The sequence below is a fragment of the Bufo gargarizans genome, chromosome 6 (genome assembly GCF_014858855.1).
Source record: "Bufo gargarizans isolate SCDJY-AF-19 chromosome 6, ASM1485885v1, whole genome shotgun sequence".
Taxonomy (NCBI): Eukaryota; Metazoa; Chordata; class Amphibia; order Anura; family Bufonidae; genus Bufo; species Bufo gargarizans.
In genome coordinates, this window is record NC_058085.1 from 155,328,130 (window position 1) to 155,400,218 (window position 72,089).

Here is a 72,089-nt window from a genome sequence, read left to right on the forward strand (position 1 = left end):
TTCCAGATTGCTACTCAATGCTGCCTGTCACCACAACCAGACCTCCAATGCTGCCTGCCACTACGACCAGACCTCCCAGTTCAATTGTTAGCATGTTGAGTTTTGTATGCCCTACTGCTCTGGTCTGAGTGGCAGATATGGAGCTCCAAAAAAGGTTGTCTTTTTTCAGTGTATGATGTCGGACAAATTTAAAATTGTCTAAATTTGTTATTTATGCATGGAAGACAGGGCTCATTTAGACGACCATATCTGTTTTGTGGTCTGCAAATTGTTGATCCGCAAAACACGGACATCGGCCGTGTGCGTTCTGCATTATACTGAAAGGCCAGCCCTATGATATAAATGCCTCTTGTTCCACGGAATGGAAGTAATGGTTTCCCTGCATAAATAGCAACCTCTTAATGTTATGTGTGACGAATACCACACCTGGTACCGTTATGTGGTTTCTATGGGGAGATATGGATATCATTCTTTCCCTGGCATGCCCCCATCAAATAAACATTGTGGCCACCAGGACACAAATATGTATCCGGTTTGCGCATGCGATGGCCAGGCGATTCATAATTCCTTATGAAATGTAGGTGCCAACATGTCTGGAAGGTATCCTTGATCCTGGCAACGGCTGATACCTCCTGCTGGGGGGTTTTCCTGCAGGATTTAGCGTGCCTCCAAACTGGTGGATTGAGGGTGTGACCTTCTCCACCTGGGGCCTCCTTGAAGCCTGGACCCCTGGGGCTTTCTTCCTTGCCAGCTGACACTTAGATGGGGAACCTATTTTGCATGTACACTGATTAACATGACAAGAGGTGAAGCAAATGACAATCAGGGCTGGGGCTTTGAAGCAGGGCCCTCCTGTGGAGTTCACTACCTCTGCTATCTGTCAGCAAATGGGGGGGGGGGTGAGGACATGGCTGACAGTAAATATAAATCCATATTCCTCACATTATTTATGCCTACATAATAATTATTTTTATTACTCCAACTTTTGTACTGCTCAAAAATACTACAAGGAGTTTTTTTTACACTTCCAGGAAAAAAACGTAGTGCAACATCTGGGCATGTGTTTTTGTCCATCTGAGGTTGTAGTTACCTAATTTTAAGACCTTCTACGGACCAGGATGTCTTGATTAAAAATAAAATGCATAGAATTTAAAGAGGGTATACTTTGTTTTTCTCATGTCTGGATATAAAGAATTAGTTAAAATGCAAACAAAAGACATATAGGCTTCATGTAATTCTTTCATTTTATTAACTTTTTTTAACGTTATCATTTAACCCAATATCTTCACCAAACTGTATCCATATTCATAATGTATTCTGATAGTCTAGTCAGGAGCTGAACCACGCTTCACTGGCTGCATGAAGTTAGCTGGAGTGAATGATACTGTGTAAATATGTCTTTTCTTGCTCTGCAGTAATAAATAAAGCCATCCGTGGTGTCACCGGAGGGGCAGTATGCTGTTCCTTGTTTTTTAAAAGGTCAACAAATCAAAGATCTTGATGTGCTAATAATCACTATCAACCTACTGTTGAGTTATGGGAGTAAATCTCACTTGCCTCCAGCCACAAAGTAATGTTCTCCGACCTCATTGCACCTTTTAAAATGTTTACTGCTGCTGTAAAGTCTGGCTGCAGACTGTGTGCCGGGGTGGTAGTGTTATGGGTTATGTCTTCTGGGTTTCGGGGTTTTGGCAGTGGTGGTAATGAGATAATGAGTGGCCTTGCTCTGAAAATATTCCTAAATTTGAAGATTAATAAATGGTGCAAATCCAACAACGTCCTGCAAGAGAACCAATGCTCTTTGTAAGGGAGGCTCCACGTCCAAGGTAACGTCCCTCTTCCTCAGGATTCCTAGGCTAGATTCTGTCACGTTATGGCAGTGCTTTACTTTGAGGGATTTTAGCTTGGCACAGTACTCAGCAAGAGTCCTGCAGAAGACAAAATAAATAAAAATTTTGCTTTAATCAAACTGAAGATACTGGAAATAATTTGTGCAAAACCTAGTGAAAACGCTGGGCAGTAAGGATATGCTGACATCTGGCAGAGACATTTTTGGACTGTCCCACACATCTGAATGGGGTTTGTAGACCTGTACACCTACCCCACTCAGACGTAAGAAATAGGTTTTTAGTTCCAGAAATTTGTGTGACAAATCTTCTGTGGATGAGCTTATATAGTATATAGTGCTGGTATGGGTTTACTGAAATCACTCTTGTTACAGGCACCAAGTAACCGGCCACAATTGGCGTAAATGCTGCAGATTTTCCACAGCGAATTGCATACTGGAAAATCCCAAAAGTTTAAGTAGAAGCAGTTGGTTGAGGTTTTAAAAACTGTTGAAAAATCAAATCTGCACGTAACTTGACACACACCATGTGGGTTTTAATCTGTGGAATGTCAATTTATGCTCCAGATTTCACTCTTTGCAAGACAATCTGTGGCCAATCACATAATTTACATACCAAAATCTGAACAATTTGGTGCAGATTTGCCCCTGTGGAATATCTGCAGTGGATCCCACCATGTGTGGCCATACCCCTTACAGTTACTATGTTATGGGGTTTAATGGACAACCACTGGTCATTTGTAATTTTAAATTGGTTCTCTGTGTTTTTGTACGATTTTATGCCATGAGTAAGGTTGGACCTGAAACGCGTAGGGGTTCGTGTCCATGTCTTGTCCCTATTTGGTTTTAAAGTCAATAAAGTTTATACGTTCTTTTGTTGGATGCTGGTGTTTTTCCATTGATTTCCACTGTCTTGGGCATGTACTGTAGACTCTGAAGTCAAGGAGGTCGTCCTATCAGTAATGACAGCCTTCCCTCTTATGTATACAGATAGTTGTCAATCACTTATAGGACCGCCTCCTTGATTTCAAAGCCCCAAATGAGACAGAATATAAATGAATGAAATACAAGTTTTACTGAATCTTTTCCCACAAAACTATAATCGATCTGCTCAGCTCCTCCTGCTCTATAACATGCTACCTGCAGATTATACTGTATTTTTGTGGTAAGTGCCCATCTGGCCTGAATCCCATTAGAAATCTGTGGCAACCTGCCCCAATTTATCTATTCTGTGTGATTATAGCACATTTTTTTGCACACTGAAATCCATATCAAAAACACATTTTCAACATATTTTCTATTGTTTTCATGTTTTATTTCCCCAAAAATTCCCCCCAAAACAGCTTCATTGATGTGTTTTTTTATACTTTTATACCATATAGGTCTGCCTTCTGAAATAATGTAAATTTTTACCATACATCCAGCTGCTACCTTAGTGTTCTGTAACTCATTGTCATATGCCGCCTTCTAGTCGTTTCTCTGATGAATGATGCTCTTTCCACCCCTGAATTTATGGAGGGGGGGTGGAGACTGATCTAGATGGCTGGATATTGTTTCATTCTTCTTCATAGCCTGCCATCTATAGAAATATCTTGACACTCTTTAGTAGTAGGAAGCTCTGTCTTTGTGGCAAGCCCAGGATGTTTTTTAGTTTTTTTAAATTATAACAAATATCATTGGAAAATATAAGAAAGTTGTAATTCCCAAGTGATGGAAACTGAACACCGTATTACAGTTCCCCAGCTCTAAATAAGTGATCACTGTGAATGTATAAAATATTAATAGATATTCTCCTGGAGAGGAACACCGGATTCAAAACCCACGCTCCTTGTGATTAAATATTTAATGGTTTTCCAAAAATGCATTGTAATCAAATGCAGAAGAACGGATTTGCCTCCAGCTGTGTCACTGGGTAGGAATCGTATAGTGGGTTATAGTAAGAATCAAATCACTTAAAAGGTGTTACAAGGTAATTCTATATTTTTAAACAGGATGCATTTGGCTTATTGGTCCATGCTGTTACCTATATTAGGCCTCATGCACATGACCGTATATATTTTACAGTCTGCAAACTATGGATTGGCAAAATACAGATACTGCCCATGTGCCATCGATATTCTTTTTGCAGACAAATTGACTTCAATGGGTCCACGGTCCGCATTTTTGCCAACCAGAATAGGATATGTTCTTTCCTTGCAGAAGGGACTTCCGGATGTGGACAGCACACAAATGACAATATTGTATTGTTAGGCTACTTTCACATTAGCGGCAGCCTTCCCTGGCAGGCTGTTCCGGCGGGTGAAAAGCCTGCCGGATCCGTGCTGCTGCTAGTACACACATGCCGCCGGAAGTCCGCCGGAAGCTCATTAATACAGGACAGGAGGTCCAGGGAGCGCACTGCATTTTTTTCTGGAAGAGTAAGGCCTCTTTCAGACGGGCGTTGGAGTAAAAGGTGCGGATGCTTTGCGGGAACATGCACAATTTTTCTGCGCGAGTGCAAAACATTGTAATGCGTTTTGCATGCACAGAAGTTCGGGCTTGGGATCGGTATTCTGTAGATTGTATTATTTTCCCTTATAAGGGAAAATATTAGCATTCTGAATACAGAATGCATAGTACAATAGCGCTGAAGGGGTTAAAAAAAAAATTAAACTCACCTAAATCCACTTGCTCGTGCAGCCCGGCATCTCTTCTGTCTGTCTTCTGTGCTGTGTGCAGGAAAAGGACCTGTGGTGACGTCACTCCGATCATCACATGATTTATCAACCATGGTAAAAGATCATGTGATGACCAGAGTGACGTCACCACAGGTCCTATTACTGCACACAGCTAGATGAAGACAGAAGGAGATGCCGGGCTGCATGAGCAAGTGGACTAAGGTGAGTTACATTTTTTTTAGTTTTTTTAACCCCTCCAGCGCTATTGTTCTATGCATTCTGTATTCAGAATGCTATTATTTTCCCTTATAACCATGTTATAAGGAAAATAATAATGATCGGGTCTCCATCCCGATCGTCTCCTAGCAACCGTGCGTGAAAATCGCACCACATCCGCACTTGCTTGCGGATGCTTGCGATTTTCACGCAGCCCCATTCACTTCTATGGGGCCTGCGTTGCGTGCAAAACGCACAATATAGAGCATGCTGCGATTTTCACGCAACGCACAAGTGATGCGTGAAAATCACTGCTCATGTGCACAGCCCCATAGAAGTGAATGGGTCTGGATTCAGTGCGGGTGCAATGCGTTCACGTCACGCATTGCACCCGCGCGGAAGTCTCGCCCATGTGAAAGGTGTCTAAAAATACCCCTTGCAGCCAAGGAAGGGTACAAAATCAGCAGCTCGTTGGCTATTTTTTTTTTTTCTGGCTATAACTTTTTTCTGTCAATGTTGCCATATGAGAGCTTATTTATTGTGGGTTTATTTGCATTTTTTAGTGACGCCATTTTGAGATACATATAACTTCCACCTTTTTTTTTTTTTTACAACTTTTGAGCAATAATAGCGCATCTCATTATGCCGCCGCGTTCCAAGAGCCAGAAGTCATTCATTTTTGTGCTGATGTAGCCACATAGAACTTTTGGGAGGCGAGAAATAGTTTTCATTGGTTCCATTTTTAGGCTACATAGAACTTGTTAACATTTATTTTTTGTGGTGTGGTGAATAGGAAAAAACTATTTAGTATTTTTTGTGTTGTTCACGGGGCGGTATAAAGAACAACTTATATTTATTACACAGGTTTCTGCAAGTGGTATGATAACGTGTGCATGTGTTTTTTACCACTTTCACCAAAAAAAATTGTAGAATTTTTTTAACTTTAGCAAAATTGTCTTTATGATGCACTGGTACACCTCATATTGTCTATTGCAGGGGTAGGCAACCTCCGGCACTCCAGCTGTTGTGAAACTACAACTCCCAGCATGCATACTTGTTCTGCTCTTCTAAGAACTCTCATAGAAATGAATGGAGCATGCTGGGAATTGTAGTTTCACAACAGCTGGGTGCCAAAGGTTGCTGATCCCTGGTCTATTGTGTTCGGAGTATGTAATCGCTTGCGCTGAGCTGGCATTACCTACTGCTCCCTGGTCCTTGTCTCTGGGTGCCAGCACTGCCCTATGTCCTGTACAGCTTCAGGATGTAGGGCTTGTAGGTGCACATTATAACCTGACGTTGTGAAATGTCTGGATGCAGTGCAGCGCTGTTGCCACGAAACAGTGCTGCGCTGCATGAAGAGCTAGTGGTGGTATAGTGGTGTCACCCGGAAGAGGAGAGTTACTTTTTTTTTTTGTCTGCTCTGAGGTCTGCATTTAGAGGACAAAAGTGGATGGGTGGGGGTTACAGGGGCGGCAGCAGTCTGATTTGGGGTCTGTATAAATTTTGGCTATGATCTGGGGAATGTATGAATTTGGGGTGTAATCTGGGGTCTGCATAAGTGTGACGTTTGATTTGAAGGTCTGTATAAATTTGGGGTTTTATCTGGGGTCTATATGAATTTGGGTGCTGATCTGGGGTGTAATATGAGGTTTGTATAAATTTGAGGTATCTTTGGGGTCTGATCAGGTGTTTGTATAAATCTGTGTGCTGATTTGGGGGTCTGTATTCATTTTAATTAGTTATTGCTTTGTGGTGCTAAACTCAAACCTCTTAGATTATGCTGGAGAGATCCGAGAGAACCTCTATCACGCATGTTGTCTATTGGACGTATCTTCATCCATTTGGAGTTTGACTGAATTTAGCGTTTTGTGAATTTTTGCCTGGTCAGTTCCTATTAAGACTGAACCTTCTGTCAGATGTATACACTGAGGGGCAGTTGACATATATGCCAGAAGTTCTCCTGCTGTATAATGCAAACACAAGGTGAGCAGGTTGCTGTACTGCATTATGTACATCAATGTCACAACAGCTTTTGGTGGATATTGTGTAAATATACTAGATAATGCACATTTACCTAATGGATTCATTCTTGACACGCAGACATCCTGTCAAGTCAAGGTCCTCTAAGTCACGGCAGTTTTTAGCAGTCTCTTCCACAGCAACATCACTAATATTTGCATTAACTGCTAGCGAGAGAGATTTAATTTGCTTGCTTTTCTGCACCAAGTAACATATTGCGTCATCCTTTAGCTGGCGACAGGCAGTCAGCTCAACAGCCTCCAAATGTTTACAGTGATCTGCCAGGCTGCGGAGGGAAAGGCAGTCCACCCATTCACAATGACCCAGGCAGATGTTCCTTAAGTGGGGACAGCTGAGCGAGATGGCCACCAAGGAATGACGGCTCAACTGGACACAGCTGTTCAGATTGATATGAAGGAGATGGTGGTTCTGCCCAATGACTGGAAGTAACTCCTTATCCGTTAACCAGTCAGAACAACTTCGTAGGTCAAGTCTCTGTAATACTGAATTGTGTCTGAGCATGTTGGAAAAAGCACTTTTGGGTAACTGTGATCCGAGCTGTCAGAAAAAGAGTAAATGAGAAGATCAGACATAAAACAGCATAATAAAATCTCACTATTACATACATGTCTTGCAGCCCAAATTTTACCTGTGCTCTTATGAGGCTGAAATATTGATTCTTCCCGTGACCTTTTTCCTAAAGAGAATCAATCCTCCTTAGGAATTGTCATAATCCACATAATGTATCTGTATAAAAAATACTCTGCTTGATTCCGGGATATTCAGGAGAGGGATCAATACTTTATACAGAGATTAGGGCGAGTCATGATGTGGTCATGCTCTGTAGGAATCAGACAGCAGCCGATCAGCTGTTTTAGAAGGCAGCGACGCTGGCAGTAGCACCGTGGCCTTCTCACTGTTTACTGCACGCCCAGTGACGTCACCACTAGTATCAATGGCCTGGGCGGGGCTAAGCTCCATTCAAGTGAACAGAGCTTAGCCCCGCCCAGGCCATTGATACTAGTCGTCACATCACTGGGCCTGCGGTAAACAGCGAGAAGGCCACGGCGCTACTGCCAGCACCGCTGCCTTCTCAAACAGCTGATCGGCAGGGGTCCCGGGTATCGGACCCCCGCCGGTCAGATGCTAATGATCTAGCCAGAGGATGGCTAAGGGGTGGCCAACCTGTGGCTCTTGAGCCGCATGCGGCTCTTTGCTTCTTCAAGTGCGGCTCTAGCTGTGGAGCCGGGAAGCAGTCAGGCGGCTCACACTCCACCCCACTTTGCAGCTCCAGCTCACTCTCCACTACGTCCTGATGCACACAGTGTGAGAATGTGGTACATGGAGACACGCACTATGACCTGCTCATTCGGTCACAGTGGAGAGCGTGTCAGACCTGCAGAGTAGGAGGTGCCCAAGCAGGAACCCAGTGCCTGATCAGGAGAGGGAAGAGATTTTTTTTTTATTATAGAACTGAGCATGGGGGTCTGATCTAAGCATGGGAGGTTCTGAATCTGAGCATGGGGGGGGGGGGTCCTGATCTGCGCAATAGGGTCTTGGGGGGGGGGGGGGGGTCTGAGCATGGGGGTTCAGATTTGAGCATGGGGTGCAGATCTGAGCATGGGGGGGGGTCTTGTTTGAGCATGGGTTGGTCAGGTCTGAGCATGGAGGGTCAAGATCTGAGAAGGGGGAAATCTGAGCATGGGGGAGAAATCTGAGTACTGAGGGTCTGATTTGTGTTCTCTGATCCGAGCATTGGGGGTCTGATGAGGTTTGGGGATCTTATTTAGGAGTCTGATCTGAGGTCTGATGAAAAATATATTTTTTCTTTTTTTATCTGCTAATCAAAAATAAGAAAAAAATATTTTTATCAGACCTCAGATCAGATGAAAAATATATATTTTTTTCTCTTATTTTTCTTTGTTAAAATCTAGGTGCATCTTGTAGAGCAAAAAATATGATGACTCGTGTGTAAATGTATAGCTTGTGGCTCTTGGTAATCATACAGGGTTTTTTTTGGGCTCTTTGTGTCTGTAAGGTTGGCCACCCCTGGGATAGCTCATCAGCTTAAAAAAACTGCAGAACCCTTTTAAAGCACTTGACCACTTTATCACATATTTTGAAAAGTGCTTTAAACAGCCCTACAAGTACTCTTATGACAATATTATCAAATCTGCTCCAAGTCCTGATATCAGTCCTGTCCCCTTGTTTCAGTACAGACTCTTCAATAGGAAACAGGACCACACCCAGCCATCTTCAGCCACTACCGAATAGCATTGCGTACAATATTGGAATTCAGCGCAGTGTTACTCAGTGGGGACTGCAAATGGATGGGTCTAGTCACCTGCCCCTTCATTAATGGCCATATTTCGGATGGAAGTTCTGTACAGTAATTGTAAGTGATCAAAGTTATGCTATCAGGAGATCGGGGCAGATTTTATATTATCATATAAGTTACCAGTAGCGTATATATTTTTTTTTTTACTTTTTTTATTGAAGTATAAACAAAAAAAGGTATGGCAGTGGTACATACAGCAGGAGTGGCAGGTAAATGCACGTCATGTAGAGGAATTGAAACTTGCAATACAATGCTTATACAAAGTGCCAGACATTATTGTGAATCCGTTATATTCGCACATGTCCCGCGTATAAATAAAGCCATAATCAAGTGTAACAGAAATGTGCATAAGGCGTGTCATACATCATTGTAGATTTAACATAACTGAATGCATGTGTCTGCAATGAGGAAGTGTCAGAGACTAAGTATACCACGCTCCCCACAACTTCCAGAATTTCTGTGGGCATTTTCTGTTTTTGTATACTACATTTTCAAAGGGGATAATTTAGTTCACCTGGGATCTCCATTGTCCTACAGTGGGAAGTTGGTCTACCATCCATCTAGCTTTGCTCGCCAGGAATAGGGTTACCCTCAAAAATATCCTATTATGATGGGGCTATGTCTCTTCCTCTAGTATTCGCAGCAGGTACACTTGGGATTATAGAGGACTGGATTAGGGATCATAGTAGATAAGGTATTAGTAACTTCCTGCCAGAAGGATTTAATATAACTACATTTCCACATCATATGCCCGAAGTCGGCGTCTACCTGTTTACATCTATGACACATAGTGTGTGGTATTCTTATGCAATCTTGTGGGGCTCAAGTAACATCTATATAGAATAAATAATTGTATTAGCCTATTATTAGTGGAGGGTGAGACTTTTAATGGAGACTCCAATGCCTCTTGCCAGTCCTCCACAGATAGATAAGGGATAAACGTCCTCCATTTAGATTCAACAGTCAATGGATTTAAAGCCATTTAGTTACACAGTAGGTGGGAATATAAAACAGATATGATTCCCATTGGTCCTTGTGTGTTAAGAATCCCTATCTGGGGGTATGTCGATATAGACCGTTAACAATCATGAAACATAGAACCCGATTTACATATAAATCTTTCAAAATAAGTATTGGAGGGTACAAGGGCAGATTGGGAACCTAAAGTGGCCCTGGAAAAAACTAAAAGTGGACCCATGTTGTAGGCGGGACTAAATACATAGAAGACAGGGCAACATAAGTAGGCAGGGCCAACAGAAGTAGACAGAGCCTGCAATACTATAGTGCAGCACAAAGTACCGCCGCAGCAGAATCGAATACCATAGTGCAGCACAAAATACTGCCGCCCTCTCCACAGTATTCAACTGTATCATCGTCCTGAGGATGGTAATACAGTTGAGCTCAGGAGGGCAACATCAGCCGATGAGCATCAGATCATTATATACCTGGCCTGCAGCCATCAGGAGAGCTCGGGTGGCCCTCTGGGCATCGACCCACCGGGAAATTTTCCTGTAGGGTCTACGGCCAATCCGCCCCTGGTAGGGTATGTGAAGCAAGTTTATACCTGGCTGCCCCCCATACAAAGGAAGTCACCAAGGAGTGTAAGCGATCAAAGAAACTGTGTGGTATACACATACATGCATATTCCAGTAGGTAGAGACCTTTAGATAGTAAGATCATTTTAATAAGGTTAAGCCTACCCATTATAGAGTTATAGGGGAAGAGTTTTCAAGATCTGAACTTGAAAAAGGATTCCATGGGGGCAAAGTTTTTAGTAAAGGGCATAAGTGGGTCTTTAGTGATTATGATACCAAGTTACTTGAAATGATCTACCACAGGAAGGTTGTGATATACTGATGGCCAGGTAGTTGTCCAAAGTGACATGAAGGCTGATTTGGACCAGTTTATGCCGAGACTGGAGAAGTGCCTGAAGCGGTCAATAAGATCTATCGCCCGTGGTAAAATTGTCTCCACGTCATCCATAAACAGTATCAAGTCATCGGCATATACAGTGCCTTGCAAACGTATTCACCCCCCTTGACTTTTTTTTGTATTTTGTTACATTACAGCCTTAAGTTCAATGTTTTGTTAATCTAAATTTTATGTGATGCATCAGAACAGTCTAAGTTGGTGAAGTGAAATGAGAAAAATATATAAATAAAACTATTGTTTAGAAATAGAAAACAGAAAATTGGCATGTGCACCCTTTGTTAGGAAGCCCATAAAAAGCTCTGGTGCAACCAATTACCTACAGAAGTCACATAATTAGTGAAATAATGTCCACCTGTGTGCAATCTAAGTGTCACATGATCTGTCATTACATATACACACCTTTTTTTTTTAGAAAGGCCCCAGATGCTGCAACACCTAAGCAAAAGGCATCACTAACCAAACACTGCCATGAAGACCAAGGAACTCTCCAAACAAGTAAGGTACAATGTTGTTGAGAAGTACAAGTCATGGTTAGGTTATACAAAAATATCCAAATCTTTGATGATCCCCAGGAGCCCCATCAAATCTATCATAACCAAAAATGGAAAGAACATGGCACAACAGTAAACCTGCAAAGAGACGGCCACCCACCAAAACTGATGGACCGGGAAGGAGGGCATTAATCAGAGAAGCAGCACAGAGACCTAAGGTAACCCTGGAGGAGCTGCAGAGTTCCACAGCAGAGACTGGAGTATCTGTACATACAGTCAGACTCATACATATTGGGACATCGACAATTCTAACATTTTGGGCTCTATACACCACCACAATGGATTTGAAATGAAACAAACTAGATGTGCTTTAAGTGCAGACTGTCAGCTTTAATTTGAGGATATTTACATCCAAATCAGATGACCAGTTTGCATATGTGCCTCCCACTTGTTAAGGGACCAAAGGTAATGGGACAGTTGGCTTCTCAGCTGTTCCATGGCCAGGTGTGTGTTATTCCCTCATTGTCCTAATTATAATGAGCAGATAAAAGGTCCAGAGTTCATTTCAAGTGTGCATTTGGAATCTGTTGCGGTCAACTCTCAAGATGAGATCCAAAGAGCTGTCACTATCAGTGAAGCAAGCCATCATTAGGCTGAAAAAAACAAAACAAACCCATCAGAGAGATAGCAAAAACATTAGGTGTGGCCAAAACAACTGTTTGGAACATTCTTAAAAAGAAGGAACGCACCGGTGAGCTCAGCAACACCATAAGACCCGGAAGACCACGGAAAACAACGGTGGTGGATCACTACAGAATTCTTTCCCTGGTGAAGAAAACACCCTTCACAACAATTGGCCAGATCAAGAACACTCTCCAGGAGGTAGGTGTATGAATGTCAAAGTCAACAATCAAGAGAAGACTTCACCAGAGTGAATACAGAGTGTTCCTCACAAGATGTAAATCATTGGTGAGCCTCAAAAACAGGAAGGCCAGATTAGAGTTTGCCAAACAACATCTAAAAAAGCCTTCACAGTTCTGGAACAACATCCTATGGCCAGATGAGACCAAAATCAACTTGTACCAGAGTGATGGGAAGAGAAGAGTATGGAGAAGGAAAGGAACTGCTCATGATCCTAAGCATACCACCTCATCAGTGAAGCATGGTGGTGGTAGTGTCATGGCGTGGGCAAGTATGGCTGCCAATGGAACTGGTTCTCTTGTATTTATTGATGATGTGACTGCTGACAAAAGCAGCAGGATGATTTCTGAAGTGTTTCGGGCAATATTATCTGCTCATATTCAGCCAAATGCTTCAGAACTAATTGGACGGCACTTCACATGGAAGATGGACAATGACTCAAAGCATACTGCAAAAGCAACCAAAGAGTTTTTTAAGGGAAAAAAATGGAATGTTATGCAATGGTCAAGTCAATCACCTGACCTGAATCCTATTAAGCATGCATTTCACTTGCTGAAGACAAAACTGAAGGGAAAATGCCCCATGAACAAGCAGGAACTGAAGACAGTTGCAGTAGAGGCCTGGGATAAAACCCAGCGTCTGGTGATGTCTATGCGTTCCAGACTTCAGGCTGTAATTGACTGCAAAGGATTTGCAACCAAGTATTAAAAAGTGAAAGTTTGATTTATGATTATTATTATTCTGTCCCATTACTTTTGGCCCCTTAACGAGTGGGAGGCACATATGCAAATTGTTGTAATTCTTACACCGTTCACCTGATTTGGATGCAAATACGCTCAAATTAAAGCTGACAGTCTTCAGTTAAAGCACATCTTGTTTGTTTTATTTTAAATCCATTGTGGTGGTGTATATAGCCAAAAATGTTAGAATTGTGTCGATGTCCCAATATTTATGGACCTGGCTGTAGGACGACAATAAGCCGTACGCTCCATAGAGTTGGGCTTTATGGCAGAGTGGCCAGAAGAAAACCATTACTTTCAGCAAAAAACAAAAACGTTGTGAGTTTGCGAAAAGGCATGTGGGAGACTCCCAAAATGTATGGAGGAAGGTGCTCTGGTCTGATGAGACTAAAATTGAACTTTTCGGCCATTAAAGAAAACGCTATGTCTGGCGCAAACCCAACACATCACATCACCCAAAGAACACCATCCCGATAGTGAAACATGGTGGTGGCAGCATCATGCTGTGGGGATGTTTTTCAGCAGCCGAGACTAGGAAACTGGTCAGAGTTGAGGGAGAGATAGATGGTGCTAAATACAGGGATATTCTTGAGCAAAACCTGTACCACTCTGATTTGAGGCTAAGGCGGAGGTTCACCTTCCAGCAGGACAATGACCCCCAACACCCTGCTAAAGCAACACTTGAGTGGTTTAAGGGGAAACATGTAAATGTGTTGGAATGGCCTAGTCAAAGCCCAGATCTCAATCCAATAGAAAATCTGTGGTCAAACTTAAAGATTGCTGTTCACAAGCGCAAACCATCCAACTTGAAGGAGCTGGAGCAGTTTTACAAGGAGCAATGGGCAAAAATCCCAGGTAAGATGTGGCAAGCTCATAGAGACTTATCCAAAGCAACTTGAAGCCGTGATTGCCGCAAAAGGTGGCTCTACAAAGTATTGACTTTAGGGGGGTGAATAGTTATGCACATTGACTTTTTCTGTTATTTTGTCCTATTTGTTGTTTGCTTCACAATAAATAAAAAAAATAATCAAAGTTGTGGGCATGTTCTGTAAATTAAATTATGCAAAACCTCAAACAATCCATGTTAATTCCAGGTTGTGTTATTAAATGAAAATTCTCCTTGCGTTCCACTGTGGAACGCGGAAGCTTTGAGTCTTTTATACATCTTATTTTATTTTCCCCTCTTCATTATTGTATATAGCTATGGTATTTATACCTACCCATTAGTGGGTCACCTGTTTTCAATGATTCTTTAATTTTCCCAAATGTATTTGATGCCACAACACTGCCACTGTGCGTCCCACTAGTGGAACGCAGGTCCGGCCTCCAACACCACGTGACCGAAAGTCAAGATTGAATGTGCTTTTGCAGGCCCTGGAGCCGCTCAAGTAGGTGGGGGCTCAGCCAACAATGTGGCCCGACTGCCATATCTATTGTATAGATTGTACCCAATCATTATTTGTGTGTTTATCTGTTGGTTTCTGAATAATGGAGTAGGATCGATTGGGTGTGCGTTCCGCGGGTGGAACGCACGTCCGGGTCACGTGACTGGGAGTGGGCGGTCCACCACGTGGGACGCTCTCCTTAATGTGACCAGCTATAAATTGTTGATAATCACTTGTTTACCTGTATTGCAATATGCTCCTAAGGAAGGGGTTTTTATTTTGCCCCGAAACGTGTTGAGCTGACTACAATAAAAGTTACCTGTGCTACGTCTGAAGTCCATCGGGTTATCAATCAATAGGACGACAGGGGAACTAACATTCTACAGGAGTTCTCGGTGAAGGGGGGTTTGGCGTGTAGTGTCTTGAGTTTATCTTGTTCTCCCCTTCCCCCCGTTGAAGTGAGTAACACACATGATTGTGTGCATATTTTACTGAGTAATATAGTAATTGATCTGTACTCACTTTTAGTATTGTTTTAACTATATTTCTAAATGTAAAAACTTTTAATCTTTCACCTTTACCACTTTAATTGGCTTCACACCATATGGCCTCCTTTCTCGTTATCTTTAGGATGGCCCTGTAGACCTTGATTAGCCACATTTATTGGTTATTTATTTCTTATTTTCTTTTCAACACTTGGCGCTCCACTGGCATTTTTTCCCCCGTGCATCTATCATTTGTTGCGTACGGTTGAACCTTGGTTTTACTGGGTGTGAGCAGCCTTGAATTTTCTTTGGTTTTGGCAACTGGCATCCCTTGGCGCCCTATTTTCTTCTTCCCACCATCCTATATCTCTCACCCTATTCCCCCCCGTCTTGTCCAGCTATCTTGTTCACTCAGCTGTGGGTATTTAACTTCCTGCAGATAGCTAGTCAATTCAGGGTGGGTGTATTGTATCACTAAGCTATATAGGTCTTGGTAAAACTCTTGGAATCTAGCCATTATACCTCCGTATGCCTCCACTAGGGTACCCTCTGCAGTGTGTATGTGCAACACTGATGGGGCTGTTGTATTGCTATGTACCACATGGCCAGTATTTTACCTGCCTGGTTGCCCAATTCATATGATTGCTGTTTAAGGATAAAAAGCTTGCGGTCACTTCTCTCCCTAAGGTGTATCAGGTACTGCCACCCCTTCTGCATCCACTCCATCCTGTTGTCCTCCGTGTGGTTAGAAGTATACCATTCCTCTGCCTCTTTACATTGGCAACCCAGTTCCTCCTCCTTACGTTGCATATCTTTCTTAATATAAGATATGGAGGACTTAAGGCAGCAGCGCATATAAGCTTTCAACGTGTCCCAGAGCAACAGGTCATCCGTAGTACTATCATGTACCTCCAGGAACATATTGAGTCGGTCTGGGATACGATCGTTAACTGTCATAAGGGATATCCAGAAGGGATGGATGCGAAGTTTAGCTACAGATCTTGTGGTATCAGGTAGCTTCAACCTCACCACTAGGGGTGCATGACCTGATACATCTGTGGACCATATTGAATATCCACAAGGTCTAAGTATGTGGGGGCTGTGCCGAGCATATAATCAATCCTAGACAAAGCTCCCTGTGATGGGGTGAAGCAAGGAGACTTGGGTGTCGTTCCCACCATAGGTCTACCCAGCCCATCTCAGTGACTAGTCTGGATAACGCAGTGGGTGAAGACTGCCGCACAGGTCCATTTACAACACTTTAGGAAAACCTTCGACATCCATACTACACTGGTACAGTTAATAGTTATTCACATCAGAGTGGGTCTTTGTATACGCTGATGTTCCACCAGCCAGTAATAACCTAGTAATCCATAAGCACATGTATGTATGTATACATGAGATCCACCACACTGCAAATAGAAACATCCAGTTTCAGTTCATATTTATTGCCCATTTATCATGAAATGTATAATAAAATATATTGCACTAAGCAGTAACTATTGATTAGTCTCATGGACAATTTCAGATTCTCCAGTGCCTTGTTTGAAATAGGATTTCTCTATTATCTAACCGGCTTTGTCAGCTAGGTCACATCATTTATCAACCAGCCGTGCCACCTACTGCTCAGTACATAAAAGGTCAATGCCCCAGCTCCGATCTCACAGAGAGGTGTCTGTCTCTTGTAACATCTTCACTAATAACTTGTGACTACAAAGATGATGAAAATTAGTCTACATTGGGCATTTCAATTACCTTACTGAATAATTATTGATTGAGAAGAGAGAGAATCCAAGGGAATGATATTGATTGCTTCATATCACGCAATTGATTCTTGAGTGGGAAATAAATTCATCTCAAGATATTATTTCCATATATTATTTCCAAGTCTCCTGTCTCGACTACTGGAGATAGATGACCTTGAGAGAAATTTTGCATACCACAAAATCCAGGCTAGTTTGCATTTCATTTTAAAGAAGACACTATTTTTCATTCATTTCATAAAACTTTCTCTTGTAGTGAAGTTGACGCCCATAGGCAACATTTATTTATTAATTTTGTGTGTGTATATATGTGTATATATATATATATATATATATATACATACATACATACATACAAAATTATGTGTAGAATAAGCTCTGACTATATCTTTATAGTGGCTGAAGCTTAGAACCTTACTGTTGTATGCAGCCACCACTAGAGGGAGCTTAAGAGCTTACTGCATTGGACTCCATAATAACTCGGTATGTAGTAAGCTCCCTCTTGGTGTTGGCTGCATGCAGCCAGTATGCTATGCTTATATTTCTCTCTATGCAAGGGATTAACAATTGGGCTAAGACTGTTACAAAGGCAAGTCCTTCAGTGGAGCGCAGCTTGGGAGACACGTCACCTCTGTGGCAAGTCACTGTCTGCAGGGGCACACGTGACCCATCTCCATTCTGGAAGTTAACAAGCGAGGACCAGTGCACATCGAATACAAAAGTGGGCCGAAGGAGCTAGAACCGTTTGGTGTGGAGCATGTAAGTATGCTTAATTCCACAGGTCCAGCAGGTGAGTGATGACCAAAAAACTAGACTCTGTTTACATGTGCATCAGGAGCTTTATTTATTATACACCTGATTTTAATAAAGCAGAATGGATCCTGACAGAGTCCATCTACTTTATCCTTTTACTGCCAAGCTTAGGTCTGGTTAGAGAAGGGAGGCAGCAAGCGACATCGGGAAGAAAGAGAACAGCAGCTTGTTACTGTCATCTCTCCCCCTGCACAGCCTCCAGTGACCCCAACTTTTGTACATGGCATCACCCCACCTGAGGCTACTTTCACACTAGCGTTCGTCGGTCCGCTCGTGAGCTCCGTTTGAAGGGGCTCACGAGCGGACCCGAACGCAGCCGTCCAGCCCTGATGCAGTCTGAATGGAGCGGATCCGCTCAGACTGCATCAGTCTGGCGGCGTTCAGCCTCCGCTCCGCTCGCCTCCGCACGGACAGGCGGACAGCTGAACGCTGCTTGCAGCGTTCGGGTGTCCGCCTGGCCGTGCGGAGGCGTGCGGATCCGTCCAGACTTACAATGTAAGTCAATGGGGACGGATCCGTTTGAAGATGCCACAATATGGCTCAATCTTCAGGCGGATCCGTCCCCCATTGACTTTACATTGAAAGTCTGGACGGATCCGTACGAGGCTATTTTCACACTTAGCTGTTATATGCTAAAATAATGCAGACGGATCCGTTCTGAATGGAGCCTCCGTCTGCATTATTATGATCGGATCCGTTCAGAACAGATCCGATCGAACGCTAGTGTGAAAGTAGCCTTACCAATCAGGGAAGATATGCTCCATCTGATCATCACATTTGGGGGGACAATGAAAAGATGAACAGCTGTACATTTAATCACTCCCTGAACCTAATCAGGACAATCTTCAACTTGGATGTTTACAGGCATTTTAATTATGGAGATTTTGTGAATACTTAACCCCTTCAGGACAGGGCCATTTTCAAGTTTATTACTCCCATCCTTCCCAGAGCCATAACTTTTAAATTTTTCCATTCACATAGGGCTCATGCACACGACAGTATTTTGCGTTCAGTATACTGGCCGTTTTTTAAGTTCAGTATGCGGTACATATACTGAACCATTCATTTCAATGGTTCAGCAAAAAAAACCGGAAGTGTCTCCATGCGCATTCCGTTTCAGTATTTCCGTACTGTGAAAAGATAGAACATGTCCTATTCTTGTCCGAAAATCACAGTGCTTGGCTCCATTCAAGTCAAAGGGTCCGCACAAAAAACTGAACACATACGGAAATGTATCTGTATGTCTTCCGTATCCGTTCCGTTTTTTGCGGAACCATCTATTGAAAATTTTATGCCCAGCACAATTTTTGCTATGTAATTACTGTATATGGCATACGGAAAAACAGAAAGGAAACACAACGAAAACAAAAAAAACGGAACAACAGAACTGTAAAAAACGGACAGCAAAACACTGAAAAAGCGTTGTGTGCATGAGCCCATAGACGTATGAGGGTTGTTTTTGCGGGACAAGTTGTACTTTCATTTATAGTTGCATAGAATGTAGTGGTAAGCGGGGGGAAAAATAAAAAAATAGCAACAGTTTTAGGGTCCATTCACACGTCCGTTTTTTCTTTCCTGATCTGTTCCGTTTTTTCAGGAACAGATCAGGACCAGATCTGGACCCATTCATTTTCAATGGGTCCTGGAAAAAATCGGACAGCACAATGTGTGCTGTCCGTTTCCGTTGTTCCGTTCCGCATGTCCGTTTAAATATAAAACATGTCCTATTCTTGTCCTGAAAAATCGGATCCTGGTACAATACAAAGTCAATGGATCCGCAAAAAACGGATGACATTCGGATGTCATTCCGTATGTCATCCGTTTTTTGCGGATTCCGTTCCTGGAAACACATAACACATTTATTTATTTTTTTAATTTTTTTTCAAAGAAATCCAAACAACTTTATTTGATTATTGAAATGTATACATGTTTCCGTTTTTTGCGGATCCGCAAAAAACGGATGACATACGGAAACATTTTCAGGAACAACGGATCCGCAAAAAACGGACCGTTTTTCAGGATGAAAAAAAACAGGACGTGTGAATGGACCCTTATAGGTTTTGTTTTTACAGTGCTTCCTTGCGGTACAACTGAACTGTTACTTTCATTTTCCAGGTCATTACGATTACAACGATACCACACACATGTATAGTTTTTCTTGCATGTTAATACTGAAAAAAAAAAACTTTTGAAAAAAACTAACTTTCTTACTTTTATGTGCATGTAGTTGTGTGAGGGCTCATTTTTTTGCGGGATAATCTGTTTTTATTGATACCATTTTGGAGCATGCATGACTTTTATACATTTTTTTTACGGAGGTTGTCCAAGATGTTTACTTTTCTCGTTATTTATGTATTTTTATTTTAACCCCTTAAGTACCGGGCCCATTTTTGCTTTTTCATTTTTTCCTCCCTAAGTTCCAATAGCTATAACTATTTAAATTTTCTGTTCATATAGCCATATGAGGGCTTATTTTTTTCAACTTATGTTGGATTTTTTTATGGCACCATTTAATTTACTATGTCTTGTATTGGAAAATGGAATAAAAACAAAAAAACACAATTCTGACAAGGTTTTTGGGGTTTTGATAATACAGCATTCACTGTGTGCTCAACACGATTACAGCAATACCAAATTTGTATTATTTTTTCTTTTACTGCTTTAAAAAAAATATCTTTGAAAAAAATCCAAATTTTCTTTGCATCGTCATTTTCTGACTACCATAACTTTTTTTTTATATTTCCGTCCACAGAGCTGTACGATTTTTTTAATTTTTTTTTGGGGATGAATTGTAGTTTTTATCATGTTGGGTCCATGTGTGCATTTTTTGCTGTCCGTGTGTCATTCGTGTTTCACTGACACTGCAGAGCTAAAAAATAATTTTCAAAGCATCTCTTCCTAATGATCCGTGAAACACGGATTGCATCTGTGGCTTTCACGGACCCATAGACTATAATGGGCGTGTTGGATCCATGAACGCGGACAAAATGGAGCATACGTCTGTGCTAAAAGCATGAACCCACGGACTGTGGTAAAAAACTGATGTGTGAATACACACATTAAAATGAATGGGTACGTGGAACACTGACGTGTGACTGAGGCTTTAGGATTTCTAGAACCTTTCGATCTAGGTTTCTAGAATCTTTTGATCCCTTGTCCCATTCATCATAATAGAAATCCATTATGGAGAAAGAGATACTGCTGCTCCACCTGCTGAGCTGTGCCTCGTGAGTCATAGTAACTGATTGGAGCCCCACGATTTCACTGCGGGGGCTCCAAACAGAAGGTAGAGGGGAGCAAATCCCTCTGTCTAACATCACAGATGCCACGATCACTACTGAACTCTGCATCTGGGGTCTGAAGTCACTTTGTGAGGCTTACATAATAGAAACCACCCAAAAATGACCCCATTCTAGAAACGACACCCCTCAAGGTATTCAAAACTGATTTTACAAACGTTGTTAACCCTTTAGGTGTTCCACAAGAGTTAATGGCAAATGGTGATAACATTTCAAAATTTTAGATTTTTTGGCAAATTTTCCATTTAAATCCATATTTTCCAGTAACAAAGCAAGGATTAACAGCCAAACAAAATGCTATATTTATTGCCCCGATTCTGTAGTTTGCAGAAAAACCCCATATGTGGTCGTAAACTACTGTACGGGCACACAGTAGGGCGAGGGAAAGGTGCGCCGTATGGTTTTTGGAAGGCAGATTTTGCTGGACTGGTTTTTTTGATACCATGTCCCATTTGAAGCCCCCCGATTCACCCCTAGTGTAGAAACTCCATAAAAGTGACCCCATTTAAGAAACTACACCACTCAAGGTATTCAAAACTGATTTTACAAACTTTGTTAACCCTTTAGGTGTTCCACAAGATTTTATGAAAAATAGAGATACAATTTCCAAATTTCACTTTTCTGGCAGATTTTCCATTTTAATAATTTTTTTCCAGTTACAAAGCAAGGGTTAACAGCCAAACAAAACTCAATATTTATGGCTCTGAGTCTGTAGTTTACAGAAACACCCCATATGTGGTCGTAAACCGCTCTACGGGCACACGGCAGGGTGCAGAAGGAAAGGAATGACATACGGTTTTGGAAGGCAGATTTTGCTGGACTGGTTTTTTGACACAATGTCCCATTTGAAGCCCCCCGATGCACCCCTAGAGTAGAAACTCCAAAAAAGTTACCCCATTTTAGAAACTACGGGATAGGGTGGCAGTATTGTTGGTACTAGTTTAGGGTACATATGATTTTTGGTTGCTCTAAATTACACTTTTTGTGAGGCAAGGTAACAAGAAATAGCTGTTTTGGCACAGTTTTTATTTTTTGTTATTTTCAACATTCATCTGACAGGTTAGATCATGTAATCCGTTTATAGAGCAGGTGGTCACGGACGCGGCGATACCTAATATGTATACTATTTTGTTTATTTATGTAAGTTTTACACAATGATTTCATTTTTGAACCAAAAAAAATCATGTTTTAGTGTCTCCATAGTCTGAGAGCCATCGTTTTTTAAGTTTTTGGGCAAATATCTTGGGTAGGGTATGATTTTTGCGGGATGAGATGACGGTTTGATTGGCACTATTTTGGGGTGCATATGAATTTTTGATCGCTTGCTATTACACTTTTTGTGATGTAAGGTGACAAAAAATAGCTTTTTTACACAGTTTTTTTTGTTTTGTTCACCTGAGGGGTTAGGTCATGTGATATTTTTATAGAGCAGGTTATTACGGACACGGCGATACCTAATATGGTCTGATGTCTGTATAATACAGTACAGTACACTATATAGTGTATTGTACTGTATTTTACTTACACTTTGTCTGAAAAGATCTATGCCTTTAGCACTGAGAAGGCGCCCTGTTGCCATGGGAACCTTCCCCGTCTGCCACAACTGTGCAGAAGGGGAAGGAGGGGAGCTCCCTCCCTCTGTCACCCGACCCTGTCTGGGGGCTGCAAAGGCACAGCAGCCCCCCGATGGGAGAGGGAGGGAGCTCCCTGACTGTTAACCCTTTCCATACAGCGGTCCGTACGGACCGCGGTATGGAAAGGGTTAAACGGCTGACATCGCAGCACAGATGTCAGCCGTTTATACCAGAGTGTCAGCAATGTGCTGACACTCTGGTATAACCACTAGACACCAATAAATATTCAAGAGGAGGCGGGCGGGGATCGCGATCCCGCCTGCCGCACCGCCCGCCTCCCGCACCTCCTGCACCACCTGCTGGCATAATAATCATTCAGGGGTGCAGGGGGGTGAAAAATCAATATTTTCGTCATTTTAAAGTTTCTGATCCGCGGGGATCAGAAACTGCAGAAAGCGCAGCAAACCGCAGGTCTGAATTGACCTGCGGTTTGCTGCGATTGCCGACATGGGGGGTCACAGGAGCCCCCAGCGCATCTAGCCAAGGTGCCTGCTCAATGATTTGAGCAGGCCCCGGGTTCCGATCACTGCCCGCCGGGCGGCAGTGATCGGAACCATACATGACGTACCGGTACGTCATGTGTCCTTAAGTACCAGGACAACATGACGTACCGGTACGTCATGTGTCCTGAAGAGGTTAAATATGGAGCCCGCTGCAGGCGCCATAGCCACGGGTGACCGCTTGCTTCTTTTAACAGACACCCGCGGCTCCCGGCAGTAATGCCAATCGTGGACATTTAACCCCTCAGATGCCGTTGTCAATCCTGACCACGGCATCTGAGCATGCCGAAACCGAAAGTGCGCACTTTCGGTTAGGCTCCGGATCCCCCGTGTGGCGATCGGAGGATCCGAAGTGTGTATGCAGCAGCCCGTGTCTTTATGAATGACACAAGGCTGCTGCATAGTATTTCCTATGGAGCCCTTGCCTGTAATAGAGGTCCATAGGAAAGTAGTCAAATCATCATAGACTTCAATGCAAGTGCATTGGAGTCTATGATAAAAGCAATCAGATGATAGCATGTTATAGTTCCCTATGGGAACTAAAAAAAAGTGTAAAAGAAAAAGTTTAAAAAAATAAATAAAAAATTCTAAATCAACCCCCTTTTCCCAAAATAAAAAGAAAAGAAATAAAAAAAATACACATCATGGGTGTCACATTGTGAGAGAACGCCCGTAGTATAAAAATATATTCCCCATACGGCAAACAGCAAAACTGAAAAAAGCATCCAAATGGCCGATCAAAAAGTCGTACACACCTCAGAATGGTATCAATGAAAAGTTAAGATCGCCTCGCAAAAAATGATCCCCCATACAGCTTCATACACATAATTACAAAAAAGTTATAGGGGTCAAAATACGGCGGCAAAAAAAATAAAACAGATTTTTTTTTTCCTCACTTTTCATTTTTTTTTATCATTATCAAAACGCAAGAAAAACTACAAATATAAGGTATCGCCGGATTCGTACTGACCTGTAGAATAGAAGTAACTGGTCAGTTTTGCGTACATCGAACGTCGTAATAAAAACAAACAAACTTAACTGTAGTGGAATCACTTTTCTTTGGCAACTTCACACCATTTTGAAAAAAAAAATCCGCTTCCCACTACATCATATGCAATATTAAATGGTGGCGTTGGAAAGTCCAACTTGTATGTGAACAGACAAATAAAAAAGTTATGGCTCTGGGAAGGCAGGGAGCGCAAAACGAAAACGCAAAAAAAAACTAAAAACTCTGGTCCTGAAAGGGTTAAAAAACCAGCAACCAGTCAGATTCCACCTTTCATTTTTCAGAGCTCCTTTGAAAAATGAAAGGTTCAATCTGATTGGTTGCTATAATCAACTAAGCCAGTTTTCCTTTACACCAGTTTTGATAAATCCCCCCATAGTGTTAGTTTATGTGAGGGGTTTTTTTGTGCAGTTTTGGTGCGGATTTTCTGGCACAAATCTGCACCATGTGCAGGAACCCAAAAAGTCACAACATTTTGTAGCCGTTTACCTGGGTGGAGTCAAAGCTGCGACAGTTGGCTAGATAGAGCTGGACTAAGGACTGGAACGCTTTACTGACCCTCTGCAGACTGATGATGTGCCTCAAGGGTAAATAGGACAGAATATGAGGAACAAGCACGTCTTCCCAGGGCAGATCTAGCAATTGCAGGCTGTAGAGCAAGAGAAGACGAAGGATTAGATTATCATTAGCCAGCTAAAAAAAAAAATATATATATATATAGAGCAGAGGTACACAAACTTTTTTCCCCCCTTCAAGTAATAGATTGCACTTAGATGAACCCTCAAGGCTGGGGGTATGCATGGCACAGATACTCAATTCTTTCATGCATCTCCACCCCTGTAACAAGTATAAAATGTAGACTTTATTTAAAGGGATTTTCTGTGATCCACATATAGGTGGTCTATCCTCAGAAGAGGAGGAGGGGGGCGCTCTCTACCCATTCTGATCAGCTGCTTGAAGAGGCTGCAGTCTCTGCAATGTTTACCTCAGTCTCGCACACCATACAAATAATAATGGTGGTGCAGGGTATTGCAGCCTCATCCCACTGAGGCCGCAGCACCTCACAGGATCACCGCAGCTCTTCACAACAGCTGGTCAGCCAGGCTGCCAAGAGTCACAACCCCACCGACCTGATGGGGATCTACAATGCCGTGAGTTTGGGTCCATAAACCTGCAGTCAGCCTGTGATACACATCCCTAATATGGATGTGTGAATCCGGCTTTATGCCTTAGGGCTCATTAAGATGACCGTAACTATTTTTGCGGATACACAAAACACGGAAACAGGCTGAGTGCATTTCCCATTTTGCTGAACGGAACTGCCAGCCCTATGATAGAAATGCCTATTCTTGTCCGCAATTGCAGACAAGAATAGGACATGTTCTATCTTTTTAGCGGGCCATGGAATGGAAGTACGCGTGCGGGCAGCACGCAGTGATTTTGAGCAAAACCAGGCGCGACTCTAAACACAGAACGGGCGCAGATCTTTCCCTTATACCTTAAGTCTGTGGAGGTTCCAATCCTGGTTTTTGCTCACAATCACTGATGGAAATCACTGACCAAACACTGATGTGTAAATTAAGCTTTACTCTTAATATAATGTGGAACACACACAGTAAGGCCTCATGCACACGACAGTTGTTGTGGTCCGCATCCGAGCCGCAGTTTTTGCGGCTCGGGTGCGGACCCATTCACTTCAATGGGGCAGCAAAAGATGCGGACAGCACTCCGTGTGCTGTCCGCATCCGTGGCTCTGTTCCGTCAGCAAAAAAAATATAGCATGTCCTATTTTTGTCCGTTTTGCGGACAAGAATAGGCATTTCTACAATGGGCTGCCTGTTCCGTTCCGCAAATTGCGGAAGTAACACGGGCGGCTTTCGTGTTTTGCGGAACCGCAAAAAACGGAACTGTCTGTGCATGAGGCCTAAGTGTACACTATGTCTAACCCCAGTAACAGGCCCACAGAATGGCATTACAACCCACATGCAGCACTAAGACAGCAAGTTATGGATGGTAATAGTGAAAATACAAGTATTATACAGTACATTTATCTTCATGCACTTTGAGTTACAGTGGTAAAGTCCAGCTGATTACTGGCCTTAAAGGGGATCTGTCACCATCTGCTTAGATCAAGTATTTATGTTATCTTTTAAAGGGATTCTGTCATCAGGAAATTCACTTGCTAAACCAGGAACAATGGGGCACATTTTTTCAAGCTCGTCTGTTTTTAGGCGTCAAATTAGACAGGCGTACAGTCAGGTCCATAAATATTGGGACATAGAATTGTGTCGAACATTTTTGTGTCTATACCCCACCACAATGGATTTGAAATGAAACAAACAAAAGGTGCTTTAACTTCAGACTGTCAGCTGTAATTTGAGGGTATTTACATCCAAATCAGGTGAACGGTGTAGGAATTACAACAGTTTGCACATGTGCCTCCCACTTGTTAAGGAACAAAAAGTAATCGGACAGAATAATAATCATAAATCAAACTTTCACTTTTTAATACTTGGTTGTAAATCCTTTGCAGTCAACTACAGCCTGAAGTCTGGAACGCATAGACATCACCAGACGCTGGGTTCCATCCCTGGTGATGGCTCTGCCAGGCCTCTACTGCAACTGTCTTCAGTTCCTGCTTGTTCTTGGGGCATTTTCCCTTCAGTTTTGTCTTCAGCAAGTGAAATGCATGCTCAATCAGATTCAGGTCAGGTGACTGACTTGGCCATGGCATAGCATTCCACTTCTTTCCCTTAAAAAACGATTTGGTTGCTTTTGCAGTATGCTTTGGGTCATTGTCTATCTGCACTGTGAAGCGCCATCCAATGAGTTCTGAAGCATTTGGCTGAATATGAGCAGATAATATTGCCCAAAACACTTCAGAATTCATCCTGCTGCTTTTGTCAGCAGTCACATCATCAATAAATACAAGAGAACCAGTACCATTGGCAGCCATATATGCCCACACCATGACACTATCACCACCATGCTTCACTGATGAGGTGGTATGCTTAGGATCATGAGCAGTTCCGTTCCTTCTCCATACTCTTCTCTTCCCATCACTCTGGTACAAGTAGATCTTGGTCTCATCTGTCCATAGGATGTTGTTCCAGAACTGTGAAGGCTTTTTTTTAGATGTTGTTTGGCAAACTCTAATCTGGCCTTCCTCTTTTTGAGTCTCACCAATGGTTTACATATTGTGGTCAACCCTCTGTATTCACTCTGGTGAAGTCTTCTATTGATTGTTGACTTTGACACACATACACCTACCTCCTGGAGTGTGTTCTTGATCTGGCCAACTGTTGTGAAGGGTGTTTTCTTCACCAAGGAAAGAATTCTTCGGTCATCCACCACCGTTGTTTTCCGTGGTCTTCCGGGTCTTTTGGTGTTGCTGAGCTCACTGGTGCGTTCCTTCTTTTTAAGAATGTTCCAGTTGTTTTGGCCACGCCTAATGTTTTTGCTATCTCTCGGATGGGTTTGTTTTGTTTTTTTTTAGCCTAATGATGGCTTGCTTAACTGATAGTGACAGCTCTTTGGATCTCATCTTGAGAGTTGACAGCAACAGATTCCAAATGCAAATAACACACTTGAAATGAACTCTGGACCTTTTATCTGCTCATTGTAATTGGGATAATGAGGGAATAACACACACCTGGCTATGGAACAGCTGAGAAGCCAATTGTCCCATTACTTTTGGTCCCTTAACAAGTGGGAGGCACATATGCAAACTGTTGTAATTCCTTCACCGTTCACCTGATTTGGATGTAAATAGTGACAGCTCTTTGGATCTCATCTTGAGAGTTGACAGCAACAGATTCCAAATGCAAATAACACACTTGAAATGAACTCTGGACCTTTTATCTGCTCATTGTAATTGGGATAATGAGGGAATAACACACACCTGGCTATGGAACAGCTGAGAAGCCAATTGTCCCATTACTTTTGGTCCCTTAACAAGTGGGAGGCACATATGCAAACTGTTGTAATTCCTTCACCGTTCACCTGATTTGGATGTAAATACCCTCAAATTAAAGCTGACTGTCTGCAGCTAAAACACATCTTGTTAGTTTAATTTCAAATCCATTGTGGTGGTGTATAGAGCCAAAAATGTTAGAATTGTGTTGATGTCCAATATTTATGGACCTGACTGTATTTATAAAAATTCACACAGCCATTAATAAATTAGACAAGGTGTATTTTTATTAGTCTAACCTCTGGTGGTTGTTTTTCAGTAGGACAGGTTCATATTCACTAAGACTAGTCTAATGTATTTGCTCACAAAAAAAGTTGCATCTGTGTGGCGAAAAAAAGTCACCTGTCTCCCAGAAAGTGCAACTTTTAATGCAAAAAAAATTTGCACTTCACCACTGGAAATAGACGAAGAAAAGTATGCCAGCCCTAGAGTGGAGTAGAAATAAGAATGTTTTTGCAACAAAATCAGGTGCAAAAGAAGGCGCACCTACATAAATAGATTGGAAAAAAGTAGCAAAAGTTAGAAAACTTCTGAATAGGTCTACAAAAATCAAAATAGGCGAACGAGGCGCAAAAGCCTCCAAAACAGGTGCAATTTTTTTAAAAAAATAAGCATTTTTTAGACTGAAAACAGACGCAAGCATTTTAATAAATATGCCCCAAACGCTTGTAGGGCTAGCTCAGCTGAATGTAATGATAACTTTTACTTTCCAATTCGTGGCTTCATTCTGGAGAAAAAAAATACTTTTAATCCATATGCAAATGAGCAGGTAAGTGCACCAAGGGCGGTGAGTAGGTAAGTGCACCAACCCACTCGGTACACCCGTAGTCCACCTGCACACGACAATATATGTTTTAGGGACCATTTTCTATGGGACTCGACCTGCCGCTACATACAGATGGGGCAACGGGACCCCCATTCTTGGGTTTGATGTAACCCAAGAATGGGGGGTCCCACTGATCAGTTAGTTATCCCCATCCAGTGGTTATGGTAGAACTTTTAGTAACCAGAATACCTCTTGAAGTACCGTACATATGCTGCTACAATAATGAACATCTGAAAATGTACCATAACTGAACAGATGGAATGACCGATCAGATAATTGCAAAAAAATATCAAACGCCCAATTGTTCATTGCTGGTTTTAAAAATCCATGGAATAGAAAGCTAAATTTAGCTCTAAAGGGCTCCAAAGTTTGAGTGCCACTTTAAGAAGTTATTTCCTGCAGAATCCGATTTGCAGCCGTGCACCATAGTCCTATAGTCAGGAAGTACCATTAGAAGTATCAGAAAAGGAGAAAGCAGAAGAGCGCTGGGTACAGAATAAGCAACTTACCTGCAATTGATCTTGTCCTTGGCCATCTTGAAGGTAATGGTAAATTTATGATACGTCTTATGCTTGCTGGCTGGACGCAAAAAAAGAAAATAATTGACTCCTTTAATTTCCTTCCGTTTTATATCTGTCTTCATGGTTGCTAGGCTGATCCTGTTCTAGTCAATACAAGCTAATCTCCCTAAACCTTTCCATCTCAGTACCATTTACTTTCCCTAAGCTCCTTCATCCTATGACTTATACATACTAGCTTCAATATTTCACATTCTATATTACATAATCTATTCATCTTAACCTGTATGAAAATGTTCGTTCTTACATCTAAATCTTTAAATCATATTTTATCTGACCTAATTTAAGTTTCAGATGCCAACAGACATAAAAAGAATGAGCATGTTAATTCCTATTAGGCAGAGGAGATGAGTGGCTGCCAGACACCACTGGACCTGCTTATCCCGAGGGAGACCACCGAATCAGACAGGAAAAGCCAAGCTTTCGCATCTACTTCTTTCCCTTCATGGCAGTCCCCATAGACACGACATCCACTAATGCTTGTTGGGTCCTACAAGAATATTATATGATCTGTGGGAAACTTAAAGGGAATCGCTGCTTTGGAAATCCCTACAGTCTGTGCGAAAATCTGTTTAATTTCCTTACAGCAACATCACAGGGGCGAATTGAAGGGGTAGTGCAGTTTTAGGATATGGATGGCCTATCCTCAGGGTAGATACAATACCAGGGTAGATACAAAACATACAATGCAACAGCACTCTGCAAACCAAATAAAGAACAAAAATGAATTATATTGCTTATGCTATGCTTATAAATTATAGATACAAAAATTATTTGAGCCCGTCTGCCGCACGTCAAGGCGATCTCTGTAAGACAGGTCCTAACACTAAGTTCAACCTGTTATGTGCCATGACAGTGACCATGAAGTCCAGGGGGTGTAGGTTCCGCATGCATGCTGGGCCCCCTCAGGGACTACAAGTACCAACATGCATGCTGAGCAAACTAAGCTTTATTATCATGCTAATTTAAAATCCACCTATGAGGGAAACAGGCTGACCAGGAGTGCACGACCAAATAGGAGAGTCAGCCACACCTCCAGCACAAACTGCAATCCTCAGGGTAGGTCATAAGTATCATATAGGAGGCACCCTTGGCGATCAGCTATTCGAAGGGGTCACTGCACTTGTGCTGCGTCCTTTGTAATGTTTACCTGCAGCAGCGGAGCGGTAGTGAAGATCGGTTACCATGGCAGCCAGGAGTCACGCTACTGAAGTCCTGGCTGCCATGGTATGTTAGTGAGCAGCATTATACTCACGTGCGCCGTGGCCGCCGGGCGCTCCTTCTTCTCATAGGTCTGTGCGGCGCATTGCTAATGCTATAAGCATTAGCAATGCGCCGCACAGACAGAAGAAGGAGCGACCGGCGGCCACGGCGCATGCGAGTATAATGCTGCTCACTAACATACCGTGGTAGCCAGGACTTCAGTAGCGTGAATCCTGGCTGCCATGGTAACCGATCTTCACTACCGCTCCGTGGTCATATTGCGCTCCGGCGATATGCACAAAATCCATATCGTGGTACAAATTTATATCGCATATCGCCTATATCGCCCACCCCTACTACAGGGGTGCCGGCACATGGACCCCGACTAATCTGATATTGATGACATATCCTCAGAATAGGTCATCGGTATCCTGACATCGCACAAGCCCTTTAAAGGGGTTGTCCTCAGGATAGGTCATCGATATCAGATTGGCTGGGGGTTCACTCCTGGCACCTCTGCCGATCAGCTTGTACGAGCGCTGCCTTCTCCTTTCTGTTTACCTGCTTGCTGTTGCACCTTCAAGTCAATAGGAAGGAGCTGTCCGGAGGGACGGAGGAACTGTAATTAGACCTGTTCACCACTGCAGTTCCGATGGCGAGCAGGTAAACAATAAGGAGAAGGCAGTGCTGCGGTGTCTCCAAACTGCTGATCGGCAGGGGTGCCGAGAGTCTGCCATCCACTAATCTGATATTAATTGCCTATCCTGAGGATAGGTGATCAATATAAATAAAGTGGACAACCCCTTTAAAGATTACACAGTGCACATTCAAAGGAAGGACAGGTCCTCCAGAGAGATCTGTATAAGCGTTCTCCACTTTGTCCAAGATACTGTATGAGGTTCTTGAAAAGGGGACTCCCCCACCTCTACAAACTCAGAAATCACTAATAGGTTGTATTAAAATGGGATATTTTTAAACCTTTTTAAAAAGTAACATAGTTTATGAGGCTGAAAAAAATACATCTGTCCATCCACTTCAGCCTGTTATCCTGCAAATTGATTCAGAGGAAGGCAAAAAAAAAAAAAACCTTGTGAGGTAATAGCCAATTTTCTTCAATTTAAGGGGGAAAAATTCCTTTCCGACTCCAATCAGGCAATCAGAATAACTCCCTGCATCAACGACCCCTCTCTAGTAGCACTTACTGTTCTTGTGATCCCAGCTAAAGGACTATCTATCTGATCTTCTGATATGTTTGGTGCACACCATGCTAGGACTTGACCCCGAACTTTAGGGCACTAAAATGGCTCTAAAAGTGATAGAAAGGGCTGCAAAAGGAAGCAAAATAGGAGTGAGAGCAGGTCAATTGCACTGCAAACAAATGTGGATAGGGAAATTAATTAAAATAACAGAATTTAAAAAAAAAATGTAAAAAAGAATTGAACTAGGAGGCAGAGGTCAAAGTGGAGTAGGAGGTTGAGGAGGCGGTGGACGTAGCGGTGTAGGTGGAAGTGGAGGAGGTAGCCAACAGTATTTATTTATTTATTTTATTTTTTTATAAATTTGGGAAGACCCTAAAACATTGGGAAATATAAAAAAGAAAACAAAGAGAAAGTGCGCTGGAGTATAACAATGGCCGGTATACTTGCCTATTCTGCACAAGGTACAGACAAGTCCTGTGGGATCCATGCCTGGTTCATTTTAATGAACGTGAGCTTGTCCACATTGGCTGTGGACAGGCGGCTGCGCTTGTCTGTGATTACCCCCCCCCCCTCCCCGCCGTGCTGAACATACGTTTGGACAATATATTGGCCGCAGGACAGGCCAGCACCTCCAAGGCGTAAAGGGCAAGCTCAGGCCATGTGCCCAATTTGGAGACCCAGAAGTTGAATGGGGCAGACCCATCAGTCAGTTCGTGTAGGTGTGTGCACACGTACTGTTCCATGTTGCTGAAATGCTGCCTCCTGCTATGACGTTCCGTATCAGCTGGTGGTGCTGGTTGTTGTGTCGTGCTGACAAAGCTTTTCCACATTTTGGCAATGCTAACTCTGCCTTTTGAGGTGCTGGCGGTGCCCCAGCTGCGTTGGTGACCTCTTCCTTGTACTCTGCCTTCACTTGTGCTTCCACTGAGCACCCGGTGTCAGGAAGGAATGCCATCAGCAGAGTGTCTACCAGAGTGCGCTTGTACTCGCGCATCTTTCGATCATGCTGCAGTGACGGAATTAAGGACGGCACAGTGTCCTTGTAGCGGGGATCCAGCAGGGTGGCCACCCAGTAATCAGCACTGGTTAGAATGTGGGCAACTCAGCGGTCGTTTCGCAGGCACGGCAGTATGTATGTCTGTGAAGGTTCTCATTTATCCAGGTCATGGTATATCTGTAAAGACTAAATCGAGGCAACTGGACGTACTGTAGATTTCTTTAAAAAAAAAAAACATTTCACTCGTTCTTCCAATGAGCTTTCTCAATTCTGAGTGACTGTAGAAGAATTCTCTGGGAATAAATATGTAACTGAATCAACATCTGGTAATTATAACCAGCATGGGATCAAAGGTGTTGATTCCATGATGCTAATTGGAGTCAGTAGGTGATAATGACCTCCCAGAAAAATGTGTCAAGACAGCATTGTATGTGGCAGACAATAGATGAGCCAAAACCTCTGGTCCAGAGTACTTGCATCTAAAAAAAAACAGGTCACATCTTTGAAGACAGTCAAGTACGTGTTTTGGATAAGGAGGCCGATTGGTACAAAAAAGGTGTGAAGGAGGCCATCTACGTAAAAATGGAGAAGCCAAGCTTGAATAGAGCTGGGGGGTTAGACATCTATTGTCTGCCACATACAATGCTGTCTTGACACCTTTTTCTGGGTGGTCAGTATCACCTACTGACTCCAATTACCATAATGGAATCAACACCTTTGACCCCATGCTGGGTATAATTACCAGATATTGATTCAGTTAAATATTTATTCCCAGAGAATTCTTGTACAGTCACTCAGAATTGAGAAAGCATGTTGGAGGAACGAGTGAAACGTTTTCAAGAAATCTACAGTACGTCCAGTTGCCTTGATTTATTCTTTACAGATACTGCAGTATGTAGTTGCTTGTGTGTGCCAGGCTGCTTAAAAGCAACGACAAGCTGTCCTCTGTAGGAGGCGTATCGTCTGTGTCCTCTGTATCCCCCCAGCCACGCTTCAGTGATCCCCATGAGCTGCTTTGGGTGCCACCCTGCGGTGAACACGGTTCCTCCTCATCATCAACCTCCTCATCCTCCAGAACTGTGCCATCGCTGGACAATTGTGTACCTGGCCTCTGTTGGTGCAGAAACCCACCCTCCACGCCATTTGTAAATGACTGGCCTGGTAACCATGGAAATTATACCTCTTCCTCCTGTGCCACATCCTCTTCCATCATCGCCTGAAGCGTTTTTTCAAGGAGGCATAGAAGTGGGAAAGTAACGCTGAGGACTGCGTCATCGGCACTGGCCATGTTGGTGGAGAACTCGAAACAGCGCAACACAGCACACACATCCCGCATGGAGGCCCACTCGGTAGTGAAGTGGTGCTGTTCCTCACGTGTGTGTGCTGCAGCTGAAACTCCACTATCGCCTGCTGCTGCTCGCACAGTCTCTCCAGCATGTGCAAGGTCGAGTTCCACCTTGTGGGCACGTCTCATATGAGGCGGTGAGCGGGAAGACCGAACTTACGCTGCAGCGCTGACAGGCGAGCTGCAACAGGGTGAGAATGCTGAAAGCAGTTTCTGCAGCAGCTCTGACATATTGGGGTAATTTTTCAGGAACCTCTGCACCACCAAATTCAGCACATGCGGCAGGCAAGAGATGTGCGTCAAACCTGCTAGGCCCAGAGCTGCTACGAGATTTTGCCCATTATCGCACACCACCAGACGGGGCTTGAGGCTCAGTGGCACCAACCACTCATCGGTCTGTTGTTTCATGCCAGTCCAGAGCTCCTGCGCGGTGTGGGGTTTGTCCCCCAAACAGATGCGTTTCAAAATAGCCTGCTGTCGTTTCCCCCTGGCTGTGCTGAAGTTGGAGGTGAAGATGTTACGCTGACCAGATGAGGAGGCGGTAGAGGAAGAAGCGGCGTAGGAGGAGGAGGCACAGAGAAACGTCCTGCAATCCTCGGTGGCGGTAGGACATGCGCCAAACTGCTATCCGCCTCAGGCCCAGCAGCCACTGCATTTACCCAGTGTGCAGTTAGGGAGATATAACGTCCCTGTCCGTGCTTACTGGTCCACGTATCGGTGGTTATGTGGACCTTGCCACAGATGGCGCAGTGCACACCTAATTTTGTCCTCCACTTGGTTGTGCAGGGTGGGGATGTCTCGCCTTGAAAAGTAGTGGCAACTGGGAACCACAACAACCACCGCCATAGGTTTTAAAAAAGTCTCCGTCTCCACCAGACGGAATTACAGCATTTCAAATGCCAGGAATTTTTAAATGCTGGCATTCAGGGCCAGGGAATTTTCCTCAGCAATGCAGGCAGGTATGAACATGGGACCAACACAGATGCCTTCAGCTGCCAAGTGCCATGTAACGCGTCAGCCAGTTTCATCTGTACAAATCTGCTGACAGATGTCCTTTAAAGGGATTCTGTCACATTTTACCCCCTACAGTAAAACATAGCTACTTGTCGATCTCCCTGAGCTGTATTAAATGATGCCCTTATTCACTAATGGTCTTGATTTATTTATTTATAAAATCGATTTTAGTGATATGCTAATGACTTACATAAGGTGTCCAAGGGGATGTCCTTTCCTAACTTGGTGCCCAGCCGCACCCCTCGGTCCGGTGCCCAGCACCGCCTTCCTGAGTCCAGCGCCGCCTCTAATATAATATATTCAAGAGCCGGCGCGCTGACGTAATCCCTGAGCCTGTTTGAAATCCCGCCTGTGCGCACTACACACTAATACGTCAGCGCGCCGGCTCTTGAATATATTATATTAGAGGAGGTGCTGGACTCAGTAAGGCGGCGCTTGGCCACCGGACCGAGGGGTGCGGCTGGGCACCAAGGTAGGAAAGGACATCCCCTTGGACACCTTATGTAAGTCATTAGCATATCACTTAGGGCTGCAATGATTAATCGATTATAATCGATAACTCGATTAGTTGTCGATGAATCCAGTTATCGAATAATCGCCGATTCGTTGCTATGCGGGCGGGCGGTCACTGCATCTTTATTTTACCTTTTACAATGACGCTCCAGTAACAGGCAGAGCGGACGGCGGCGTAACGTCACTTACTCACGTGACGCACCTGCTCCGCCTCCTTCATTCATAAAGTGGGCGGAGCGGGTGCGTTACGTGAGTAAGTGACGTTACGCCGCCGTCCGCTCTGCCTGTTACTGGAGGGTCATTGTAAGGTAAAATAAAGATGCAGTGATTAGTCCGACTAAGCAGCGGGGCCGGGGCTGTTATGGGGAGGGGGATCGGTCTATGGCACTGCTATGGGGAGGGGGGTCTGTGTATGGCACTGCTATGGGGGGGGGGGGTCTGTGTATGGCACTGCTATGGGGAGGGGGGGATCTGTGCACTGTTATGGGGAAAGGGATCTGTGCACTGTTATGCCCATAACAGTGCACATATCCCCCTCTCCATAACAGCGCCACCCACAGATCCCCCTCTCCATAACAGCGCCACCCACAGATCCCCCTCTCCATAACTGCGCCAGCCACAGATCCCCCTCTCCATAACTGCGCCAGCCACAGATCCCCCTCTCCATAACTGCGCCAGCCACAGATCCCCCTCTCCATAACTGCGCCAGCCACAGATCCCCCTCTCCATAACTGCGCCAGCCACAGATCCCCCTCTCCATAACTGCGCCAGCCACAGATCCCCCTCTCCATAACTGCGCCACCCACAGATCCCCCTCTCCATAACTGCGCCACCCACAGATCCCCCTCTCCATAACTGCGCCACCCACAGATCCCCCTCTCCATAACTGCGCCACCCACAGATCCCCCTCTCCATAACAGCGCCACCCACAGATCCCCCTCTCCATAACAGCGCCACCCACAGATCCCCCTCTCCATAACAGCGCCACCCACAGATCCCCCTCTCCATAACAGCGCCACCCACAGATCCCCCTCTCCATAACAGCGCCACCCACAGATCCCCCTCTCCATAACAGCGCCACCCACAGATCCTCCTCTCCATAACAGCGCCGTCCACAGATCCCCCCCATAACAGCGTCGTCCACAGATCCCCCCCATAACAGCGTCGTCCACAGATCCTCCCCATAACAGCGTCGTCCACAGATCCTCCCCATAACAGCGTCGTCCACAGATCCTCCCCATAACAGCGTCGTCCACAGATCCTCCCCATAACAGCGTCGTCCACAGATCCTCCCCATAACAGCGTCGTCCACAGATCCTCCCCATAACAGCGTCGTCCACAGATCCCCCATAATAGTGTCGTCCACAATTTGTTTTAATATGGCCTTTGAACATAATTTTTCAAGTAAAATCATATAAACCTCTTTGTTTTGTAATTTTGTAGTTTTTCCCGATTAATCGTAGAAATTAATCGGCAACTAATCGATTATTCAAATAATCGTTAGCTGCAGCCCTAATATAACTAAAATATAATTTATAAAGAAATAAATCAAGACTAATAGATAATAAGGGCATCATTAATACCTACAAGTAGCTATGTTTTACTGTAAGGGGTAAAATGTGGTGACAGAATCCCTTTAATTCTATCCCCTGAACTACAGGTCACAGTACTTAGGTCTATCCTCTGAACTACAGGTCACTGTAATTAGGTCTATCCTCTGAACTACAGATCTTAGTACTTAGGTCTATCCTCTGAACTACAGGTCACTGTAATTAGGTCTATCCTCTAACTATAGATCTTAGTACCGAGGTCTATCCTCTGAACTACAGGTCACAGTACTTAGGTCTATCCTCTGAACTACAGATCACAGTGCTTAGCTCTATCCTCTAAACTACAGGTCACTGTAATTAGGTCTATCCTCTGAACTACAGGTCACTGTAATTAGGTCTATCCTCTGAACTACAGATCTTAGTACTTAGGTCTATCCTCTGAACTACAGGTCACTGTAATTAGGTCTATCCTCTAACTATAGATCTTAGTACCGAGGTCTATCCTCTGAAATACAGGTCACAGTACTTAGGTCTATCCTCTGAACTACAGATCTTACTACTTAGGTCTATCCTCTGAACTACAGGTCAATGTACTTAGGTCTATCCTCTGAACTACAGATCACAGGGCTTAGCTCTATCCTCTGAACTAAAGATTACAGTACTTAGGTCTATCCTCTGAACTACAGGTCACAGTACTTAGATCTACCATCTGAACTACAGGTTACTGTACTTAGGTCTAACCTCTGAACTACAGATCACAGTACTTAGTTCCATCCTCTGAATTACAGGTCACAGTACTTAGTTCCATCCTCTGAATTACAGGTCACAGTACTTAGGTCTACCCTTTTAACTACAAGTCAAAGTGATTAGGTCTACCCTCTGAACTACAGGTCACAGTACTTAGTTAGGTCTATCCTCTGACTGACAAGCTATGCATGAACATCTAGTTCCACATCAGCTGGAAAGTTAGGCTAGGTTCACACCTGAGGGTTTTACAGCGCGTTCCTACGCGCTGTAAAACGCTCAACAGGCAAAAACCAATGTTTCCCTATGGGCATGGTTCTCATCTGAGCGTTTTACAGCGCGTATGAACTTGCTGTAAAACGCCCTACACCCCAAGAAGTACAGGAGCTTCTTTGGGGCGTATTGTCGCGCGTAACACCTCTGTTTTTCATTGTACGCCTCTGTGGTCAATAGCAAGAACGCACATTTCCAAAATACAAAAATGCCCCAAAATACGCCTGTAAACAGCGCTTATCGAATACGCTCAGGTGTGAACCCAGCCTTAAGGGAGTGAATATGTCTAATATGGACTATCACAGATGATCTGACCCTGTTTTCCAGAAGAACATTATTATTGATCGATGCAACACCATCATATTCCCTGGAGCTGTAGATTATAAAGAGGAACCAGGTGATGAATTTGCTAAATAAAAAGCAAAAATGTGAAATCCCTTCCACATACAAGTAATAATTATAGCAGCACAGAAGAAATATCTTATAGACCATAAACATCAGTAGGGAACACTTTGTATAGAAATATAGTCTTGGGCTTGTGTACCTGGTCTTCTAGTTTTTGGGTCCAAATCCATTCCATGATCCTCCTCCCAAAAAAGGTCACTGTATCTAACATTATCCACGGACACACAGCATAAAACTAACTGATGATACAAAGAGTGCACATTTCAGGAACAATCTGAACGCCCTGTGTAAAAACGACAGACATTTCCAGGCAGCTCTGACTGGCTCACTATAAAAGTAGTGATTCGTGAATGTATCTGCTCCAAACAGGACACATGTGACCTCGACCACTGGATGAACCGATCAGAACAAACTGTTAGTACATACTCACAGGCCATGTCATTTTGATTATTAACCTCTCGAGGACCAAGTAACTTTTGGTATTTAAAGTAGTTTCCCCATGAAAAAACACATATCCCCATTAACAGAATTTCTGAGAATGGGGGGTCCTGTGGCTCCATTCAAATAGGAGAACACGGGACCCTCTATTTTCAGATACTAATTTCCTATCCTGAGTTATTTTTACCATTGTTACTATATTTTAACCCCTTAAGGACTAAGTCTATTTTAATTTTTGCATTTTTTTCTCCCTAAATTCCAATAGCCATAACTTTTTATTTTTCCGTTCACATAGCCATATGAGGGCTTCATTTTTGCGGGACAAGATGAATGTTTTGTGGGGTAAATTTTTTAAAATGTTTGCGGGACAAGATGAATTTGTGGGGTAAAATTGCAAAAAAACTCACAATGCCACAGTTTTTGGGGTTTTGACATTACAGCGTTAACATGCGCAAAAAATGACATGACGTCCTTATTCTGAGGCTCAATATGATTACAGCGATACCAAATTTGTATGGTTTTCATTTTGCTTCATTACTTTTAGACTACATGCACACAAAACGTATTTTGTTTCTGTGTCTGTTCCTTGGATAAGGACCCATTCATTTCAATGGGTCCGCCAAAAAACGGATGCAATACAGATGCCAAAAGGACTTCATCCATAATTTTTGCGGATCAGTGTTTTGTGGACTGCAAAATACACATATGGTTATATGAATGTAGCCTTAAAAAAATAAAAACCTTTGAAAAAAAGTCAAAATTTTCTTTCCATCGCCAATTTCCGACACCCATAACTTTTTAATATTTCAGTCTTCAGAGCTGTATCAGGGCTCGTTTTTTACGGCACGAGCTGTAGTTTTTATTGGTACCATTTTTGGAGTACGTACAACTTTTTTGGTGAGACAAGGTGACAAAAAAATGGTGAATCAGTTGTTTTTTATTGTGTTTTTCATTACGGCGTTCACTGCGCAGGAACATTTTCAGACGTGGCGATACCTGATATGTTTATTTTTTATCGTTTATATATTTTTATATGTAAAATTGGAAAAGAGAAGTCATTTTTACTTTTAAAACACAAATTAAAATTTGTGTTTTTTTAAATTGTTATGATTTTTTTCTTTGACTTTTTTTTTTTAACCCCCTTAGGGGGCTAGAACATGGGATCTTATAATCCCTTGTTCCTTTCACCATAATAGAGATCTAGAGTTATGGTGAATGGGATTTTGATGTGCTGCCTGCCAAGGCTGGTTTCACATTTTCGGTAAGCAGATCTGGCAGGGTGATCCGGCCAGAAACAGCCTACCGGATCCGTGAATACCGGGATACCAAGATACCATCCAGCCCCATTCACTATAATGGGGACCGCAAATATGACGCAAAGCAGCCGGACAAATACCGATGCGTGCAGCAGTTTTCATCGGCCGCCTCTCTGCATATTTGCCGAGTAGCGGTGGAATCTCCACTGCTAACAATTATAGTGAATAGGGCCGGACAGTATCTCAGCAGCGCACGGTATTCACAGGTCCAGCAGGCTGTTCCCGGCCGAAACAGTCTGCTGGATCTGTTTTAAGGCAGATGTGAAACAAGCCTAAGGGTGCATTCACATCACCGTTTAGCTTTCCGTTCTGCTGATCCATCAGAAGAAGAGAGAGAGAGAGAGAAAAGAACGGATCCTGTTGCATCAGTTCTCATCTGTTTGAGCCATTTCTGTCTGAGATCCGTTTTTTTTAGATGGAAACAAAAGTACCGCATGCAGTTTTTTCCCATGTAAAAAACGGACCTCAGACAGAAATGGCTCAAACGGATGACAACTGATGCAACATGATCCGTTTTTTTTTTTTTCTCTCTCTCTCTCTCTCTCTCTCTCTCTTCTGCTGGCGGAAGTCCGCTTCGGCCTCATTCACTATAATGGGGTGGGCCGGAAGTCCAGCTACAGCACGGCAAACATGCCGAGAGACAGCCAGACAAAAACCGCAGCGTGCTGTAGTTTCACCTCTCGGCATGTTTACTATGCTGCGGCCGGACCTCCAGCCCTCCCCTATTATAGTGAATGCGGCATCTGAGGGTTTAAATTACCATTTTTGTCACCATCGCCGATCGCAGTCATTGTAGCCGGGTGCTTGCAGTATTATACAGCCGGCACCCACCGCATATGGAATGGGCTCAGAAAGTTAATACAAGGCACTAATGTATTATTATTATTATCCATATTGCTTCCTTTACTGGCTTGATTCAATTTTCCATCACATTATACACTGCTCATTTCCATGGTTACGACAACCCTGTAATCCAGCAGTGGTGGTCATACTTGCACACTATAGGAAAAGACACTAGCCTATTTGTACTCCCACGGTCCCAGCCACGAGAGAGGCTGGTGCTTTTTCCTATAGTGTTCAAGCACGACCACTGCTGCTGGATTACAGCGTGGCCAGCAAAGGAACAAGGACAATCCCAATACATTAGTAAGTGCCTGGTATTAACTTTGTCTACATGATAAATGCCATTTACTGAAGTGAGACAACCCCTCAAAGGGGTCTATAAGATAGGAGCCACCAATGGGGTCCAACTCCTGAGACCCACAGCAAACAGCCTATTCTCCAGAAGGAGGCCGCGGCCAGTTAGGCATTTCCTTTGCAGTGGATGCAGAAAGGTAGTATTATATGGAGGCTCCCTGCCCTGGATCACAGGAGGGGTCTTAGGAAGTGGATGTGCTGCAATTCCACACTCATTATGTTGCAGGGTTTGAGCATCTGAAGCAAACTTCTCGTATTACAATTTCACATGCCTTGTAATTAATAGGACCCACACGCTATACTTTGGGTGTCATACAGCACTTGTACCACCCAGCATGCATTAATGTCTGTCAACGCTCTATATTGAATTGGATCCCCTATCCAGTGTAGTAACCACAATACGCCTATAACCTAGGGATTCAATGCAAGTAAGAGGGGCCAGCAACATCATAATGCAGTACCACGGTGCAGCACAAAATACTGCCCCAGCAGAACCAAATACACAGTACAGCACAATATACTGCCCCAGCAGAACCAAATACCAAAGTCTAGCACAATATACTGCCCCAGCAGAACCAAATACCAAAGTGCAGCACAATATACTGCCCCAGCAGAACCAAATACCAAAGTGCAGCACAATATACTGCCCCAGCAGAACCAAATACCAAAGTGTAGCACAAAATACCAAAGTGCAGCACAATATACTGCCCCAGCAGAACCAAATACACAGTACAGCACAATATACTGCCCCAGCAGAACCAAATGCCAAAGTGCAGCACAATATACTGCCCCAGCAGAACCAAATACACAGTACAGCACAATATACTGCCCCAGCAGAACCAAATACCAAAGTGTAGCACAAAATACTGCCCCAGCAGAACCAAATACACAGTACAGCACAATATACTGCCCCAGCAGAACCAAATGCCAAAGTGCAGCACAATATACTGCCCCAGCAGAACCAAATACACAGTACAGCACAATATACTGCCACAGCAGAACCAAATACCAAAGTGCAGCACAATATACTGCCCCAGCAGAACCAAATACCAAAGTGCAGCACAATATACTGCCCCAGCAGAACCAAATACACAGTACAGCACAATATACTGCCCCAGCAGAACCAAATACCAAAGTGTAGCACAAAATACTGCCCCAGTAGAACCAAGTATATCAGTCGATCTGCGAGGGTGGTGGTACAACTGAATGCAGGAGGGATATCTGCAGCCACCGGCCAGGTACATACCGTATTTTTTGGACTATAAGATGCACTTTGTTCCTCAAAAAGTGGGGGGAAAGTGGCAATGAGTCTTATAGTCCACATTAGCATGGGGGAGGCACGGGTAGGTGAGGACAGCGCTGTGCTGGCTGTACTCACCTTCCCTGGTCTTCTTCCGGGTTCCATTGTGCACTGTGTCATGACCAGCGTCCAGTGTCAGGAAGTAGTGCATGTAGACACACACTATGACCTGACACTGTGTACACAGCGGGACCCGGAAGAAGCAATGAAGCGGTGCATCCTGGGTCTGCCGCGCCATCTGGAGCAGGTGAGGTAAGTTTATTTATTTATTTTGTAACTTCTGATCTGTAAGGTCTGATAGGATCCGATGGAAGCTGGGGGGTCTAATCTGAGTCTGATTGGGGGTCTGATCTGGGGCTTATGGAGCTTGGGGTCTGATTCTGGGGTTTGATCTGAGGTGTGATGAAGAATGGGGGTCTGATGAGGGTCTAATCTGAGGTCTGATGAAGAACGGGGATCTGATTTGGGGGTCTGCTGGAAAATATTAATTTTCTTATTTTCCTCCTTCAAATCCTAGGTGCGTCTTATAGTCCAAAGAATACATTATGTACCTGACACTCCAAGCGTTAATTAATACTGTGAACGTCCCATCATTATGTACCCGGCCTGTGGCCACAAGGAGGGCTCGGTCGAGTACACAGGGCTTGGCAACGCAGATCTGCAAAACATGGATACTGTTCATGCACAAACTCCTGTAGAAATGTCCTATCCTTGTCTGTCTGCAAACGGACAAGTATAGGACATGTTCTATCTTTTGTGGGGCCTAAGAACATACATATGGATGAGGACAGCTCATGGTGTGAAGTCTTCATCTGATCCGCAAAAATGCGGATTGGATGCAGACGAAAATATATTTGTACATGGGGCCTTAAAGGGAACCTGTGACCTCAAAAACGCATATAAAACTACCAGCACTACCTCATAGTAGCCCCCAGTCTGTTCATAATCATATGTTTGATCCGCTAATCTGATTCGCAATAGCTTAAAAAAAACTATATTTTAAGCGCCGGTCAGCTTCAAGTCAAGGTAAGCACGCCCCCTAACCGTCCCCTCTCTTGTTTGATTCCGGGGTCCGTCCACCAGCTCTCCCCGCTCCATTCTCGTTGTAGGTGCGGGTCCCAGAGGTGGGATCCGCACCTATTGGACAATGGTGGCATATCCTAGTGATATGCCCCCACTGTATGTGATGGGATAACCCCTTTAAATAGATGCATGAGTAATATGACAGCAAGGCACAGACCAGGGGCGTAGCTAAAGGCTCATGGGCCCTGGTGCAAGAGTTCAGCTTGGGCCCCCATCCCTCAGTGCTTGTTGGTAAGGGGCAGGGAAGCACATAACCTTCCTGCTGCCAGAAGCAAACATTGAAAGGGCACCCCCTCAATCTAAATTCTTGACCTAACCCCCTCCCTCCAGCCAGAGGTGTAAATTGACCAGCATGCACTTTCTATGCCAGTGTCTTATGTGGCACAAGGGTCTTTGGGCCTCCTCAGGCTCCTGGGCCCGGTAGCGACTGCTACCTCTGCACCCCCTATAGCTACGCCCCTGGCACAAACGAACCACACACACATTTTTTGGTCACACAACTTGTGCCACCAAAATCGCCATGTGGTCCCTGCCTAATATTTACACCACAGGATGGTCAAAAGTGATAGAAAGGAAAACTAGCAACCAATCAGATTCCACCTTTTATTTTTCTACTGAGCTCTGACAGGTGGAGTCTGATTGGTTGCCAAGGGCAACTAAGCCAGCTCTCCTTTCTATCAGTTTTGATAAATCTCCCCCAAAGTCTTGAAGATCAGGGCAAAGGAGTACATGTCACCAGTGTATGTGACAGGATGAGCGAGCGCCATGATTTCAGCCATATTTACAAAGAAGTGCCAAATATATCATCATGTAATCCAATACAAGCAATGCAGATGGCACATTGACATATGCCGCCTGTACTCTGTGTCCACCAGAGATCTGCAGAATCACCCACACACAGGTGTGATCTGGTGACAGGACACTGTGCACACACAGGACATGAAGCGGCAGTCACTGACCTCCGGGTACACACGGCTGTCACACACAACCCACCTTCAGTCTACTCCTCCTCTGCCCGTCTCCAAGCCTGCTGTCAAATCTGCCGGTATCCCATGGCAACGGCAAGTGACGCCATTCCGCCGCCAGGCGCGTACATACGACGTAAGGCGTCGCCGTCCCGCCATCTTAGTGAAGGCGGAAGTGGGGGCTGAGTAGCATGGCGCTGAGGTGGCGCTCAGATAGCGTAGGTTATTTGTGAGGTGATTCGTGGTATAAAGTGTGAAGTGACTAGAAATAGAAATTCTCCTCAGAAATGCCGCCTGAAATGTGGTCTCCTCAGTTTCCCTGTGGTAATGTGCGCCATGAGAGGGGCTGTTAGGTCATATGGTGCTCCTAGCAAGGTGCCTGTGCAAGAAGCATCGCAGGACTGCAGCCTTTTTACTGACGAGAATAGTTGTAAATAGCCCACAGAGGGCTCCGGAAGCTTAAAATGTGGCTCCATATTTTTAATATAGTTTTGCCCCAGCAGATAGCGGGTGCTGTGGTTTTTCATATGTTGAAATTTTTATTTAACCCCTTGATGACAGCGATTTTCCTTCTTCGCTCATTACGCCAAGCTTTTTTATTTTTCTGTTTACATACCGTAGGAGGACTTTTTTTTTTTTTCAGGACAAGTTTTACTTTCTAGATAGCGTTGAGCGAACTTGTGTTTTAAGTGCAGCGTCTCAAGTTCGGGTTATCGTAGAAAGCATTATGGATTCTAAATTCCATTATGGTCCGTGGTAGCGGAATCCATAACGCGATTCTTTGATAACCCGAACTTAAAACACAAGTTCGCTCAACACAATTTCTTATGGCACCATCTTATATTGCAGACGATATGGTGGGAAGCTGGAAAGAAAATTTAAAACGAGCAGGAATTGGCAAAAAAACAACACATTTCCAGCATAGTTATTTGGGTTCTTATTTTTATGGCATTCCCTATACCAGTGATGGCAAACCTTTTACGGACCGAGTGCCCAAACTGTAACCCAAAACCCACTTATTTATCGCAAAGTGCCAACACGGCAATTTAATCTGAGCACTACAGTGCAATATAGTATATCTTCCATGTACTTTACCTATAATAGCTTGCCTACATTCAGTGCGCTGCCTGTGCTGTTCATAGTGCGCCCTGCGCTGATGAATGGCAGGAAAAGTCTAATGCATATTGGTACACCATAGACTTTTTCGCGGGTGCCCACAGAGAGGGCTCTGAGTGCCACCTCTGGCACCCGGGCCATAGGTTTGCCACCACTGCCCTATACAGTAAAACTGACCGGTTAACTTCATTCTCTGGGTCAGTGCAATTTCAGTGATGTCACATTTATATAGGGTTTCTTGTGTTTTAATGCAGACAAAAAAAAATAAACTTTAAAAAAATGTTTATTTGCATCAGCATATTCTGACCCCCATAACTTTTATATTTACATCTACAGAGCTGGGTGATCTGTATTTTGTATTGATACCATTTTGGAGTGTGTATTGCTTTTAGATCTCTTTTTATTACATTTGGTTCAGAGATGGAGCAATCCTAAAATGGCGACTTCGCCATTTTAATTTTATTTTCCATTACACTGTAAGGGATGCATACATTTATATTTTAATAGTTTGGGACATGACGGCGCTAATGTTTTTTTTTTATTATTTCTATCAAGGAGAAAAGGGGATGATTTTAGTTTTTTTAATATATATTTTTAAAAACTTTGTTTTTCAATACTTTTTAAAAATTCTCCTAGAGGACTTGAACATTTGATCGTCTGAGCACGTCTACCATACACTGCAAGGAATTACCATTGCGGTCTATGGGAGATTCAGTGCATATGCACATCACTGTGGTAGTGTTGGATCCTTCAAAAGACTCAAAGCTACCACAATGAATGAGTGGCTCCCTGGATTTTGGAATGGGGGAGCCATTTTGGGCCCAGTGGTTCTCGGATGCCGTGGTAGGGAGGGAGCGCCCTCTTTAGAGACGACTAGTCGTCCAGGGTTTCACCAGTTTAAGGGCTCATATACATGACTATATGTATTTTATGGTCTGCAAAAAATCCGTCTGACGTCTGTATGACATCCGTATTGCATCAGTTTTTGTTTTTTTTTTGCGAATCCGTTGTAACAATGTCTATACTTGTCCGCAAAATGGAACGGCCATGCGGACATACCGAAACGGATTAGTTTTTTTTGCGGACCCATTGAAGTGAATAGTTCCACATATGGGCAGCAAAAAAAACGAATGGACAAGGTGTAAAAAATAAGTTTTTGTGCCTCAAGATTGAGACATTTTACTCCCTTAACCACCTCCCGACCGCCGTACGCGTATATGCGTCCGGGAGGTGGTTGCTTTATTCCTCCTGGATGCATATACGCGTCTTCTCGCGAGACGCGAGATTTCCTGTGAACGCGCGCGCACAGGCACAGAAGGTAAGCGAGTGGATCTCCAGCCTGCCAGCGGCGATCCGAATTTTTTAACCCCTAACAGGTATATTAGACGCTGTTTTCATAACAGCGTCTAATATACCTCCTACCTGGTCCTCTGGTGGTCCCTTTTGTTAGGATCGACCACCAGAGGACTCAGGTAGGTCAGTACAGTCCCACCAAACACCACACTACACTACACCCCCCCCCCCCCCCCGTCACTTATTAACCCCTTATAAACCCCTGATCACCCCATATAAACTCCCTGATCACCCCCCTGTCATTGATCACCGCCCTGTCATTGATCACCCCCCTGTCAGGCTCCGTTCAGACGTCCGCATGATTTTTACGGATCCGATCCATGTATCCATGGATCCGTAAAAATCATGCGGACGTCTGAATGGAGCCTTACAGGGGGGTGATCAATGACAGGCGGGTGATCACCCATATACACTCCCTGATCACCCCCTGTCATTGATCACCGCCCTGTCAGGCTCCATTCAGACGTCCGCATGATTTTTACGGATCCGATCCATGTATCCATGGATCCGTAAAAATCATGCGGACGTCTGAATGGAGCCTTACAGGGGGGTGATCAATGACAGGCGGGTGATCACCCATATACACTCCCTGATCACCCCCTGTCATTGATCACCGCCCTGTCAGGCTCCATTCAGACGTCCGCATGATTTTTACGGATCCGATCCATGTATCCATGGATCCGTAAAAATCATGCGGACGTCTGAATGGAGCCTTACAGGGGGGTGATCAATGACAGGCGGGTGATCACCCATATACACTCCCTGATCACCCCCTGTCATTGATCACCCCCCTGTCAGGCTCCATTCAGACGTCCGCATGATTTTTACGGATCCGATCCATGTATCCATGGATCCGTAAAAATCATGCGGACGTCTGAATGGAGCCTTACAGAGGGGGGTGATCAGTGACAGGGGGGTGATCACCCTGATTACCCTGATCACCCCCTGTCATTGATAACCCCCCTGTAAGGCTCCATTCAGACGTCCGCATGCGTTCTGTGGATCCGATCCATGTATCCATGGATCCGTAAAAATCATGCGGACGTCTGAATGGAGCCTTACAGAGGGGGGTGATCAGTGACAGGGGGGTGATCACCCTGATTACCCTGATCACCCCCTGTCATTGATAACCCCCCTGTAAGGCTCCATTCAGACGTCCGCATGCGTTCTGTGGATCCGATCCATGTATCCATGGATCCGTAAAAAATCATGCGGACGTCTGAATGGAGCCTTACAGGGGGGGTGATCAGTGACAGGGGGGTGATCACCCTGATTACCCTGATCACCCCCTGTCATTGATAACCCCCCTGTAAGGCTCCATTCAGACGTCCGCATGCGTTCTGTGGATCCGATCCATGGATCCGTAAAAAATCATGCGGATGTCTGAATGGAGCCTTACAGGGGGGGTGATCAGTGACAGGGGGGTGATCACCCTGATTACCCTGATCACCCCCTGTCATTGATAACCCCCCTGTAAGGCTCCATTCAGACGTCCGCATGCGTTCTGTGGATCGGATCCATGGATCCGTAAAAAATCATGCGGATGTCTGAATGGAGCCTTACAGGGGGGGGTGATCAGTGACAGGGGGGTGATTACCCTGATCACCCCCTGTCATTGATAACCCCCCCTGTAAGGCTCCATTCAGACGTCCGCATGCGTTTTGTGGATCCGATCCATGGATCCGTAAAAAATCATGCGGATGTCTGAATGGAGCCTTACAGGGGGGGTGATCAGTGACAGGGGGGTGATCACCCTGATCACCCCCTGTCATTGATAACCCCCCTGTAAGGCTCCATTCAGACGTCCGCATGCGTTCTGTGGATCCGATCCATGTATCCATGGATCCGTAAAAATCATGCGGACGTCTGAATGGAGCCTTACAGGGGGGGTGATTACCCTGATCACCCCCTGTCATTGATAACCCCCCTGTAAGGCTCCATTCAGACGTCCGCATGCGTTCTGTGGATCTGATCCATGTATCCATGGATCCGTAAAAATCATGCGGACGAATGGAGCCTTACAGGGGGGGTGATCAATGACAGGGGGGTGATCAGGGAGTCTATATGGGTGATCACCCCCCTGTCATTGATCACCCCCCTGTCATTGATCACCCCCCTCCTGGTAAGGCTCCATTCAGCCATTTTTTTTGGCACAAGTTAGTGGACATTTTTTGTTTGTTTTTGTTTTTTCTTACAAAGTCTCATATTCCACTAACTTGTGTCAAAAAATAAAATCTCACATGGACGCACCATACCCCTCACGGAATCCAAATGCGTAAACATTTTTAGACATTTATATTCCAGACTTCTCACGCTTTAGGGCCCCTAAAAAGCCAGGGCAGTATAAATACCCCACATGTGACCCCATTTCGGAAAAAAGACACCCCAAGGTATTCCGTGAGGGGCATATTGAGTCCATGAAAGATTGAAATTTTTGTCCTAAGTTAGCGGAAAGTGAGACTTTGTGAGAAAAAAAACAAAAAAAATCAATATCCGCTAACTTATGCAAAAAAATAAAAAATTCTAGGAACTCGCCATGCCCCTCATTGAATACCTCGGGGTGTCTTCTTTCCAAAGTGGGGTCACATGTGGGGTATTTATACTGCCCTGGCTTTTTAGGGGCCCGAAAGTGTGAGAAGAAGTCTGGGATCCAAATGTCTAAAAATGCCCTCCTAAAAGGAATTTGGGCCCCTTTGCGCATCTAGGCTGCAAAAAAGTGTCACACATGTGGTATCGCCGTACTCAGGAGAAGTTGGGGAATGTGTTTTGGGGTGTCATTTTACATATACCCATGCTGGGTGAGAAAAATATCTTGGTCAAATGCCAACTTTGTATAAAAAAATGGGAAAAGTTGTCTTTTGCCAAGATATTTCTCTCACCCAGCATGGGTATATGTAAAATGACCCCCCAAAACACATTGCCCAACTTCTCCTGAGTACGACGATACCACATGTGTGACACTTTTTTGCAGCCAAGGTGGGCAAAGGGGCACCTTTCGGATTTCGCAGGCCATTTTTTACACATTTTGATTTCATGGTACCTCTTACACATTTGGGCCCCTAAATTGCCAGGGCAGTATAACTACGCCACAAGTGACCCCATTTTGGAAAGAAGACACCCCAAGGTATTCCGTGAGGGGCACGGCGAGTTCCTAGAATTTTTTATTTTTTGTCACAATTTAGCGGAAAATGATGATTTTTCTTTTTTTTCTTTTTTCCTTACAAAGTCTCATATTCCACTAACTTGCGACAAAAAATAAAAAATTCTAGGAACTCGCCATGCCCCTCACGGAATACCTTGGGGTGTCTTCTTTCCAAAATGGGGTCACTTGTGGGGTAGTTATACTGCCCTGGCAATTTAGGGGCCCAAATGTGTGAGAAGTACTTTGCAATCAAAATCTGTAAAAAATGGCCTGCAAAATCCGAAAGGTGCACTTTGGAATATGTGCCCCTTTGCCCACCTTGGCAGCAAAAAAGTGTGACACATCTGGTATCGCCGTACTCAGGAGAAGTTGGGCAATGTGTTTTGGGGTGTCATTTTACATATACCCATGCTGGGTGAGAAAAATATCTTGGTCAAATGCCAACTTTGTATAAAAAAATGGGAAAAGTTGTCTTTTGCCAAGATATTTCTCTCACCCAGCATGGGTATATGTAAAATGACACCCCAAAACACATTCCCCAACTTCTCCTGAGTACGGCGATACCAGATGTGTCACACTTTTTTGCTGCCAAGGTGGGCAAAGGGGCACATATTCCAAAGTGCACCTTTCGGATTTCACCGGTCATTTCTTACACATTTTGATTGCAAAGTTCTTCTCACACATTTGGGCCCCTAAATTGCCAGGGCAGTATAACTACCCAACAAGTGACCCCATTTTGGAAAGAAGACACCCCAAGGTATTCTGTGAGGGGCATGGTGAGTTCCTAGAATTTTTTATTTTTTGTCGCAAGTTAGTGGAATATGAGACTTTGTAAGAAAAAAATAAAAATAAAAAATCATCATTTTCCGCTAACTTGTGACAAAAAATAAAAAGTTCTATGAACTCACTATGCCCATCAGCGAATACCTTAGGGTGTCTACTTTCCGAAATGGGGTCATTTGTGGGGTTTTTCTACTGTTTGGGCATTGTAGAACCTCAGGAAACATGACAGGTGCTCAGAAAATCAGAGCCGTTTCAAAAAGCGGAAATTCACATTTTTGTACCATAGTTTGTAAATGCTATAACTTTTACCCAAACCATTTTTTTTTTTGCCCAAACATTTTTTTTTTATCAAAGACATGTAGAACTATAAATTTAGCGAAAAATTTATATATGGATGTCGTTTTTTTTGCAAAATTTCACAGCTGAAAGTGAAAAATGTCATTTTTTTGCAAAAAAATCGTTACATTTTGATTAATAACAAAAAAAGTAAAAATGTCAGCAGCAATAAAATACCACCAAATGAAAGCTCCATTAGTGAGAAGAAAAGGAGGTAAAATTCATTTGGGTGGTAAGTTGCATGACCGAGCGATAAACGGTGAAAGTAGTGTAGTGCCGAAGTGTAAAAAGTGGCCTGGTCATGAAGGGGGTTTCACCTAGCGGGGCTGAAGTGGTTAAAGGGGTTTTCCCATCACATACAATGGGGGCATATCGCTAGGATATGCCCCTATTGTCTGATAGGTGCGAGTCCCACCGCTGGGATCCGCACCTGCAATGATAACGGAGCCGGGAAATAAATGGAGGGCGTACTGCGCATGCACAGCCACCCTCCATTCATTTCTATGGGGCCGCTGAAAATAGCTGAGCGCTGGCTTGACTATTGGCATCTGCTCCATAGAAATTAATGGAAGCATGCGCGGTGCGCTCCCGTTGACTTCTATGGGAGCAGCGCTTGGTGGTGGACGGACCCCGTGGTACTCCAGCCACAGTGCTCCCCGCTTTGTTCTCGGTGTAGGTGCAGTTACCAGAGGTGGAACCCAAACCTATCAGACAATGGGGGCATTTCTTAGCGATATGCCCCCATTGTCTGAGATTGGAATACCCCTTTAACCCTTTATGGCTTGCTGGTAGCATAGCCACTGGTTTTCTGCATTCATGGTCTAATGTGGGTGACTTTGTAAAATATCTCTTGTGACCAAAACCAAATTAAAACCATCAGTTGTGTCACTTCATTGTGTCAGTCCTGTTTAAATATACAACATTGTTGTTTGCACAATGTTAGAATTACAGCAGTGGACTAGATAGGCTGGTAGCTACGCGCTTGTTGCAGTCCTTCCCTTTATCTGAGGCCTCTTTCACAAGAGCGAGTTTTCCACGCGGGTGCAATGCACGACATGAACGCATAGCACCCGCACTGAATCCTGACCCATTAATTTCAATGTGTGTGTGTGTGTACATGAGTGTACATTTTTTCACGCATCAGTTTTGTGTGTTGCGTGAAAATCGTAGCATGTTCTATATTCTGCGTTTTTTCACACAGCCCTGGCCCCATAGAAGAGAATGGGGCTTCAGTGAAAAACGCATTGCATCCGCAAACAAGTGCAGGCGCGACACGTTTTTCACTGATGGTTGCTAAGAGATGTTTGTAAACCTTCAGTTTTTTATGACGCACATGAAAAACGCATTAAAACGCATTCCACCCGCGCGGAAAAAACAGAACAACTAAACGCAATCGCAGACAAAACTGACTGAACTTGCTTGAAAAATGGTGTGAGTTTTGCAATCCGTCACGCTCGTGGGAAGAGGCCTAAGTCTGTCTCTGGCTACTATCACTGTGCATTATTATTGATTCTGATGAAGTGTCACCCTTGAGCTAAAAACTCCTGCCCCCTGACATGTTTCGCCAGTTACTCTGGTGAACGGGCAGTCATCTGGAATAGCTCCTCACACGGCTATCGGGAGGAGCCAGGCCTGAGCCTGCTGGAGACGAGCAGGCCTTTCAGAGATATATATTTTAGTGTAGGTCTGCAGGTTGCAGCAATACATTGAAAAAAAGAGAATTTTCTCTTTAGCAATGTTTTAATTCACATTTCTAAATAGAAGTGGCAAGCGGACAAATGCATGTTGTTAGGCCCTTGAGGGCCTAAAAAGTTTTTAATTTTTTTTTCCAAATAAAATCTAAAAATTTTAATCACCACCTTTCCCTATAATAAAAAATGTATATGTCCCAAAATGTGCATACTATTAAAATATAAAAATATCCCAATGAGCCCACACACAGCTCGGTAACCTTAACCATAAAGTTATAAGGGTCAGAATATAGCAATGAAAAGAGAGAAAAACATTTTTCAAAGTTTTTATTTTTTTTCCTCCAGTATTAATACACAAGAAAAACTATATAAATGTGGTATCATAGTATTTGTACTGACCTGGAGAATGAAGGGCATGGGTCAGTTTTACTGCATAGAGGATACTGTAAAAACAAAACCCATAAAACTGTGGTAGAATTGCATTTTTTCCCCCCAATTCTACCCCATTTGGAATTTTTTTCAGCTCCCACTACATTGTATGCAATATTAACCACTTCAACCCCGCTAGCTGAAACCCCCTTAATGACCAGGCCACTTTTTACACTTCTCGCTACACTACTTTCACCGTTTATTGCTCGGTCATGCAACTTACCACCCAAATGAATTTTACCTCCTTTTCTTCTCACTAATAGAGCTTTCATTTGGTGGTATTTCATTGCTGCTGACATTTTTACTTTTTTTGTTATTAATCAAAATGTAAATTTTGCAAAAAAAACGACATCCATATATAAATTTATCGCTAAATTTATTGTTCTACATGTCTTTGATAAAAAAAAAAATGTTTGGGCAAAAAAAAAAAAAATGGTTTGGGTAAAAGTTATAGCGTTTACAAACTATAGTACAAAAATGTGAATTTCCGCTTTTTGAAGCAGCTCTGACTTTCTGAGCACCTGTCATGTTTCCTGAGGTTCTACAATGCCCAAACAGTAGAAAAACCCCACAAATGACACCATTTCAGAAAGTAGACACCCTAAGGTATTCGCTGATGGGCATAGTGAGTTCATAGAACTTTTTATTTTTTGTCACAAGTTAGCGGAAAATGATGATTTTTTATATATTTTTTTTTCCTTACAAAGTCTCATATTCCACTAACTTGCGACAAAAAATAAAAAATTCTAGGAACTCGCCATGCCCCTCACGGAATACCTTGGGGTGTCTTCTTTCCAAAATGGGGTCACTTGTGGCGTAGTTATACTGCCCTGGCAATTTAGGGGCCCATATGTGTGAAAAGTAGTTTGCAATCGAAATCTGTAAAAAAATGACCGGTGAAATCCGAAAGGTGCACTTTGGAATGTGGGTCCCTTTGCCCACCTAGGCTGCAAAAAAGTGTCACACATCTGGTATCGCCGGACTCAGGAGAAGTTGGGGAATGTGTTTTGGGGTGTCATTTTACATATTCCCATGCTGGGTGAGAGAAATATCTTGGCAAAAGACAACTTTTCCAATTTTTTTATACAAAGTTGGCATTTGACCAAGATATTTATCTCACCCAGCATGGGTATATGTAAAAAGCCAGGGCAGTATAAATACCCCACATGTGACCCCACTTTGGGAAGAAGACACCCCAAGGTATTCAATGAGGGGCATGGCGAGTTCATAGAAATTTATTTTTTTGGCATAAGTTAGCGGAAATTTATTTTTTGTTTGTTTTTTCTCACAAAGTCTCACTTTCCGCTAACTTAGGACAAAAATTTTAATCTTTCATGGACTCAATATGCCACTCAGCAAATACCTTGGGGTGTCTTCTTTCCAAAATGGGGTCAGTTGTGGGGTGTTTGTACTGCCCTGGCATTTGAGGGTCTCCGCAATCATTACATGTATGGCCAGCATTAGGAGTTTCTGTTATTCTCCTTATATTGAGCATACAGGTAATGAGATATTTTTTTCCGTTCAGCCTCTGGGCTGAAAGAAAAAAATGAACGGCACAGATTTCTTCATTCGCATCGATCAATGTGGATGAAAAAATCTCTGCCAAAAAAAAAAAAAGGAGGGGAAAGGCGTCTGCCAGGACATAGGAGCTCCGCCCAACATCCATACCCACTTAGCTCGTATGCCCTGGCAAACCAGATTTCTCCATTCACATCAATCGATGTGGATGAATAAATCATTGCCGGGATTTTATTTTTATTTTTTATATACAAAGTGTTTGCCAAAGCATAGGAACGGCGCCTCCTCCTCAGCTCGTATGCCTTAGCAAACGCATCTTTTACTGCAGAGTAGAAATATCGTCTTGCAGCGCCGCATACACCGACTTGCGTGTAATCTGACAGCAGCGCAATGCTTCCGTCAGAATGCACATCAGTGCTGCAGCTAGTCGATCGGTTGGTCCACCTGGAAGGTAAAAAAAAAAAAAAACAACAGGCCGCAACGCAATCATTTTATTAACTTTGGAACAGAACATATAAACTTTAACTTTTTGAACTAAACATTAACCTTTTTGCTTACTGGTGTTTTTTGTTTTTTTTTGTTTTTTTCTACCTTTATAGAACAAACCTCTCCTTCCCCATGGGTCAATGTGCAAAGCGCAAATCGCCCAAAGATGTGGCGAAGTGCGTTATGCACTTTGTCCCAGGTGAAAGGAGAGGTTTGCAGCAGCTGTATGTGAATGGGCCCTAATAGCCCTGTGTGCCTGTCCTGGTGAGATGTGATCCCTATGCTAAGTGTACCTGTGTGTGGTACTTCCGGAAACACTCTCCAAAGCATAGGGCAGGGTGGTCAGGACAGAAATAGCGGGTGTCACGCCTTATTCCACTCCTGCTACAGACACAACATTTTTTTCAGGGTGGCGGTCGGTTTGAGGTACCAGGAACGACACTGGGGAAATGTCGCTCTTGTAGACGGCTAACTACACTGGTGGATGGGGCCACGGAACCTCCTGGGTACAGGAGGTTCGCGATGATCTCTTCCTGAAATTTGAGGAAGGATCCAGTTCTCCCAGCCTTACTGTAGAGAACAAAACTATTATACAGAGCCAATTGAATTAAATATACAGACACCTTATACCAGCGTCTGGTTCTGCGGGACACTAAACACGGAGCCAACATCTGGTCATTGAAGTCCACCCCTCCCATGTGAAGGTTATAGTCGTGGACTGAGAGGGGCTTTTCAATGACACGGGTTGCTTGCTCAATTTGTATTGTCGTGTCTGCGTGAATGGAGGAGGGCATGTAAACGTCACGCTTGTCTCTCCATTTCACCGCGAGCAGTTCTTCGTTACACAATGCGGCCCTCTGCCCCCTTGCAAGACGGGTGGTAACGAGCCGTTGGGGGACGCCCGCGCGACTAGTTTGCGCGGTGCCACAGGCGCCAATCCGTTCTAGAAACAAATGCCTAAAGAGGGCCACACTTGTGTAAAAAATTGTCCACATAAAGATGGTACCCCTTGCCGAATAAGGGTGACACCAAGTCCCAGACTGTCTTCCCACTGCTCCCCAGGTAGTCAGGGCAACCGACCGGCTCCAGGGTCTGATCTTTTCCCTCATAGATCCGAAATTTGTGGGTATAGCCTGTGGCCCTTTCACAGAGCTTATACAATTTGACCCCATACCGGGCGCGCTTGCTTGGGATGTATTGTTTGAAGCCAAGGCGCCCGGTAAAATGTATAAGGGACTCGTCTACGCAGATGTTTTGCTCAGGGGTATACAAATCTGCAAATTTCAGGTTGAAATGGTCTATGAGGGGCCGAATTTTGTGGAGCCGGTCAAAAGCTGGGTGGCCTCTGGGACGGGAGGTGGTGTTGTCGCTAAAGTGCAGGAAACGCAGGATGGTCTCAAATCGTGTCCTGGACATAGCAGCAGAGAACATGGGCATGTGATGAATTGGGTTCGTGGACCAATATGACCGCAATTCATGCTTTTTAGTTAGACCCATGTTGAGGAGAAGGCCCAGAAAAGTTTTAATTTCGGAAACTTGGACTGGTTTCCACCGGAAAGACTGGGCATAAGAGCTTCCCGGGTTGGCGGATATAAATTGTGTGGCATACCGATTTGTTTCGGCCACGACTAAGTCCAAGAGCTCCGCAGTCAAGAACAGCTCAAAAAATCCCAGGGCCGAACCGATCTGAGCTGTCTCAACCCGAACTCCAGACTGGGCGGTGAAAGGGGGAACTACAGGTGCGGCTGAAGTTGGGGACTGCCAATCAGGGTTTGCCAGCACCTCAGGGATTCTAGGGGCTCTACGGGCACGTCTTTGCGGTGGCTGCGACGGGGTCACTACTGCTCGTGCCACCGTACCAGCTTCAACTGCCCTTCTGGTGCTTGCCACTTCACCAGGTTGTACGGCAGTGCTGGTACTAGGTCCAGGAAGGGCTGCGCTGCTGGTGTATGCCTCACCACGTAATCCGACAGCACCAGCCCCACTCTGCTGCTCTTGAAACGGATCCTGCGCAACCTGTGGTCTAGCGACACGGGGCCGGGTACGCCTGGTGCTATCAGGGACCTCAGCCTCCTCGTCCGAACTTTGGTTCAGAGAGCCACTGCTTTCTACAGGTTCGTATTCTGACCCGCTAGATTCATCAGATGAGGGTTCCCATTCCTCATCTGACTGGGTCAGAAGCCTGTAGGCCTCTTCAGAAGAATACCCCCTGTTTGACATTTGGGCAACTAAATTTAGGGGTATTCCCTGAGACTACCCAAGAAAAAAAGCAAGCCTGTCTTACAAAGGGGAGGCTAGCGAAGTACCGGAGGCCGCTGCGGTTGATAAAAAATATCAAAACTGATTTTTTTATCGCCGCAGCGCGTGTAAAGTGAATGTGCAGTGATCAAAAAAAAAAAATTTTTTTTGTCACTGCGGTGGGGCGGGTGTGGGCGAACGCACGTGTGGGCGACCGATCAGGCCTGATCGGGCAAACACTGCGTTTTGGGTGGAGGGCGAACTAAAGTGACACTAATACTATTATAGATCTGACCGTGATCAGTTTTGATCACTTCCAGATACTATAAAAGTACAAATACTGATTAGCGATACGCTAATCAGCGAATAAGGGACTGCGGTGCGGTGGGCTGGGCGCTAACCGATCACTAACTACCTAACCAAGGGACCTAAACTATATTAAAACCAGTCAATACCAGTGGAAAAAAAAAAGTGACAGTTTGCACTGATCACTTTTTTCCTTTTCACTAGTGATTGACAGGGGCAAGAAGGGGTGATCAAGGGGTTAATTGGGGTGCTGGGAGGTGATCTGGGGGCTAAGTGTGGTGTTGGTGGGTACTCACAGTGATGTGTGCTCCTCTGCTGGAACCAACCGACCAAAAGAAGGAGCAGAGGAGCACAGCAGCCATTTAACCACATCATATTTACTAAATATGATGTGTTATCTGGCTGCTGATTCGTTTTTTTGAAAATCAACAACCTGCCAGCCACGATCATTGGCTGGCAGGTTGATGACGAACTTGTCTTTTAAATTTTGCCGGCCCGCGATGCGCATGCGCGGGCCGGCTTTCCCCGAAATCTCACGCCTCTCGAGAGGACGCACCGGCGCGTCCACCCAGAAGAACAGGACCGCCGCAAAGATGCAATCCTGCGTACGGCGGTCCTGAGCAGGTTAAATAGTGTATACAAGTAGGGTGGCTCACCTGGTTGGTTTGGTATCCTTACGGTTTTGTTGTTCAGGGATGGAGGTCTAGTGCCTGCCGTGGCGTCCCACATGGATTTAGTGTTAAGATCTTACCCCTGAATCTTCCCTCCCGCCTGTGAGTAACCCCTATGTAATCGGTGGCAGCCTTAAATACTTTGTGGATTCATAGGATATTGGGATCCTAAACCTTAGAATGGAATCCATTCTGGTTTTTGCTCTAAACAACGATGTCTTTGAAGATCAAGTACGGTATATCTTTTTCCTATGTATGTACAACGGTTTTCAGGCTTTCATCAAAAATATATGTAGGTATTATTTAGGCTACTTTCACACTTGCGTTTGGGGTTCCGCTTGTGAGATCCGTTTGAGGGATCTCACAAGCGGCCCGAACGGATCCGTTCATCCCCAATGCATTCTGAATGGATGCAATAAGTTTGAACTGTTATCTTAATGTTTTTTTATCTACAGTCATGTGAAAAAATTAGGACACCCTTTGAAAGCATGTGGTTTTTTGTAACATTTTTAATAAAAGGTTATTTCATCTCCGTTTCAACAATACAGAGAGATTAAAGTAATCCGACTAAACAAAGAAAACTGAAGAAAAGTCTTTTCAAGATCTTCTGTAAATGTCATTCTACAAAAATGCCTATTCTAACTGAGGAAAAAGATAGGACACCCTTGCCCCTAATAGCGAGTGTTACCTCCTTTGGCTGAAATAACCGCAGTGAGACGGTTCTTGTAGCCATCTACCAGTCTTCGACATCGGTCTGAGGAAATTTTACCCCACTCCTCAATGCAGAACTTTTTCAGCTGTGAGATGTTTGAGGGGTTTCTTGCACGTACAGCCCTTTTCAAGTCACCCCACAGCATCTCAATGGGATTCAAATCTGGACTTTGACTTGGCCATTCCAGGACTCTCCATTTCTTCTTTTTCAGCCAATCTTTGGTTGATTTACTAGTATGTTTTGGGTCATTGTCATGTTGCATGGTCCAGTTCCGCTTCAGCTTTAATTTTCTAACTGATGGTCTCACATGTTCTTACAAGCACCTTCTGATACACAGTAGAATTCATCGTGGATTCTATGATGGTGAGCTGACCAGGTTCTGCTGCAGCAAAGCAGCCCCAAACCATGACACTTCCACCTCCATGCTTCACAGTTGGTATGAGGTTCTTTTCTTGGAATGCTGTGTTTGGTTTACGCCAAACATGTCCTCTGCTGTTGTGTCCAAATAATTCAATTTTGGACTCATCTGTCCAAAGAACATTATTCCAGAAGTCCTGGTCTTTGTCAACTTTATCTCTGGCAAATGTCAGTCTGGCCTCGATGTTTCTCTTGGAAAGCAAAGGTTTCCTCCTTGCACACCTCCCATGCAAGTTAAACTTGTACAGGCTCTTTCTGATTGTAGAGGCATGTACTTCTACATCAACAGTAGCCAGAGCCTGCTGTAGTTCTCGAGATGACACTTTAGGGTTTTTGGAGACCTCTTTTAGCATCTTGCGGTCTGCTCTTGGGGTGAACTTGCTGGGGCGACCAGTTCTGGGCATGTTGGCAGTTGTTTTGAAAGCCCTCCACTTGTAGACTATCTTCCGGACAGTGGAATGGCTGATTTCAAAATCTTTTGAGATCTTTTTAAATCCCTTCCCAGACTCATAAGCTGCTACAATCTTTTTTCTGAAGTCCTCTGACAGCTCTTTTGCTCTCACCATGGTGCTCACTCTCACTTCAACAGTCAGGAGCACACCAAACTAAATGTCTGAGGTTTAAATAGGGCAAGCCTCATTTAACATGCAGAGTAACGATCTACTAATTATGTGCACCTGGTGTGATATACCTGTGTGAGATCTGAGCCAATTTAAGAGGGAATACATGTGAGGGTGTCCTATCTTTTTCCTCAGTTAGAATAGGCATTTTTGTAGAATGACATTTACAGAAGATCTTGAAAAGACTTTTCTTCAGTTTTCTTTGTTTAGTTGGATTACTTTAATCTCTCTGTATTGTTGAAACGGAGATGAAATAACCTTTTATTAAAAATGTTACAAAAAACCACATGCTTTCAAAGGGTGTCCTAATTTTTTCACATGACTGTACATGTAAATAGCCAACAATAAAAACATGTAGAACATATAAAAATTATATAAAATCGCCCCCAAAAAATGATGCGGTTTTAATGCGGTTCTCATGATGTTTTTTGATAAAGAGATTTCAAAATGGGTGTAGATAATCACTTTTTCATGTTCTTTTGTGTCTAAATATACATAACCAATAATAAAACCATACATCACCCAAAAGGGGTATGTGCGGTTTTGATGCAGTTCTCATGCGGTTTTTAAACCAACATGGGATTATACATTTCACTTATTGTACTATATTGGAATTTTACCAATTATACTTATATTTATCTTTTTCTTTTATTTTTACATATCTCTCTATTATTTTATATTTATGATTTTTATCATTTTTCTTCTCATCTAGATGGAATTCAGTTTCAAGATGGAAATCAATGGATGGGGGCCTTCCGCCAAGGGGACACCAAGCGCCATTAACTGGTAAAAAACTCGGTTCCCCGTCGGCGAGGGGCACCCACCCAGGACTACAGGAAACCGAACAGCTCCAGCTCTGCATTCAAACCTCTAGGTAAAATGCGTCTTGATTCTATTCTTGACATTCTACTTATGTGGTCTCCCCCCCTCCACTGTCTATCTACTGTTTCTAAGGCAGCATATATTATTCCAGTTGGATCTTTATTGTGTGTATGTTTAAAGTGATTGGATAATGAGTGTTTTTGATATCCGTTCTTAAAGAGGACCTTTCACTTGTATACAAACTAAAAACTAACTCTATCTGTGGGCAGAGCGGCGCCCAGGGGTCCCCCTGCACTTACTAGTATGCCTGTGCGCCGCTCCGTTCGCCCGGTATAGGCTCCGGTGTCTCAGCTACGTGTGTTGTATTGGACTGATTTTTTGTAGGAGGCGTGTCCCTTGCTGCAGCACTGGCCAATCGCAGCGCACAGCTCATAGCCAGGCTAGGGTAATTGGTTGTCTTTTCGTAGTTGTTTTTTCCATAGCTTCCATTTCTTGTTGGTGATCAATAATGGTGTATAATGAATGTACAGCCAGAGTTCCCATTTGCCAGTGTGGTTCAGATTTCATATTTTCTAGAATCTGAATTATTTGTGTAGTATCTTTCATAGATAGCCAGTGTGGTTCAGCTTTCATATTTTCTAGAATCTGAATTATTTGTGTAGTATCTTTCATATATGACATTGTCTTTTTTACTGTAGGTTACAGTAATTTTTTCAATATATTGGGATAGATTTGAGGTGAGAAAGAGTGGATCCCAGAAATAATTGGACATTTGGTGGATTTTTATGTAGTTTGGGCAAACAATAGAATACGGGCAGCCTCTGTTGTGTATTAGGTATAAATTTGTACTCGTTCTAATAAAATACCTTTCTCTAAGCCTCTATCGCAATATTGTGTAAGCTCTGAATAATATTTTATCGGTCGGGGACGGATAGTTATTCCCTCTTGTGTCTGCATTTCTTTAATTGCTTTTATTTCTGTCTTCGTCAGATTACTATTTGTTTTATTATTATATTTATCATTCATTTTTCGAATATTATATTTGGCATTTTGGCAAAGTGTAGCTAATTCCTCACTGATCTCCTGCCTTGGATACTTTTTTGACTTCTCTTTTAATTCTGTATGTTGGAATTTATCAAACTTCATCATTTGTTCTCCCGTTGTTACTGTTTTTTTTTAAATATATTTTTTAAGGCATCATTTTCTTATGAATTATTCCACCCCTATGTATATGTCAAATTTGTTTGGTTTGTTAGATGGTGCGAATTTTAGCCGCTTATTGAGTAGACTTTTTTGTGGCTCAGTTAGTATTGTGGAACTTAAATTAACTATTTGGTTATCCTAATTTTCATCACTCATTACCTGTTGTGTCTTCTTCCTATTTCTTCCTCCCCTCCGTAACTTTTTCTTCCCCTTTCGTATCTATACGGTGTGTAGTTGTGTCTCTGTGTTTGATTGTTTGTTATTTGATATGGTGGCCTCCGTGATCGTAGTGACTCGTGCTGTTGATATGGTCTGAAATTCTGTTCCTGAGACGTGTGTCTGTGTCTCAAATTGTAGTTGTGTACTACTGGTGATTTAAATCGATGTGTCCATGCTGGTGATTGTGTTGATCTCTGATGGATATGTGTTTTGTCATGTGGTGGGGTAGTGACGGGTATTGAGCATTTATTCGGCATATTTGTATTAGATTGCTGTTCTTTCTTCTTATATTGATTTAGCTGCGGATTCGGGTTCGTCTCCTCTTTCTGATTTTCTCTAAGATTATTTTAGATTTTTTTTTTATTGATAATCTCTTGTTCAAACCTATCTAAACTTTTACATATTCTTTGTTGCCAAACATCATAATCTTCATTTTTGGGTAATTTTTCTAACCCCTACCTCATTTGATTTATTTGGATAGTAACTTGATCTAACATTGGAGATCTTATTTTTATGATCAATTTTATTTGTGCTATAGATTGTGTTTGTAATAGGGCGTCCCATTCTTTGTTGAATTCATCATTGCACAAATCCTGTGCCGGGGTTTTAGATAAAAGTAATCCTTTTGGTATTTTTTCACACTCTATATATTTGAGTGATCGAATCTCCCATCCCTGCTTCAACTGTCAGGAGGGATTCTAAACTTCTAAACATATCTACCATAGATCTTTCTTCTACTTGATCATCTTGTATATCTTCATCGAATATACTGTAAATGTTTCCACCTTCAAGCGTTGATTCTCAATATGATTCCAAATATCCATTTTCAGTGAACAGGAAGCTCTACCTTGATTGGGTGAGTAAAAATCAATATACAAGTATAAGTAGGGTGGCTCACGTGTACACTGTATGGAAAGGGTGCGCTAATCACAGTCCTCCCTGTCACTAGATAAAATTTAAGGAAAAAGGGAAGAGATTGGCACTCCGTTTGCAGAATCATTCTGAGAAACAATTTATTTATAAGCTTGGTACATAGTAATACACAATTGATATACCGTATTTATCGGCGTATAACACGCACTTTTTCCCCCTGAAAATAGGGGGCAAATGATGTATGCGTGTTATACGCCGATTAGGGCTGAAACGTGTCCTCCGGAGGCCAGAGAGGCAGGACTGAGCCGGCCGGCACAGCGGAGGGAGGAGGAGGGAGTCCCTCCCTCCCCACTGTGAGCGGCTGCCGCTGAAGACCAACGAGGACAGAGTAGGAGGAGGAGGGGAGGGACTGTGGCCACTGCGCACCAATGAATGTGCCGGCCATATCCCACAGTTCCGATCGGAGTCCCAGCAGTGTAATGCTGGGGCTCCGATCGCTTACCATGGCAGCCAGGAGTCACGCTACTGAAGCCCTGGCTGCCATGGTATGTTAGTGAGCAGAGAGCAGCGCATTATACTCACGTGCGCTGTGGCCGCCGGTCGCTCCTTCTTCTGTCTGTGCGGCGGATTGCTAATGCTTACAGCATTAGCAATGCGCCGCACAGACCTATGAGAAGGAGCGACCGGCGGCCACAGCGCACGTGAGTATAATGCGCTGCTCTCTGCTCACTAACATACCATGGCAGCCAGGGCTTCAGTAGCGTGACTCCTGGCTGCCATGGTAAGCGATCGGAGCCCCAGCATTACACTGCTGGGGCTCCGATAGGAACTGACACTGCCACCAATGATGGGGGGGAGGAGGGGGACCCTGTGGCCACTGCCACCAATGATTAATACTGGGGAGGGAGGGGGGGGGGGGGGTTTGCGTTACCAGAGGGGGCAGATCAGAGGCTTTATTTGAAATTTATTTATTTTTCCTGAAATTTCCCTCTAAAATGAAGGTGCGTGTTATACGCCCGTGCGTGCTATACGCCGATAAATACGGTAAATAATATATATAAAATTTAATATACAGGTCCTTCTCAAAAATTTAGCATATTGTGATAAAGTTCATTATTTTCTGTAATGTACTGATAAACATTAGACTTTCATATATTTTAGATTCATTACACACAACTGAAGTAGTTCAAGCCTTTTATTGTTTTAATATTGATGATTTCGTCATACAGCTCATGAAAACCCCAAAAAAGTGTGGCAGAAAACGCTGCACAACGAGAAGAGGTGACCGGACCCTGAGGAAGATTGTGGAGAAGGACCGATTCCAGACCTTGGGGGACCTGCGGAAGCAGTGGACTGAGTCTGGAGTAGAAACATCCAGAGCCACCGTGTACAGGCGTGTGCAGGAAATGGGCTACAGGTGCCACTTTTGAACCAGAAACAGCGGCAGAAGCGCCTGACCTGGGCTACAGAGAAGCAGCACTGGACTGTTGCTCAGTGGTCCAAAGTACTTTTTTCAGATGAAAGCAAATTTTGCATGTCATTCGGAAATCAAGGTGCCAGAGTCTGGAGGAAGACTGGGGAGAGGGAAATGCCAAAATGCCAGAAGTCTAGTGTCAAGTACCCACAGTCAGTGATGGTCTGGGGTGCCATGTCAGCTGCTGGTGCTGGTCCACTGTGTTTTATCAAGGGCAGAGTCAATGCAGCTAGCTCTCAGGAGATTTTGGAGCACTTCATGCTTCCATCTGCTGAAAAGCTTTATGGAGATGAAGATTTCATTTTTCAGCACGACCTGGCACCTGCTCACAGTGCCAAAACCACTGGTAAATGGTTTACTGACCATGGTATTACTGTGCTCAATTGGCCTGCCAACTCTCCTGACCTGAACCCCATAGAGAATCTGTGGGATATTGGGAAGAGAAAGTTGAGAGACGCAAGACCCAACACTCTGGATGAGCTTAAGGCCGCTATCGAAGCATCCTGGGCCTCCATAACACCTCAGCAGTGCCACAGACTGATTGCCTCCATGCCACGCCGCATTGAAGCAGTCATTTCTGCAAAAGGATTCCCGACCAAGTATTGAGTGCATAACTGAACATAATTATTTGAAGGTTGACTTTTTTTGTATTAAAAACACTTTTCTTTTATTGGTCGGATGAAATATGCTAATTCTTTGAGATAGGAAATTTGGGTTTTCATGAGCTGTATGCCAAAATCATCAATATTAAAACAATAAAAGGCTTGAACTACTTCAGTTGGTGTGTAATGAATCTAAAATATATGAAAGTCTAATGTTTATCAGTACATTACAGAAAATAATGAACTTTATCAGGCTGCTTTCACACTAGCGTTCGCTGGTCCGCTCGTGAGCTCCGTTTGAAGGAGCTCACGAGCGGACCCGAACGCAGCCGTCCAGCCCTGATGCAGTCTGAATGGAGGCGGATCCGCTCAGACTGCATCAGTCTGGCGGCGTTCAGCCTCCGCTCCGCTCGCCTCCGCACGGACAGGCGGACAGCTGAACGCTGCTTGCAGCGTTCGGGTGGCCGCCTGGCCGTTCGGAGGCGTGCGGATCCGTGCGGATCCGTCCAGACTTTCAATGTAAGTCAATGGGGACGGATCCGTTTGAAGATGCCACAATGTGGCTCAATCTTCAAGCGGATCCGTCCCCCATTGACTTTACATTGAAAGTCTGGACGGATCCGTACTAGGCTATTTTCACACTTAGCTGTTCTATGCTAAAAATAATGCAGACGGATCCGTTCTGAACGGAGCCTCCGTCTGCATTATTATGAGCGGATCCGTTCAGAACGGATCCGCCCGAACGCTAGTGTGAAAGTAGCCTAACAATATGCTAATTTTTTGAGAAGGACCTGTATATAAAAAATATAAAAGTGAAAGAACTATAAAATAAAAATAGCGAGCAAATCCACAACACCTGTAATAAAATACCTGTAATAAAATAGCGGCGCAATTATTAATCAATAAATGGAGTTAGTCAATAAACTGAAATTGATATCAGCAAGTCCATCCAGTTCACGCGATGTTCATAGTATGTTTTGCACGATAACAGTTCATATCTCAGGTATCTTTATTTATATGGCCACAAGCGGCATCTCTCACATCAAAATGTTGCCGTGGCTTTATACTGATAGGTACTGCCTGTTGAGTTTCGTTTATGTTGCTTGATGTCCAGTAATTGTGTATCCCTTTAAGTTAACGCTGGGTGGACTATAATATATTCTTCTATTAGACGGGTGGTAGTTATATGTTGATTATATCCGCTGAAATATAATAGTGACATTAGAAAGTACAACTTTTCCCACAAAAAATATGTGAACTTAAAAATAAAAACATGGCTCCGGGAATGCAGGAAGCAAAAAAAATACTCAAATGCAAAAACAGAAAATCTCAAGGCCCTGTAAGAGTTAATGACTAAAGGTTTATGTGTTTTTTTCCTACATGTAGTTTCAAAAGCAAAAACTTTTTCTGCTCAATTAGTTTCAAATACTTTTTGCATCTTTTTTTTTTCAGTGATACTTAGGGGTTAATTTGTCAAGACCTGCATTTCTATGCCAGTCTTAATATTACTCTGCGCTAGCAGAGGAAGTGCTTAATTTATGACAGGGCGCCTGTGTGCCTGGATTAAAATCTACGCTAGCTTGTAGCTGGAGTAGATTTTAGTTATAGATTACTCCAGGACACTGAAACGTAGAAACGTGGTGTAGCGTGTCTAGATTTAGGAGCATTTGCATAAAAAAAAAAATCCAAACCCTCATTTTGGTACTTTTATGCCAGTTATGTAACCATGCCGCAACACAGCAAAACCTGGAATGGAACACAATTCCACCATGACCACTTTCATCAACATTATCAGAAAAGCTTGTAATTGGTCTCCCTAATGCACAGGAGGACTAAGTCCTATTGCACACGACCGTATGGCTTTTTCAGTGTTTTGCGGTCCGCAAAAATTGTATCCGCAAAAAATACAGATGACATCCGTGTGCTTTCTGTTTTTGGCGGAACGGAACATCTGGCCCCTAATAGAACAGAACTATCCTTGTCCGAATATGCGGACAATAATAGGACATGTTCTATCTTTGAACGGAAAAAAGGAAATATGGAAACGGAATGCATACGGAGTACATTCCATTTTTTTTGCAGACCCATTGGAATAAATGGTCCCGTATATGGAACGCAAAAAACGGAACGTAAACGGGGAAAAAAAACATTTGTGTGCGTGAGGCCTAAGGCACAAATTTATTTCATAGTACAGTGATAATACACATAGTGATGCCACAGTACAGGGACAATGCACATAGTAGGATGGAATAATAGTGGAATAATGTGCATAGTGAAGTCACAATATATGGACAGTGCACACATTGATGTGTCAGTATTGGCATAATGCACACAGTGATGTCACAGTACTGGATTAATCTACTGTATGTTACAATACTGAAATTATGCAAACTGTGGGGATGTCACATGCAAATATAATGTACATATGATGTCATAGTACAGAAATCATGTAGTGATGTCACAGCTCAAAGAAACATATAGTAATGCTGTGCAGATGGGAAAAGTGTATACAGCATATATAACCGTTAGGCTCCATTCACACGTCTGCAAGTGTTGTCCGCACCCATTCCGCAATTGTGCGGAACGGGTGCACACCCATTCATTCTCTATCTTCTGGTTCGCAGCTCCGGAAAAAAATAGAACATGTCCTATTCTTGTCTGCGATTGCGGTCAAGAATAGGCATTTATATGGGGGTGGCGGCCGGGTATATTACAGATCCGCATTGCACTACGGATGTGTGAATGGACCCTTAGGCTCCGTAGTAAAATTTACAATGGGGTTTTATTAAGTTTTTCATGGCACCCTATGCCTGATTGGATTTCAGCCCCCTTAGTTGTTGTGTCCATTTGCAGCTGTTATGCCTGCACCCTGGTAGTTACAGCCATGGGTCTAGGGAGAAATTAATTTTCCACATAGAGTTTTATGTACTGTATTTGTAGTATAGGACCGGGGAGTGGTGAATACAGCGCTGCTTTTGCTGGCTCTGTACTCACCACTCCCCGGTCTTCATCTGCTGTTGCCACACTCTGTCCTGTGACCTGCACACAGCTTAAGGACGTCCTCACGCTATATGACGTCGGGTCACAGCAGAAAGAGTGGTGGATCTCAGGAACAGCAGCGGCGTCCGGAACAGGATAGTCAAGTTAATATATTTTTCTTTTGTGTATGATTGGGGGCCTTATTAACATTGGGGATCTGAACTGAAGTCTGGTTGGGGGTCTGATGAAAAATATTGTTTTACCTCCTCTAAAACCTAGGTGTGTCTTATAGGGCGAAAAATATAGTAATTTTTATAATAGTACTTTTTTATACCGGAAAAATGTAAAGTGGTTTTTACATATTTTTATTTTTTTGAAAAGCACAAATTCCATTTAAAACACGTTTTTAAATTGTGTCCCTAACAGTTGTTGTATAATCTTAGTTTATGGTTGCCATGTTGAACTAGAAGCTGCGCGCGGTAAGGGCTAGTAGTGGCATTCCTCTTTTTATTAGTATTTTAGCATTTTGCGTAACTTTTTAGCATTGTATTATATTTTTATTTTATTGCTGTTGCTAAAGCGACTATGCCTAACCAAGTTACTGTGTGAACAACCTTGGTGTGTCACTCTGTAAAGGTGATCTGCAAAGAACCAGCAGCTCCTGCAGTTACCCAGCTCCTATTACTCTTGTGATGGCTGCTTTATGAACTGGATAAACAGGGAGAAATGTATTGTCTAGGTGTGCACTAACATTAGTAAATGTGGCCCACTACATTTTGATAAAAATAACACAGACCCTAGAAATGCTGCTGAAATGGATAAAATCATACGTCTATGTACAGAAAGTGCAGAGAGGACAGACTGGTGGTGATAGGGGGTGGTACTGTAGCAGAGTGCACACGATAGCCACATCACCAGTCCCTCCTCTCTGCACTTCATTCCTCTCTACACACAGAGCTGGAGATGTCCTCAGCTTGTGTGTAGGATTGTAATTCATGACAGGCAGAACATTGAGGCTGCAACCACACGGTCAGGTTTTCTGATGTAATCTGGGAAGCTAAAACCAGGAGTGGATTTAAAAAAAAGTAGTATCTGTCCTTTATACTTTCTTTCCTTTTATGATCCACTCGTGATTTTGGCTTCCAACACTACATGCATAAACCTGACTGTGTGACTGTACCTTGAGGAGACCTGAGACAACTCGTTAGCTCAGCTCTCTGAAGAAACCTGTCCTAGGATGCGTTTTGTATGTGCTAATATGGCAGCAGCCATTTTATTTCCCTTGATTACGCTCTAGAGAAAACGAGACATTATAAATAAATGCCATTTGGGAATGTGTTCCTCCCAAAAATATCTAGGTGTTTTTACTAATTTTATTTTATTAATTCCTGGAGAACCCCTTTAATCATTGAAAGCAAGTGTTTTATTCAATGCCATTGCCATAAGTTGTATAAAATCCAGGCCCAAGCCATGCAGTCTACAACATTTGTGAAAGTATGGCTCCTTCTAAATAGAAGACTGAATTTGAGCTTGGTATTGTAGTATGATGCCACGGTTACTTGATCAATTGTGAGTAATATTATTGCAAAGTGGAAGCGTTTAGAAACTACGTAAAGTTACAGAGTGGGGTCGCCACTCCACTCCATGAATGTCAATGCGAATGGTGACTAGAATAGAGATTGCAAGCCAGGCTCTCTCATCCAACATCAATGTCCGACCTCACAAATTCTCTTCTGGATGAATGGGCAAATATTCCCACAGACAAAATCTTATAAATAGCAAAATGTTTTTACTGCAAAGGGGGGACCAACTCCATATTAATTCCTATGGATTTAGTACAGGATTTAATAAAAGCTCCTGTAGGTGTAATGTTTCGGTTTCCTAATGCTTTTGTCCATATAATGTACACATTTATATATAAAAATGAAAGTTATTCAATAAGTATACCGAAATAGTACCATTACCAAATTCCATCTCATCACACTTAGGCTACTTTCACACTTGCGGCAGGACGGATCCGACAGGCTGTTCACCATGTCGGATCCGTCCTGCGGCTATTTCGCCGTGCCCGCGGACCGCCGCTCCGTCCCCATTGACTACAATGGGGACGGGGGCGGAGCTCCGGCGCAGCACGGCGCTGCACGGAGAAAGGCCGCCGGACTAAAATTACTGCATGTCAGGCTTTTTAGTCCGGCGGCTTTCTCCGTGCAGCGCCGTGCTGCGCCGGAGCTCCGCCCCCATCCCCATTGTAGTCAATGGGGACGGAGCGGCGGTCCGCGGGCACGGCGAAATAGCCGCAGGACGGATCCGACATGGTGAACAGCCTGTCGGATCCGTCCTGCCGCTAGTGTGAAACTAGCCTAAAAGGGAACCTGCCATCAACTACATGCAGCCCATACTAACGGCAGAATAAAGTAGAGACAGGCGAGTTGATTTCAGCGATCTCTCATTTATGAGTTAAAAGTAAGTGTTTGCCGAGAACCAACATAACAATAATTGAAGACTGGGCCTGGAAAAGAGTCCCTGCCACCTGAGAAGAGTCCTGGTTATTCATGAATCCCTGCTCTCCTGCCCACCTGCTGATGACTGACAGCTTCTACCTAGTTTTCTCCCTCTCTCTCTAGGAGAGAACTGCCAATCAGCAGATGGACGGGGAGAGCAGGAGATTCTGTATAACCAGGACTCTTCTCAGGTAGATTTGACTCTTTTCAAGGCCTGGGCTGTAATAATTATGATGCTGGTTCTCAGCAACCACTTACTTTTAGCTCATAAATGACACACCTCTGAAATCAGTGCATCTGTCAATAATTTATGCTGCCCACAGTGAGGTCAGCATAAAGTTGATGACATGTTCCCTTTAAACAAGCCCTTGTATGGCTGTGTCAACGGAGAAATTGATTATGGCTGTCTGAATGCAGAGATGCAAAAACAAGGAAAGTCCTGTGGGCTTGGTACTTATGTGTCTAACCCTTTCCTGACCTCCACCATACGTATACAGCGTAAGTCCGGTCTTTAAAAATGATGCCCACTCATGAGCACAGTGGGCGCCATAGTTGCTCAGTTTCTGCTGTTTTAAACAGCAGACATCCAGGACTAGTGTCTGCAATAGGTGAACATTGTGACCACAGCATCTGA

The 72,089-nt window shown here is 43.6% G+C and overlaps 1 protein-coding gene across 2 annotated transcripts; it reads right to left on the reverse strand.

Moving 5' to 3' along the window:
* Nucleotides 1-1,232: 1,232 nt before the first annotated feature.
* Nucleotides 1,233-45,114, reverse strand: FBXL15 (F-box and leucine rich repeat protein 15). 2 transcript variants are annotated; one of them, XM_044298139.1, is made up of 5 exons: nucleotides 44,993-45,114; nucleotides 29,354-29,423; nucleotides 24,535-24,694; nucleotides 6,794-7,296; nucleotides 1,233-1,928 (listed from the first exon to the last, which is right to left on the reverse strand). In XM_044298139.1, the coding sequence occupies exons 2-5, from the start codon at nucleotides 29,377-29,379 to the stop codon at nucleotides 1,739-1,741; spliced, it is 879 nt and encodes a 292-aa protein (XP_044154074.1). In that variant the 5' UTR covers nucleotides 29,380-29,423; nucleotides 44,993-45,114; the 3' UTR covers nucleotides 1,233-1,738. The 2 variants fall into 2 exon arrangements, with proteins under 2 accessions (XP_044154074.1, XP_044154073.1); XM_044298138.1 differs by lacking the exon at nucleotides 44,993-45,114 and adding an exon at nucleotides 38,805-38,856.
* Between the last annotated feature and the right edge of the window lie 26,975 nt (nucleotides 45,115-72,089).

Excerpts from the sequence above, each read along its gene's own strand:
- FBXL15 (XM_044298138.1), bottom strand. The coding sequence starts at position 38,835 with ATGGATTTGGACCCAAAAACTAGAAGACCAG. Across the intron at positions 29,424-38,804 it reads CCCAAAAACTAGAAGACCAG|CCAGCAAGCATAAGACGTAT; the intron begins GTACACAAGCCC and ends TTTTGCGTCCAG. Across the intron at positions 1,929-6,793 it reads GTCAAGAATGAATCCATTAG|GACTCTTGCTGAGTACTGTG; the intron begins GTAAATGTGCAT and ends TGTCTTCTGCAG.